General features: G+C 35.9%; 3 protein-coding genes across 3 annotated transcripts in view; 2 read left to right on the forward strand and 1 right to left on the reverse strand.

Moving 5' to 3' along the window:
* Positions 1-8,473: 8,473 nt before the first annotated feature.
* Positions 8,474-42,964, forward strand: LOC121428343 (large proline-rich protein BAG6-like). The gene is made up of 24 exons (XM_041624917.1): positions 8,474-8,553; positions 11,408-11,529; positions 13,106-13,147; positions 14,448-14,678; positions 15,031-15,102; positions 15,811-15,951; positions 16,589-16,950; positions 17,305-17,425; positions 18,021-18,194; positions 18,947-19,094; positions 20,382-20,684; positions 21,106-21,348; positions 21,829-22,172; positions 22,839-22,908; positions 23,552-23,824; positions 25,049-25,218; positions 25,622-25,675; positions 25,810-25,909; positions 26,640-26,764; positions 27,984-28,131; positions 28,401-28,549; positions 29,126-29,329; positions 30,017-30,124; positions 42,571-42,964. Exons 2-24 carry the CDS (start codon positions 11,467-11,469, stop codon positions 42,829-42,831), a joined length of 3,906 nt encoding a protein of 1,301 aa, XP_041480851.1. The 5' UTR covers positions 8,474-8,553; positions 11,408-11,466; the 3' UTR covers positions 42,832-42,964.
* Positions 42,965-47,826: 4,862 nt separating this feature from the next.
* LOC121429325 lies at positions 47,827-55,692 on the forward strand. Its single transcript, XM_041626333.1, has 3 exons — positions 47,827-48,300; positions 52,598-53,590; positions 54,059-55,692. Exons 1-3 carry the CDS (start codon positions 48,292-48,294, stop codon positions 54,950-54,952), a joined length of 1,896 nt encoding a protein of 631 aa, XP_041482267.1. The 5' UTR covers positions 47,827-48,291; the 3' UTR covers positions 54,953-55,692.
* A 10,581-nt stretch (positions 55,693-66,273) lies between these two features.
* The window catches only part of LOC121428538 (Golgi-associated plant pathogenesis-related protein 1-like), an 11,232-nt gene continuing 5,416 nt past the window's right edge, over positions 66,274-72,089 (reverse strand). Inside the window, exons 2-4 of the mRNA XM_041625231.1 lie at positions 68,932-69,087; positions 67,762-67,875; positions 66,274-67,126 (exon numbers count right to left, since the gene is read on the reverse strand). Of these exons, the coding sequence (XP_041481165.1) occupies positions 66,951-67,126; positions 67,762-67,875; positions 68,932-69,087 (446 nt within the window). The 3' untranslated portion in view covers positions 66,274-66,950. The remainder of the gene's footprint in view (positions 67,127-67,761; positions 67,876-68,931; positions 69,088-72,089) is intronic.

Raw genomic sequence — 72,089 nt, forward strand, 5'->3', positions numbered from 1 at the left:
TATACCTCAAAAGAACTCCCGCTTAGATTTTCAATAATCTTTTGTTGGATACATATCTTGTTCTTTATTAAAAGCGTCCATTAAACTGTCTTTTTTTTCCAGATCGAAATATCAAAATTTTCAGCTCGCGCTTTGCGCTCGCATCTATTGTCTTCTAGATACCCATCTTGGTACCAAAAATGCTTAGAATATCAAGCTTTTACGTCAGAATATAAACAAATTTCAGCTCGCTCTCTAGTGAGATACATGTACATGTATCTATCCTCCTCATGAGTTACTACAAACAAAACTGAACACGTACATTTTTCCTGTTTTCATGTCATACAAAAAATTTCAGCTCGCGCTTCGCGCTCGCATTGTTGGTGAGAGTGAGATATGTGTCTCTTTTTCATGAGTCATATATATATATATATATATATATATATATATATATATATATATATATATATAATATAGTCCTATGTGTGTGGGGGTGTAGGGGTGTGTGGATGAGTTTGTTCGTTTTGTGTGATCGAGCGCCTTTGGAACGTTGATTCATGATTTTGCCCCCAATCTGAAAAATGGATCGACGCCCCTGTGTATACATCATATGCTCAATAAACAGATCACTTGTACATGGTCCAGACAATTTTTGTCATTTTTTTCTTTCGTATGAGTTTAGAATAGGCTTACTTGTAACACAAATTGAATTAAAAAAAAAACTATATAAGTACAGTACAACACCATGCATATCAATCACTCGCAAATGTCCTAACCTGTGATTTTAATGGGGGTAATGTTGAAAGATCCCCATCCACAAGAACTTTTGTGTCGATCATCCCCCCCAACCAAGAATACCGATCGACACCCATGCCTTCAGGATAAAATATCTCGTTAAATAGACAATGCGAGCACCAGGAACAATGAAGACGTAGGCCCTGGGCAAATTATCTCTCGTTAAATAGACAATGCGAGCACCAGGAACAATGAAGACTTTCTCCCTCTTTTCTCCTTTTCGCCTTTTTTTGGGTCAGCCGATTGAGAGGGGGGTATGTGCCCCCCGTAGTTACGACACTGTATGTCCATATGGCAAATGCCCCTCCAATATTATTATTTTTCTTACCCCATTATGGTTCAATGGTTTTATAGGTTTTCCCGTCCAATTTCATCAGAGTTGCAATTAAATTAATTAGAGGACGTTCAAATTCGAAATATTTCGTCCACCCTTTACACACATAGTTCATTTTCATTCATTTAGCATTTAATTCCGTTCTACATAATTCCTTTGAATTTTGTAGAAATTCAATTCAGAGAGAAACTCGTTCAAATTAATGGCCCTATAAGGTGTCATTTAATTTCGCGACGACGAGCTGATCGTTTAATTTCGCCTGAAACACCATTTTCAATTTCATTTATGAGAACACATATTTGGAGTTTAAACTTCCAAATTCTGATAATGTTTCTGTATTTTTTTTAAAACTTTACCCTATATTTCTATTTTTGCGGATCTTTTCAGTTAGAATCATTTTATTCCATTATGTTTGATAAAGACGTAATTCATGTAACACTTATAGGATATGGTTGTAAACGCTTATTCTTTAAGTGATTGATGAGTGGATGCAGGGGCGGATCCAGGATTTCCCAAAAGGGGGGCACATTTTCCGGAGGAATTTGACGAGTAAAAAAAAGAAGGTTATTAACCATAGAATAAGGGTATTTCGTCCACGAAAAAAATCAATTGTGCCTCTAAAGGGGGGGGGGGCACGAGTCGGCTGTGCCCTCCCCCTGAATCCGCCATTGAGTGGGTCGATGACCTAGTATGTCAATGGTAGGTATTTTCTCTTCATCATCTTGTTCTTTTTTATTTTACATAATTGTATATAGGCCTAATTTAAATCGTTTTGGGGAAGGGATGGGTATTATGGAATTGACCACAGTCTACATATAGTTATGAAAGTGGAACAAAAACGAGTTGTTGTTCCGATGATGGTCTGTCAGATGTAAAATTCAGTAAAATTTTTAACATCCAATTTAGGGGTAAAACCCATTTCCATAATTATTCAAAAGAAGTAAAAAAAAAAACAACGAAAAACACTGTCCATATCTTGTAAGTGATTGCATATTAATGATTTTGAATTCCTAAACGTTTGCAAGGAAGGTACCGGTGAGAATTTGAAAGCACTACTCAGCTATTTTAATTTGATCGTTCTTTATAAATGTTTAAATGAAATAACTATGAAATCGAGTGCCAGTAGAATTAAATTAAATTAAGTATTTGGCTATTTAAATGCTGATCTCATAGGTCATTCAAATTAGTTGCAAATTGAATTATTACATCATTAAATCGGTTGAAATTTTGACGAAATTGGACGGGAAAACCTATATTAGAGATTACATTAAAAAAAATTGACTTTCCATCTTAATCCCTTCCCAAAGACCCCAACATTGATGAATTGGAAGAAACGAGGGTTTCTCTTCAATGTTATAATAAGGACATAAGTATTTCGTTTGGAAATGGTGAATTGGCTCTTTATTTGCATTTTATGATTCAATAATATTGTTTTATTTGTTAAGCGGTATTTTAGGAAGAATTTTTACCAATAAAGCAACTATCTCTTGTTTTTTTTTTCATTTCTTTCGTAAAAAGTGGGGGGATGTTTGTACAGGCCATCCCCCCTCCTCGAAAAGTGGGGGGGATATATCCCCCCATCCCCCCGGGATTTACGCCAGTGTATATGGTAAAAATAGGCCAAAAACACACGATTTCTATGTGCGCATCATATTGAAAAGGGGGCTGAAATCACAGTCTATAATGTCATTACCAATTACTGGCATATATTTTCTAAAAGTAGAGATATAGATGAAGGGAATGATATTATGCTTGAGAGGAAATGTATCAAATAAAATACACTAAAAAAAGAAAATAAATTTCTGAATCGATTTTCGACAATTTTTTATGCAAGAAATCTCCCAAACTAATGATATGCAAATTTCATTACGTAATTTGCATATGTAAACAATAATTTCTATTCTCAAATTTTTGCATATTTCTTGGGCACTATTCAAACAATATATTTTGAAAGTTTCATACAAAACGGGCATGGTTTGGCTGAGATATTCTCCCTTGACTTCATGCTATGTGTAGAATGTCTAAAAAATGGTGAAATAGGGCCATTTTGTAGTGACGTCATATATTACGTCATTTCGGAGGGAAGACCACGGATAGAACCCGGCAGCAATGTATTTTTGTACACTTCAGGGTCCATGCCATCCAGCTATGTCATTTGCTTGTCCGGCTTTCGGTTGAATAAATCTCCTGGGCTGCCGGACTAGTAGTGTGGGGGCAAAAAGGACATCCTTTATACATTTCAATCTTGTTTCATCATCCCCGCAAATTTGACCCTAAACATGTATCTTTCCTAGCGAAATATGTACCCTTTTTCATTATTTTTGTGTTTTTGACACCCTTTTCACGTTGCTTACGTGACGTGCCCTATCTTGAAAAAGACATCCTATTTACGTATTTTTTGGTCGCGCATGGTATCCACTCGTCAATGTAAGTCATTGGCGTAAATCCCGGGAGGATGGGGGGATATATCCCCCCAAGTTTTCGAGGAGGGGGGGATGGCCTGTACAAACATCCCCCCACACACTTTTTACGAAAGAAATGAAAAAAAATCACAAGAATATTGTTTTATTGGTGAAAATTCTTCCTAAATTCCCGCTTAACAAATAAAACAATATTATTGAATCATAAAATGCAAATAGAGAGCCAGTTCATTTCCAAACGAAATATTTATGTCTTTATTATAACATTGAAGAGAAACCCCCGTTTCTTCCAATTCATCATTTCTCTTTTGTCCACATTTTCTAAGATCCTTGAAAGAATAGTATACGTCAGAACAGAAAAATTTTTGTCAATGCATAATATTTTATCTGATGTTCAATTTGGGTTTCGCGACAAGCACAACACCACTCATGCCCTGATGAATTTTGTCAACAAAGTAGTCAATGCTCTAGACAAATCTAGTCACCTTGTGGGTATTTTCCTGGACTACTCCAAGGCCTTCGATACCATTAATCATGAAATCCTACTTAAAAAAATATCTCACTATGGTGTGCGAGGGAAGGCCTTGGAGTGGTTCAGGAGCTACCTACTTAACAGACAACAATACGTGTTTGTTAAAGATCATAACTCCAATTTGAAATATGTTAACTGTGGAGTCCCCCAGGGTAGCTTATTGGGCCCACTTCTTTTCACAATTTATATAAATGATTTCTGTAGATCATCCAAAATATTATCCCTTATCTTGTTTGCAGATGATTCGACCTTATTTTTTTCTCATCAGAATCCACAAACTTTAGTTGATGTTATTAATTCTGAACTTAATAATGTTACTGAGTGGATAAGAGCCAATCGATTATCTTTGAACCTTAACAAAACAAAATACATGTTATTTAGTAATTCCATAGACAAGTTACCGATGAACATTATATTTGATAATACCCCATTAGAAATGGTACCTTACACCAAATTTCTTGGAATAACAGTTGACAATAAACTTTCTTGGAAAAATCATATTGAAAATATATCCAAAATAATTTCACGAAATATTGGTATTATTAATAGGCTAAAATTTTGCATTCCCTCCACATCATTAATCATGCTCTACTCATCCTTAATCTTGCCTTATTTGAACTATGGGATTCTTATTTGGGGTGATACCCATCAATATTTATTAGATAAATTGTTGCTTTTGCAAAAGAAAGCACTTCGTATTATTCATAGTACATGTTTCCGTTCTCATACGGACCCACTTTTTCTAGAAAGTAAACTGTTGAAAGTCAAAGACCTGTATTTACTACAGTTAGGGCACTTCATGTATAGTTATAATAATAATGCACTTCCCCATATTTTTGATGCCATGTTCCCAAAAAAATCAATTTTATCATAACTACCCCACGAGACACTCTGACGAACTTCACATCCCACTTTACAGAACTTTACTGGCCAAAAATACATTCTTATTCAACGGTCCTAAATTCTGGAACTCACTCGCTAATAATGTTAAAGACAGTGTCTCCTTGAATTCATTCAAACGTAAACTCAAACGTATCCTGCTTAATTCCTATAATTCTTCTCAACGGAACTAACACTTCATTATCTTGATTATAATCCTTACATTTTTCACTTTTATTTTATCTTTTTTTCATCTATATTGTCCAGTCCTTTGTTATTTCACCAGATCAAGCTGGTTCATGGTCAGCCCTTTCCCATTCTTAGTTTTACTCCTTTTTAAAAACTAGTTGTCTTGTACTGTCCTGTCTCTTGTTTTGTCTTGTCTTCTACGTCTTGTCATCCCCTCTCTCTGTTTTTTCCTGTCTTGCGCAACATATCCTTTACAACGAAGACCTCTTTGTGTGAAAAGCTTTGCATTTGTTCAGTTTTTATGTTTCCGTCAATATGATTTCTTTTTCTCTTTTTCTTTCCTGTAATACATGCATGTACGCATATAGTAAGTCGACTATAATTTCTTCTTTTCCAAGGGGGATCCACAATTTTACAAGCTTTGCTTTTTAGTGGATCCCCCTCATTTCCATATCCATTTATGCTCTATATTATACTGTGTTTTTTTTTTTACGAAGTAAGAATGCCCTTCTGTAAAATTGTATTTGATTTATATTGTTTTATATTACTTTGTATTATGTTTTGAATGGAAATGAAATAATAAAAGAATTACTAAAAGAATTACTAAAGAATTACTAATCAATGTTGGGGTCTTTGGGAAGGGATTAAGATGGAAAGTGAAACAATTTTTAATGTAATCTCTAATAAAACAATTTAACCATCATGGGGAAAAAGGGATAATATATTGGAGGGGTATTTGCCATATGGACATACAGTGGGGTAACTACGGGGAGGGGGGCATGGGGGCACATCCCCCCCCCCGAAACAAAAAACGGGGAAAAGGGGAAGAGGAAAAAAGAGGGAGAAAGGAAGAGAAACGTAGTGGGAAATAAGAAAATATTATTCATTATAATGTTATATATGTTTTTATTCTGTTATGTTACATTACATAAGAAACATTTTATCATAACTTTATGAAACATAATTTGCCCAGGGCCTACGTCTTCATTGTTCTGGTGCTCGCATTGTCTGTTTAAAGAGATATATAAACCTGTTGTACTAAAACATCCCGTTTTCAAGTCAATATAAACCAAATATATTTCCTAGCACTTGAATTATCATTGTTTCATGCAGTGGCGTATGTTTCTTTTACATGAATCAAAAAGTGATTGCCCCATGTTAAGGTCTTCGTATGTATGAAACATTTCCTGTCCATGATAACGTTCGCATTAGGGGATTGGTGAGATATGTCTGCTCTTCATGAATTCCTAAAATCAGTCCTTAAAATGTCCCTTCTGATCTGAATATCAAAAATTTTCAGCTCGCGCTTCGCGCTCGCATCATTTGGTTAATGAAATACGTATGGACCATACGGTATGGTCCTAGTTAATTCCTACCAAGAAACCTTAGAATGCCCCACTTCAGGTCTGAATTATCTAAATTTTCAGCTCGCGCTCGCAATATTTGATTAGTGAGATGCATATGATAATCATGATTGTAATGACTACAAAAATGTTTCATGTGTTCAGATGTAATTCTAATAAAACCAGCAAGCGCATGGAACTCGCATGACATGCTTATGGGGAGATATGCATACTCTTAATGGATTCCTAAAATATATTCCTTAAAATCTCGCTGTTTGCGGCTCATAAATTCCTAAAATCAGTCATTAAAATGTCCCTTCTTCTGGTCTGAATATACAAAAATTACAGCTCGCGCTTCGCGCTCACATTGTTTAGCGAGACAGGTACCTATCAGAAAATTCAGACTTGAAGTGGGGCATTCTAAGGTTTCTTTGTAGCTTTGTAGGAAGTAACTGGGACCATACGTATTTCATTAGTCCAATAATGCGAGCGCGAAGCGCGAGCTGAAAATTTTTGATATTCAGATCAGAAGAAGGGACATTTTAAGGACTGATTTTAGGAATTCATGAAGAGCAGACATATCTCACCAATCCACTAATGCGAACGTAATCACGGCCCGGAATCACGGACAGGAAATGTTTCATATATACGAAGACCTAAACATGGGGCAATCACTTGAGTCATATAAAAGAAGCATATGTCACTACATAAAACAATGATAACTCAAGTGCTAGGAAATATATTTGGTTTATATTGACTTGAAAACGGGATGTTTTAGTACTTCAGGATTATATCTCTCGTTAAATAGACAATGCGAGCACCAGGAACAATGAAGACTTTCTCCCTCTTTTCTCCTTTTCGCCTTTTTTGGGGTCAGCCGATTGAGAGGGGGTATGTGCCCCCCGTAGTTACGACACTGTATGTCCATATGGCAAATGCCCCTCCAATATTATTATTTTTCTTACCCCATGATGGTTCAATGGTTTTATTAGAGATTACATTAAAAAAAATGACTTTCCATCTTAATCCCTTCCCAAAGACCCCAACATTGATGAATTGGAAGAAACGAGGGTTTCTCTTCAATGTTATAATAAGGACATAAGTATTTCGTTTGGAAATGGTGAACTGGCTCTTTATTTGAATTTTATGATTCAATAATATTGTTTTATTTGTTAAGCGGGATTTTAGGAAGAATTTTCACCAATAAAACAATTATCTTGTGATTTTTTTTCATTTCTTTCGTAAAAAGTGGGGGGGGGGGAATGTTTGTACAGGCCATCCCCCCCTCCTCGAAAAGTGGGGGGATATATCCCCCATCCCCCCGGGCCCCCGGGATTTACGCCAGTGGACTATATGTGTGTTTGTAATAGTTTTTTCCATTCTATTTTAGCATCTTAACCTTATTATACATTTTTTCTCTCTCTCTTGTATCTCGTAAATGTTTTATGTTAATAATTATAAGTATTCCAGGGCCCTACTCACAAGCTTTGCTTTTAAAGGAGTCCTAAAACCATTTGTATATGCTATAGTCTGATTGATGTATGTTCATGTGCTCATTTACGTTGTATGTACATCTGTTTTGATTATGATGTGATGTTTTTTTGGCTTTGAATAAATAAACTTGAACTTGAACTTGAAACTTGAAAATTTGTAATGTAAAAATGCAGTTAAACAGAAGTGTGCCCCCCTTTTTTTTGCTTGCCAAATATTTTCGTTGACGAAATCCCCTGAATTCTTGGTTGAATTTTGTTGTTGTTGTTGGGGTGGCTTGTCAAATTTTTCCTCGGGAAAATGTGCCGCCCCCACCCCTCGAAAAATCCTGGATCTGTCCCTGCCTTTATGTACAAAGTGGGCTACATAGCATGGCCCTTGTTGTGGAAAATTTAACTGAAAAAATGAATTCAAGGAATTTTGTCCGAATAACCTTAATTTTGAGAGGCACAATTAAAATTTGTAATGTAAAAATGCAGTTAAAACAGAAGTGTGCCCCCTTTTTTATTCTCGGAAATGATGCAACAACTACTAGTAGTTGGATCCGTGACATTTCGACAGAGCTCATACCGGGGCGGTACAATCGTATTCGTAAGCGAAATATTTCCATATCATTTGATAATTTATTATATTCTACCCTCAATGCTGATACGATATCTTTGATTTTTGCACATTTCATCGATTTTCTATTTGTTAAATGTCTGGAAAATTACATTTGTTATGCCTTAATTTAGAAATTTATTGAGAATTCAAATTTTCATTTGCTATTTTTTTTATCACGGTCCCACCTGTTATTATTTGTGTAAGAAATGGCTTATCCCGATCCGTGTTTTGAGGGTGCTGCACTTATCTAATAAAATCAAATGCGCGTGCGTTTAGATGTCATCGGTAATTGTTGTGTGAAAGTATGATGAATGAATTTACAAATATGATGTTTCTGATTTTACACGATTTTGGTAGACAGGAATAGGCCTAACTGTTGAGTGTTGTTTCTGGGGATTTATTAAACAACTTCTGACATTTTACCACAATCCCCATTCACTGTGTGAACCTGCAAAGGCTGCATGTGTAATCACATCGCCCAAATCGGGCTGGTAGCGAATCTTTGTGTGGCAGTATCAGTAGGGTCATGAGTAAAAAAAGAAGGGGACACATGGTTAATGTCACTCACACATTGTACGAGGTTAGTATGTACTAACCTCGTACAATAGACCGTGTTTGACCCTGGATTTCGAAGTAGTCGGCAAACATCGCTTCATTGCTGAAGTAATATTTGCCGAAGCTCCTTCTCGCTACGCACCGGGGCTCTTGCCGGTGAGTAGCAAGAGTTTGTTGAATATAAAAATAATAATAAAATAATAATCCGATAAAAAAGGCACATTTTGCTTACCTCGGCCTCGAAACACAACGAACAATTGTGTACAACGGATAGCGGAGCGTGAACGTAGCGGTCGTGTACAGTTTTGCTTATTACATGACGTCATCCAGCCCCTGCCGAGAACCAATTTATGAATGAAAATATAGTAAGCATGCGCAGTGCAAGCCTTTTATTTCCTCACACAGAATTCCACCAAAACAAGTGTGCAATTCTCTATCACCTCGTACCAAAATCGACCTAGAATTTCACTTTCCCGTATTTTATATGAATTATGAAAGGTATTCTCGGAGGATCTATTTTCTCACCGATACTGCACAGGTAAGCAAATTTCGATTACTTCTTGCTTTTCCGTCAAAATCTTACGAATTAGCGTCTATATGCCATCGTGTTCGTTGGAATTTGTAGAGTCTATCGCAACGTGCACAAAGTCAATTGGCTTCCGGGTTTCGGAGCGTCGCCTGAATATGCATGAAATTGCAGAGTTTCGATAATTTTCGATCGATACCGGAGCGATCCGATCACGAACCAAAACTATTTACGGCGTACACAAAGTGACCGGATATTGTTATTGCTACAGTGGCAGTCAGCAATCTTTGAGCATAGTTTACACTCGAATTTACACTCGGGTCCAGAACAATAGAGTGACCAAGCCAGAACAATAGGAGAACAATAGAGTCACTGGACCATTTCCTTTGTTCTTGCTCGAGTGTAAAATCGAGTGTAAACCATGCTCAAAGATTGCTGACTGGGTCTGTATCGATACTTCCGCACGCAGTCCGAAGGAATTATTTTTGGGACCACGTGGTCATGACGTGATCTGCGCGATTGACCAATCAGCGGTCTTCGAATCGCTGTGCGGAGACGATCTATCCATTGTACACAGTCTATGGACAATTGTTCGTTGTGCGAAAGTGACTTCGCTTGTCTCTATCCACGGAAATACAAGGAAGCCCGTTGGTGGCGCTAATAATTTCACAACCTTGATTCAGCTCCTCGGTAATTTTATAACTGTATCTAAATTCTTTGAATGCGCAATCCTCATGATTAATTTACTAATTATGGGCACCAATTAATGAAATGCCTTCAAAAAACATAATTAATGATTATTATTGGTGATGATAACACTCATTTGCATTAATTTAAAAAGATGACTGATAAAAAAAAAATGAAAATAATATACGTGCCTGGAAAGAAACCAGCAGTACAAGCTTTGACGAACGTCAATAATACGTATACGGTATACCAAAGTCTATACAATGAAAAGATTGGACACTTTACGGACTTTGCGTAATGCCTTGCGTCGATATGCGTGTAAAATAGTGTAGGTGCCTATTCTTTCCCTTGTCGTGTCTTTGATATGAATATAAATCGCTCGCCCTCTTCAGGAGAAAATTGATATCAACGCTGTCTGATTTCTATCTCTGTAAAATCTTCACTAAAGATCAAGAAAATATACATATTTTTAGAAAGAAACTTCAAGGAGAAGTCACGGAAGGATCTAAATGATTCGGTAAGTGTCATAGCAGGATGTGGAATATTTATTTATACATAATATTTTATGTGGGCAAATGCCCACTGAATTTTCGAAGTGTAGTGGTGTGTCGCGTGCGTATGACTGATAATCCTTCGCTCGCGAGACGATATGAACCCATGGGTGGGTTAATGTATGTCTGCTTTAGACCTTATAACCTTGTTCATTGAATGAGTACTCATTACTAAATATTAGACATCTAATTTTGTTTCAACTGCTATGCATTAAAAAGATATGAGTTGAATTATTAAAAAGGTGGCCTTAGTTACCCCACTCTCTCCAACTCAGTATGAAAGCTTGCCTTGAGCGTCCAATCAGGATAACCATGCCGAAGCCCGGTTAATAATGCACCTTATCATGCTTATATCATAACCTTGTTCATTGAATGAGTGATATGCGCTATGTAGTCAGCACTCGGCTATATTGAATTAGACAAGTGCTGCAGGCGAGACTGCCAGAAGCATTCAACTTGTTAAAATTCGTGATGTGAAGTATCCTGTCATTTAATTTTTTACTTTGTCTTTACTTTACTTTAGATTTAGGATCAAAGCTTGATACAACAGATTAGGTGGAGAGAGAGAGAGACAGGATCAGAATGATTGATATTACTGTTAAGACCCTGGATTCACAAACCAGGCAATTCTCTGTATCAGAGGATGTAAGTTTGCTTGATTTATTTTCTTCTCAGTAATATAATGAATGAAAGTCAGTGGTGTATCCAGGTAGGGGCACACCCAGCACCCATGACCCCCCCCCCCCTTTGAAAGCCATAAGAAGATATCTTAGGGGATTTGTCATGCAAATGCATTTGAGGACTTGGTTTTTTTGCTTGTCAATTTTTTCCTGTACAAAATACCCTCCCCCCCTTGGAAAATCCTGGATCTGCCCCTGACGATAGTGATAATAAAGATTATGTTAGTGGTTCAGTAATAATGATTGAATTAGGAGATGCAAATAATAAGAATTAGGAGGTAGACAAGCTCCATTTGATCCTGTTATCTAATGAACATAGATTTGATTCAGAGTTGATTTGCTAGTGTCATTTAGTGCCCATTGGTAAGGTATTGACCCTCATTTAATACTACAGGCCCATATCTTGAAGGACTTTCAACTTGCAACTTACCATTATGGCAACTACCATGGTAACCGGGCTCAGCAGCCAATCACAATCAAGGTTTCCATGGTAATTGTCATAATTGTAAAGCAACCATAGTTGTAACTCTGTATGAAAGAGGCAGGGAAATCCAACCCAAATAAAAACTTGTTTTTATAAGAAAAAGAAAAATCAGACAAGTTGATAGGTGAAAGTTTGAACAATATTGGACAAACAACAAGAAAGTTATAAATTTTTAAAAGTTGTAATATTGGTAATCACTATACCCATGGAGACTTCAAATTGGCCGCATATGGGATGCCATAGTGATGTAAGGCAAGGACTACTCTTCCATGTACTCCAATACATATTATGGCTAAAATGTCATTTTTCCCCAAAGTTTTATTTCAAATTATATTTTTCTTTCAAGAGGACATAAAACAATATACTTCCTGGATTATATTAAGATTACTGCCTCAGGGGAATGGATACTTAGGAGAAAACCACAAATCCCTGATAATAAAGTACATGGCCTATGGGAAAGTTGTCCTTGCCCCTTGTCATAATTTACTTACCCAGTTGCCAATTTGAAATCTACATACTATTAGTGATCTCAATTTTAAAGCAGCTATAACTTTCTTATTGCTTGTCCGATTTCTTTCAAACTTTCGCCATTCTGTTTAATTTATTTTTCTCCTTCCCAACACAACCTTTTATGGCCAAGGCTGGATTCCCCTTTAAGCAGACTTAAAAACTTCAAATGGATCCTCTGGAACGTTACTTACCAAAATTAAAAAAAATCATACTTTATATTAGTTACTATAATTCATAATTTACAATATTGCACTTTGTTTTCAGTTTACAATAACAGTACCACTTTATAATTAGCAATGATAATTTCAATTGACAACAACATGTTAATTAACAATGCCAATTTGATTTTAAATGAATGGGAAATTATAAAAATTACACTTCAGCAAGAGACAATATTAAGTGTATAGAAAATCAGGAAAAGTTTATTGTTAATACAACATTAATATTGAGCAAATTTGTATGATTTCTTACTTCATTCTCATTTTTTAGATATGAATTGGAAGTTGATACCTATATATACCTTATTTGATTTCTTTAATTGTAATAGTTGACGGTGAAGGATTTCAAGGAAAAGATTGCCGGTTCTGTGGTAAGTTATTTTCTCTTATCACTTATTTCCAAAGAAGAGTAGCACTGTAGGACTACATGTATCATTAAATGAATTTCACATGAACTCTTAAAATAAAATTCTTCAATGACTGTATATACATACGTAACTCACAAAGTCTTGTTCATTGCATCACAGTAGTGAAGGATTAATCTGTGAATGTGTAGTGTGTTTTTTTAGTTTCAAAAGGAAATGAATGCTCTTTAAAAAAAATCATTTGAGATGATGGGCATTGCAGTCACAGGATTAATTTATTCATCTATTTAACTTTTAAGATAAAATTTCAGCAATAGTAAATGGCTTGTTTTGTGAGTAAATAAAATTATGTTAACTTTTCAACTATACAACCACTGCATAGGTTTTTAGAATGTATTGGGTAGAAATTAGTGTGTTTTCATTCAAGTGGGTCTATTTTACAAGACTATACTGCTTAGAATATTGCATAATGGGTTAGGAACTTGGCCAGATTTGAGTAGTTGAGGACTTGTGGTGATGCTATACAAGGGTGCTGGCTCATTATGGGTTAGGAACTTGGCCAGATTTGAGTAGTTGAGGACTTGTGGTGATGCTATACAAGGGTGCTGGCTCATTATGGGTTAGGAACTTGGCCAGATTTGAGTAGTTGAGGACTTGTGGTGATGCTATACAGGGTGCTGGCTCATTTGGTTTAAATAGGATTCTTCTAATTGTTTGTTAATGTAACCTCTTTAAAGGGATCGTTTAACTTTGTGAGCAGCTGATTTAAAAAATTCTCAAAGCGAAGCGGAACATGTGTATGAGTGCCTGTATTTGTCCTCAAAAACCCTGAAACAGACCACGATATAGGATGAAAAACTCTAATTCAGATACAAGTAGCAATTTATTAGCTTGATTTTGAGAACAGTCTAGTAGACGGGTTCCAGCTTATGACCAGTTTTCTCCAATTCAAAAAGTCTGTTGGCTATATATGTTGACTGCCTTCTGCTGTGTGTATCTCCTATACACACGCTATTATTAGCTGCACTGGACATTCAGTGTATACCTTGTACACACTGTATGTAGTTGTGTTGCACAGATTCGCTCTATACACATAGTCATTGAAACCAACTCCCAATTATTTTCAAACTTTGGTTTACATCTCCAAGGTTTTAAAATTGATCCTGTAGATATAATACTTTGAAACTTTTGGGATGGTATTTTTACACTATAAGCCCAATGGTAAGCCCATTTTCAAGAACCAAAATGAGAGTTTTTTTTAAATCAGAACAAAGTGAAATGATCACTTTAACCTGATCACTTTCAGGGCATTGCAGCTGGCACTCAACGTCTCATTTACGGCGGTCAAGTCCTCAAGGATGAAAAGAAGCTGTCCGAGTATAACCTACATGGAAAGGTCATGCATCTGGTGGAAAGGGCGCCCCCACGACCTGCAACCACCAGTGGGAGTGGTTCCCAGCAACAGAGAGGCGGTTCCTCCACTACTTCTGCCCCATCTCAGCAGCCTGGTCTTTCTGCAAACTCTAATGAGGTTCAGGTATGTATACATTCGGTAAATTGCCAAAGCGTCCACTGCCAACTCGTCCACTCACCACATGGTCTACCTTCATTTAGTCTAATGCCATTTCGTCCATTATTTTTCTCAGCATAAAATGAACAGAAAAATAATAAATAACATGTACATGTGGAAAAGACAGAATACATAACTCGAAAGACATAGAAGTTTATCAAATTTATTGATATTTTTGAGAATTCTTATTTTTTATATTTCATTGCTGACATTATACAGCTGTTAAGTAAAGACCTATTTAAAAAAAATTATAAATGTTTTAAGATTGAAAGAAGCAATATAACTTTAATTGCATATTTATATTAATTTTTAATTTTAGAACATCGTACAGCACATTCTAGGAGCTATGGGAGACTTAGGACGCAATGCTAGAGTAACATCACAAGCATCAGTAAGTTTTTGAAAGACAGTACTTGGGACAGTTACATGAAGTGTCTTGTCAATGATTTTCATTGGCAACTGTTATAAGCTACTGAAATCCTTATATCTGATTGGCCGAGAATTAATTTATAATTGACTTTGACCTTGAGCGGTCAGCAGTCTGATGAGTAATTAATCGTAGCTCATTGATATATGTGTGTAAAACACATCTTATGTGCTGTAGCGTTTGAATAATGCAAACTTGTAATTCTGAAAATGTATCATTTTGTAATAAATGTACTAGAACTTTCAAGCAATGGAATAATTATAGATGCTAGAAGTAACTTGCAAAATCTCTTGGCTTACTTTATGACTTCTATTGGTTTGACTGTTTATTGATGAAATGTGAAATAAGAGATTCAATGAATCATACAACTTCGTCTTCGTCTTCTTGGGTCACTACACAAGACCTGTCCAGTGGAGGGTACAAGATCTGGCTTTAGGGTTAAAGGACTCCAGATCTTTGGCAGTACACGGCTACGGTAGGAGGGGGCAGACCATAGGTATTGCATCGTTTAATCATCTCCGCAGTCGCAGGAAGTGTCAGCCTTTGGCAAGCTATGTACAAAAATGTACAATCGCTTGTAAATATTAATCTTCATGTTACACTCTATCTGTCTTATAACATCTCAAGTGACTTTTATTAACATTTTATTATGCCTTCTGTTTTCTCTTCCAGCGTGACGGTTCCTCTGTGGATGTACATATCAACCTTGGCTCAGTTCTGCCTGCGGTGGCGCTACATAGTGAATCTCATATGCTGATGTTCAACATTCTATCCATGATTCACCATGCTGATAATCTTATCAATAGACTGGAGGTCAGTATTTGTCAAGAGTACAATATAACCTGTAGATACTACTCTCGATACAATATTCAAATAATCCCAATAATGTGGCCTTTATAGATTGGTTAATCTTTATATGTAGAAAGGTGTGTTTTTGATGACATACATATATCAGTGACACTGGCCAATACTGATTCTAGTAAGAGTTTACTGTAAATTATTTGTTAGATAAAAATGGAATAATGTATATATTATGAATATTAATTGAGTAACTTTAGAAAAAGATCCCTTGAATTACCACACCACTCTTGATTTGTTCACTCATGTACATTGCTTCCTTTCCCCCGATTTGGTATGAAACAGTTAAGCAATGTTCTTAATTGTATTCTGAGCTCCCTAAAGTTTGCAGTCACTTGTGTAATGACAGTGACCAATCAAGATTACCTTTGCATGCACATTTTGTTCAAACACTGACTAGTTGCCAATCAGAGTGGTTCTTTCATATATGCAATTAATCACTAATCTTCATTACGGTTCCCTGGTCATTGATCATTTTGATTACAGCCTACCTCTCACTAATATGCTCAGACCTGTGCATAGTACCATCATTGTAAAGTGTGAACAAATCAGGCTTTTGTAATTTTTCACTTCTATGATATTCTTTGTTTAGACTCTTCACCCCACACCAGAGGGTGAGGCCAACAGACCAGCCTGTGATTCCACTAGTCAGCAAGCATCGGAACAATCAACAAGTCAAGCCTCAACAACACCTGCTACAACAACGGCAACAAGTACATCAACATCTCCAGCAACACCAACAACGAGCACTTGGTCGCCAATGGAGGTGGACTCTACCACACCGAGTACTTCTACCACATCTGCAGCAGCAACGAATTCAACTGCAACGTCTACCACAGGTTCTGGGAGTCGAGCAACATCAACTGGTAGTGGCAGTAACAGTACAACAAGTGGAAATGGTAACGCCCAGTCTACCGGTACACAGACTCCTCCTTCCTCTGGCCCCAGCTCCAGGTTAGATGATGTAGTGTGCTTAATAGAAGGAATCAATGCTGTTCTGTTGACCCTTTATTTTGTCTTATTGTTTTAACACTTGGTACAAAGCTTTCAATTTTCACTTGTGAATACTGTACCGTATATATTGGTCAGTGTTGTAATCAATATTTTGCCTTTTAATGTCATTATTATCATATTTATATTCATCATCATCATCATCATCATCATCATCACCACCACCATCATCATCATCATAGTCATCCCATTATCTTCATCATCATTATCATTATGAATAATTGCTATGTGACACCTTGGTATGATTATTTATTGCACAAAAGATCAATTTATCTTTTTATTTAACTTCTCCTGCAGGTATCCTCGATGTAGCACTCTGGTTGGAGGATTAGATGAACTGCAGCGGTTGTGGCGTCGTTTTACTCCTCATCTTCACCGATACCAAGAGATGATGAGAACAGACCCAACATTCTCTACAGTAAGTATGTGTTTGACTGCTGAATCCAAACAGCATGATAATGAACATAAAACTACTTCTTTTTTTCTTCAGCAATATGAACTGTTCTCCCAGCAGGCTCTGTATAACAACATTGAAGTTTACGCTTTACCATGTGTAATATGAAGAAGGGAAGGAAATACAGGCAGAAAGATTGAAATGGAAAGACGAGATAGAATGAACAGAGAAAACTAGAAGTATTCTTTTCTTGAAAGTGAGTGAAGTCCTGTAAAAGACTGCAAACCAGATGAGATGAGCTGAATATGGCTTGAGTAGTAGCAAGTTGAAGTGTTCATTCTATCTTGTCTTTCCATTTCAATCTTTCTGCCTGTATTTCCTTCCCTTCTTCACATTGCAAACTCCACTATGCAAACCTACAAAGATCATCTAACACAATATGTTATTACTTCTTTTGTACATTTGAAAATGCTGAGTGCTTTGAGACTACCTCTTGTTCATGAGCGGGGGGTCTACCAATTAAGCCAATCAGACTTTTTATACTGAGGATGAAATAATGAAAGGGATGCATGTATGAGGGTATTTTGGATAATTTCTTTTTCTTCTCGTACCTTTCTAGAATGAGGAACGTCAGCAAGCACAGACCACTATCAACCTGTGTCAGCAGATATTCCACACCCTTGGTCACATGAACCATGCATTCTCTGAATTTATCATTGATATGAATCAACCTACACCTAGACATGTTCGTGCTCCACCACCACCGGCTGCAGTCCCACCAATGCCCATGCGTGTAAGTTCACCTAACACTTAACTTCCTTTATGTCGTCTAAAGTGGGGAGATGTGAAAGTATTCAGTGTATTGGCCTGTCAGGATGTTAGAATTGTCACTTTATGCACTACGTGTTTTTAATGACTGTAGAATACCATATTTGTCCTTGAATTTGAGGGTTTTTTTAATGTACTTTGCAGTGGATCTCTACTTGATATATTCTTGTGTATTGGATCAATGCTTTATTTGAATCATAATGATTAAGGCTACCATAATAAAAAAGTTTATGGGAATACATAGAGAAAAATAAACAAAAAAAGTAATACTGAAAAATTTATCAAATGTAGATATAAAAATGAAAAAAATTATATTTGAAAGTTTTACTAATTTTCACGCAAAGTCTTTAAATTCTATTCAATTCAAATGTACTGTCTCCAACGCTTTGTCCTACCATTTGATGTGAGACAAGTTTTTGAGGAATCACATATATTCAGTAGGGATTATCACAACCATCCTGCTATATTGAATTGTGTAATGCAGGCTAGACTTCCAGAGGCGTTCCACTTGTTTTTCAAGATGTACAGAATTGTGCATACTGGAAAGTGGGTGTAAGGTCGATCGTTTCGAGTTGAATCCAATCACCCCTGTTCAATGGGGATAAAACCAGATTTGAAACTTTGGATTAATCTCCTTTTCTAAGATTTACTATGTGTAAGGAGAGATATTTGCTTTCTTGTCTAAGATTTTGTGTAATTTTTTTTTTAAAATGCTAGATGGGTGCAGCTGCGGCACAACCTGTTCAAGTCACAGTTAGAAATCTGAATAGAGGTGCCCCGCCCCAGTCAGCTCCAAGCTCTCTCTCGACATCAGGAGGAGCTCAACCACAAGCTGGGTCTCAGGCCTTTGTGACGGTAACATCAGGTAAGATTTGACAGAAATCACTTTAGAAATATTATAAAGGAACCTGATTTAATGACTGCATGTATTTAAGACCACCCTCTCCATTTGATTAAAAAGATCATTTGTGAAATCTGAGAAAAAGAATGTGAAAAGTCATGGCAGATGAGGGTATGCTGTTAGACTTTTGACCTTATCAGAATGTTAAATTTAATGAATTTTTCTCTTTTTTTTTGTATATTTGTATTCAAAGCAACAAATCTTTGAAGAAATTTGTTTAATGTGATGTTTATTGTTATGAATATTTATGTATGATTAGCTAGACATCTATGACTAATATCAGGCCTGTGAAATCTCCGCTATTTAGCGGAAATCTGCTATTTTCATTTTTAAGACCGATTTCAATTTCCGCTTTTTTCCTGTGTTCCATATCTGTTTTTTCTAAGTAAAAATTCCGCTATTTTATCCAAAACGGCTGGAAAACAAGTCTAGGTAAATGGATACGACTTGTGCTTTTATCAAGGCTTTCCGATTAAATTTTCGATATCTTTCTTGGCCAATCAATGCGAGCGACAAGTTCCGAACGCACGCACATCAACATGTACAAGCGCAAAGCAGCGGCACAAATCGCGATAGGTAGCGACTGGTAAATATGTCTGTAAGGATGATGACAACTTACGTTGACCAACGAAAGGATCGAAGATGACGATGTTTCGATCATCATTTCAAAGGAATTAGCTGTAACTGCGGTCTAAGGTACGATATTCTGAATTTTAAACATTTTTTCGTAAATATGGATGTGATTTCTTTTTCATAATGTGACATTTTATGTACAAAAAAACGACCGGAAAATCGGGTTTCCACTGTTAGATCTAACGTTACTGCTAAAATACGTTGTCTGTACGTACGGGCCTCCAAGCTCTTCAGTCTATGTATTGGTGAGTGAGCTAACGCAGTTCAGCGGAACAACCAAAATACAGAGACTGAAGCTTTTGGTCTAGTGTTTTGAACTTTCTGACTTTGGACTTTGTTTATATTCTTGAATCATTGGAAATATTTCTATGACTTTCAAAATGTCTGTTGAACATACTATTTCTTCCAAAATCAAACTGAAGCTGGCGACTTTCAAAAGAGCGCATACAGACATTCAATAGCGCCATGATAAGCAAGATATCTCTAAAAAGCAAAAGACGAGAAGTGAATAGTAAGGTAAATTTTCAGCCTTTTTCAGCTATATTTTTGAAACCCCACTCACAGGCCTGTAATATGTCTTATTAATATTTTTGTTATATTCCTGTTTGATTCCATCAGGTTCGGTTGTTGGTAGCAATAACAACAACCAAGATGAAACCACAACGTCCCCTTCCTCCACGGCTCCAGGAAGCTCAACATCCACTTCCTCTACATCAACAGCATCAGGGGCAACGCCCACCTCCACCACCACCCCCAGGCCCCAAGGACCTGGCCAACCCACAGGACAGGGTCAACCCCAGCAGGGTGGCCAACCACGCCCTACTTTTACCCAGTTACCTGCTGGTATGTTCCCCCCTGGTCTGATACCAGGCCTTGCTCCAGGAATGCCTCTACCAGGTATTACCATTCAAAGAACAACAGGTGAGACATCATAATTGTAATTTTACTTGTTTCTATAGTACTTCATGTTTTCTTTATCAAAAGGCTAAGTGCTCTATAACAATGCAACAAAATTAAACACTGGCTTTTTATCAGAGTAATTGTTATGTACTCTTCGTTTCAAGTTACATATTTCTGTCAGGTTTTCATATTTCACTCTCATTTCTCATTGTCACTTATGATAAATAGCATGTAGAATATCAATATAATGAGCCTGATTAATTTATGAAATCGTTGTGACTGCAGCATAGGAATTGGTCAGCCGGTGATAAGCTTGGAAGTCAGTTGCAATAGAAGCAAGTACTTCTTTGATCTTTTTTGAATGGTCCAGATTTTGATTTTATGTTTAATTTGACTCATCTATTCCCCTTTCTCTTTACTATTTATTTCATTGCGTTGACAGGTGGTGCTGGATTTCCTCAAAACATGATGCAAGGAGTCGCCCAGATGATCAGTCAACAGATCCATGCCGCTATATCCAATCAACAACAGGGTGGTCAGAGGCAACCCGGTCAATCTGGTGGTCAACAGCAAGCTGGTCAGCAAACTGGCGGTCAGCCACAGGCTGGTCAACAAACCACTGGTCAACAACAAGCTAGTCAACAGCAGACTAGCCAGCAGGCACCAAGGACCCAAGGTCAATCAGGTGCGTTACAATACAACATTGGCGAGAGTCTTTGAACTTTGTAGAGATATGCTTGCAGCATGTGATTTCTGCAAAGCAGTGTGGTCTTAACAACTTGGTCTTGTGGTCTTGACAATCTGACAACTTTCGTGAAGCATTTCCTAGTACCTTTTAAAGGGATTAAAGGCATTATTCGTTTGGTTGTGAGAGCATTGATGCTTTCTTAGTAGTCAGATATATACCAGACATTCCCCATATGAGTGTTAATATGTTAACCGCTGGATTCTGTAGTTTATTTCAGTTTTGTACAGGAAATACCCAATTCCAGTAGGTAATGGGTTAAGTAGTAATTTTCATATCTGTGATGACTTTGTATAGCACTTGCTTTACTTGAATGAATTTCTACAAGCATGCATTTTTTTTAGAATATCATTGGAAGTTGTTTTTTTTTATTGATAAACTCTCCTTCAATGAGTGTCCTTTGAATTCTTGGTACTATAGCCATGTCAGGGAGTTCAACCACGCGCACCACACCCACACAATCAGACGCCTCTGCCCCGACCAGTGAACGTTCCACCGGTGGTGTGCACACCTCCCAAACCAACCCCAATCCAAACCAACCCTTCACCACGTTCAACCCATGGGCACTCCTCCAGTGGGACCCACACCTCCCCTGTAACTCCAGACACCGTGGTACACCCTTGATGCAGCAGAGACACCCAGGTCAGCAGCAGGGTAGGACTGGTTCACCCTCTGGTGGGGTTCAAGGGGGTAACAATGCACCCCCTACACCGGGTCAAGCTACTGCTCCACCGGCTGGAAACCAAGGAGTTGGTCCAAATCAGGTAGGTGGAATTTAAAAAGATGTAGCACATTGAAAGTTTGCGATGTATAGTTATTTTCATATTCAGCAGTGTTGCTACGTTGGTTGGCTTTGGTTGGAACTGTCCACCACTCAGAATTCCCGACCCCGATGACCAGTACTTATTTGCCCACTGACAAAAAAACTGATGTAGTATAGGCATTGGCAGATAAGCGAAGGTCATTTGCTTTATAAAATGTACAATGTGTGCTCATAAAACAAATGATGTGATAAGGCATTTGTAACAAGAGTGGAATGTTCTCTGCTACATAGTTGGAATTACTATGCTTGAGATGGCAAACATACCGGTATTTATGAAGGAACTCTGTGTTTTGAAATACCACTGGAATTCCATTGATAAATGATTTATACAATTACTGATATTCCATATTTTAAGAAAAGAATCATTAAAATACTTGAGGTTTGTCTCTTGTGATCTGTATGCATGTGTGAGTTGACAGATGGGGGTCAGGGTTTGGGTAGACCAAATGAAAAGATTGTTTTGGAATTCAAATATGAATTTTTCATTTGCCGATGCAAATCGGTTCAGTTGATTCAGTTCAATTTCATTCTATTCTGTTCTATTCTATGCGATTCTATCCTGCAAAACTTGATTGTGTATATTTTATTGAATTGTTTTTATTGCTAGGTACAAGCATTCCAAGAGATGATGGGTGGACTGGTTGGTGCTTTATCAAACCCTGCATCAAGCCACAGAGGTAAGAATCAACCTTATCAGTCCTATAACAGCCCTAATATCATGAAACATCATGAAATAAAATGCTTGAAGTGCTATTTGACAAGATTCTAGGTGAATTTGTTGCATATGTACAATAAGTAATGGAATTTACTTAACATTTTCCTTGCTCTGTTCGACAATTGTCACCAAACTATGTGCCTATTATATTGTATTATCTCATTTTATTTATTTATTTCAAATATTTAAAAGAAGGGAAGCTCAATCAGCAACAGGCTGGTTTTCGTTGGGGCCCTTCGTAAACAAACACAAATATAAAACATGATGACACATTCGGATATAAACAAAGAATAGAGCATAATCTCATTCAAAGTCTTTTGTGATTTTATGCATTCTTTGTAACACACACTGATAATTACTGTTTTAATCATTGTTTTCATTTGATTTTCAAAATGAATCATATATGGTCTCCCCCCCACCTTCAAAGATTCAAATTTGGGTTTCATACACAGGACAGAGAGTTAAAGTAATAAAGCATCTGCTTCCTTGGTCATCATTTTATGTAAGTGTCATTTGGTGTGATTTCTACAGAAAATTATTGATTATCCCAGAATTTCATTATAAACCTTACAAGTATTCTCACTCTTCTTGCCTTTTTTCATCAGTGGTTGTCCAGGCCCAGACGGACAGACCGAGTGGAACCACTTCGTCCACTAGCAATAGTCAAGGTAGATCAGGGGGGCAGCAGCAGACCTCTACCACCGGTCCTCTACCAGCCGGAGGGGGTAGACCAGCAGGTGCAGCACCTCAGATATCACTCCAACAGCTCTATACTAATATGATGATGGCTACCCAAGCCAGTGCACTTCAAGGGGCCAATAGTCCCACTGTGGAGGAGTTTCTCAATGGTCTTGATATGGACCATTCATTTGGTGAAGGTAAAGCTACAGGCCACTATTCTTTACTACTACTTCTTCACCTGCTTTTGCTACTACTTCACTTGTTTCTACCCCTACTGGGCATTTCCATAAAATAATAAAGCAATATTGACTGGCCTCGGGGTGATTCGACATATATCACCCAAACTAGATTTATATCGCCCAAGTCGTAGACGAGGGTGATATCAATTTAATGAGGGCGGTATATGTCATTTCGCCCCCAGGCCAGTCAATATTGCCATTATTAACCAAATCAGACATCTAGAGCAAAAATCATTAAAATTTAGATATTTTAGAGTTTAAGAATGAGAATCAAATTTGTCATGTTGAGCAGACTGAGCCTCTGAAATTTACCATTGAGACGTAATTGAAATGACGCATCCTTGGCCTCCGGGAACGCAGTATCCAGCTTTGTCTCAACTTGATTAACATTGTGATGTATAGCACTGCGCGGTTCAAGGACGCATACAAAAACGCGTAGAATACTCGGATGTTAATTCTGCCTTATTGCCTGCTACATTTCCAATTATTTTCTCATTGACTTTCCTGAGCGGGCAATAAATTAGGTCTGTGGATAAACAATTGGAAACTTATTGACAGACCATTTGATCACAGTCATAAGCAAGCAATGATGTATTAAAGTTTCCCTGCTCAGATGTCTGATACGGTTAATAATAAACCTTTTTGTATGTCAGACCCAATTTTTCAATGTTTACCTTTTTAAAATTTCTACTCAAGCTATGATTTTAATACATTGCACTTTTTCTAATGTATGGATGCTCTTCTACTGTACCATGTTCAAATTGTTCAACTTGTTCAAAACAGAAATATTAATAGTAAATAAAGAGGCTTTAATAGGAGGAAATTATAATTTGAAAAAAATGTTTCGGCATTACTCCTATGTGTTTTTTTAATAATTTTCATAATTAAAAATTGCATGCTCGATCTGTAATGAAAATCATAAGTCAGAAAAAATTGGAACCAATGGGATTCGAACCGGCCATCTACTGCTTTCCGGGCAGCGACTTAAACATTAATGTAGAAAATATAGAGAAATGCTTATGATAATTATGTTGGTCAGTACAATTTTATTTTTGCCTAATTTGAATACAAATCAAATTTGGCAGATTTTATGAAGGTTGGTCAGATTAGAGCAAAGAAAGTTTCTTTTTTTTCTCCTTTTTGGTTGCTGACCAACCATCATATCTTCTCTCTCTTATCCAGGTACTGTCTTAGAGCTTCTTGAAGTCCTGCAGAGGAACCTAACCATGGCGGACATGGTTGCTCTGGTTGTGGGTACCATGGCTCCTTTAGGTCGTATCCGGGCTCAACTACAAGAATTTGTCAGAAGAAGAGTTCTAGATGGGCAGGAGGCTACTGAAGACAATATTCAGGTGAGCTAGGAAACTGTTGTTGAAATGTTCCATTGGGAGTGGAGAAAGTGCATGCATTGTGCGTTGGCAAGCCAGGATCTCATGACACGGGTAATAATGTATCTATAAAGAGCTTAGAGAAGTGGGTGTTTCAGAAAGCCTTTCATTTGTTACGAGCAACTTAACGACTGGTAAATTATGCGCACCAAATTTTCATTTGGTGTGAATTTAGGACCTAAGAAAGGATCACCAGTCGTTTGTAAAATCGCTCCTAAATGACAAACGGCTTCATTAACAACCTGCCAGATGTTAAATGGGTACCCAAAAGGAATAGGTGAGATAGATACACAGATTATGAGATGAATTAAATGGTATTTCTTTTTTAAAATCATTATTACCATTGTAAATTTTTCTTTTCCAACAGATTGGAGTAACCAGGATGAATTCAGAAATGGAGCCATTCATAGAAGAATTTACGGTGAGTTTATGTATTTTTCAAAACCATCTCTGTATTGCCATGCCTGAAGCTGGAAAGGAGTCCTGGTATTCATATATATTTAATAATCATTTTTTCCATGTCCTTAAATATTTTTTTTTTTTTTGCTTTCTTAGAGAGATACACCAAATCAACGCAGTGTGGATATCATGGCAACATTACAGAGGATAAACAATGAAGCAGCTACCCGCTTCATCACATCGACACTTGATGAAAGTAAGCCAATAGAAATATTTCTCTGTAGAGTTTGATTTATTTAGAGGTGTTGTGGCTCAGTGGATAAGTTTTCAGACTTTGAACCATGAGGTCCAGGGTTCGAATCCCACGATGGCACTTGCGTCCTTTGGCAAGGAGTTTGTCTACATTTGACTCTTTCCACTCAGGTGTAGTAAATGGGTACCTGGTAGGAAGGATTTTCTAAAAATATTTTTGCACCCAATCAGGGTAGCCTTGCTAAAGCTGGGGTAGTAGTATGCAGTGCTTAAAAACATTGTAAGAAGCGCTGTATATATGTTGCATAATATTATTATTTCTTATACAGTGAGTTAAGTGTGATTTATATTCATGCACATATTGTTTTATACATAACCTTATTGATGATATCCAGCATTATCTGACAAAGATAGCTAATAATGGAAGCGATTTATATTTCTTCTGAAATTTGCTGGTATTGTTGATTACACACTATACCTGTCATTCCAGTGCAAGCAAATTTCAACAAGGATCATCCATTCAATTAAAGGGAAAGAGGAAAAACTTTGGTCCTAATATTGCTATCCTTTTGTTGAAACATTGTAATTTCTATGCATCATTGTTGATTGACATTAAGATATAATAATTTCCAGAAGGAAATGAACTTCTCCAACTCCTTGAGGTATCATCAAAGAAATAACAAATAAAACCATTAAAAATGCTCATTCTTCTTTATTTTTTCTTTTATGTTCAGGTCTTGCAGACTACCCTAATGAAATCAGAACCATAATGAATACTTTCTTACAACAAATAGCTGCTACCTTCATCTATATACTAGGCAGTGAACATGATGCTGTCAGCTATTTCCAGTTGAGAATGGTAAGATGAGTTGATTAAGTTCTGCTTTTCATTTTCATTAATTATTTCTGGATTTATTTTATACTCATTTTATTTTACTTGATGCATACCTTCCAATTGAGGGAGCATGTCATAAATCTATCTTTTAAGTTTAAACTGTCCTATGAGAAAATAGTTACTTGGAACTTCAAAAGATCCCCCAGGGTTCCCAGCCCATCAGTGAAATCACAAATAAGGTGAGGAAAGGATGGCTGTATGAGGAGAAGGAAGGCCATGACATGCCTGTGTAATAGTGCCAACTTAGTTTTACAATATTATTTTTATACTGAAAATACATGTAATGCACGGCAACTACTCATAAAATAAAAACATGTGAACCTGGGAATGGGTTTAGATAATTATCAGGGAATTTTTAAACTTCAGGGAAAAATCAGAGAATGTTGTTTTCTTGAAAAGCTGGGAACCCTGTCCCCCCCCCCTGTATGAAAAATTTGTCCTTATTTCTCATGACTGTGTCAGAAGGATATTTTCTTCTTCCACCCAGAGTAGGTGGTTGCCAGAGTAAATATGATTATCAAAGATTGTTCAAAGAGATGATTGTAAATGTCAGTTGTACCCTGTGATGATAATAAGATGCCTTATTCTGATGTGGTGGACAAGGAAATGACCATGTTTCTCTTCTTTCTTCTCTTCACATTTTCTCTTTCCATTCATCCTCTTTCTTTCTCACTCTGTCTTTCTCTGACCTTTGCCCTTTGTCTTTTGAAATATGGCTTTTCTTGTTATTGGCCACAGTGTTGAGGTTGGTATCTGAGGGTACCATTCAAATATAATTTTGCAGATTTCATGTCTCTGCCCGTCTTGGTTGGTTGCTGGAGGAATTATATTTGGGCCATCCACCCGTCTCTCCCATTTTCATCCTTTTGATTAAACTAAAGAACCATTTAAGGATTCACCATCCAACTGATCTCAGGGAATGACTATATCTTGGCTCATACATATGCTCAGGGAGTGACTATGATGTGATTAGATTTTGAGGTCAAATATCTGTCTCGCAATAGCACATTGTAAATGAAATGTAGTAACCATATATGTTGGTCTATTCATAAGCATTTCCAACCATACTGCCCTCGTGCAAAGACTCGGACCAATATTGCTGTGGGCAATATATTTGATGTTCCCCTCAAGGCCAGTCAATATTATAATCATTGTTGTTTTCTATCTACTCCATCTTTGATAGACTGCCTACCTATCCCAGGGTAGCCCTGAGCTGAGTGCCTTTGGGATGCCAGTGATTCTAGCCAATGTACAGGCCTTCATGAATGCAAGGACGATCACAGAACAGGACATCATGCCATACATAGTCTATCAACAGGACACTCCTACAGGTATGCTAATCGGCCCTTATCCCTCCATCTTTCCTTTTGTATGGTGTATACCGTTTTCCTCTTTCTCTGACTTAGAGTCATTTGTTTGATCAAATTTTATATTTTCACATTTTGAAAACAAGCTGAGAAAATCACATGGGGTTTTACTGGGTTATGGTCTTTTTGGGAAAAGTATATTGGCGTATAAAAACAGGTCATTTTCTATTGAATGCTCATCTTGTAAATTGTATCTTATGAAATGACACTAAATGTAAGCTGTTTATTTACAGTACCCTCATCAGCTGTGGAGAGCAGAGACAGAGTAGAAGCTACAGCCCAATCTACCACATCATCTGTTGCTATGTCAGTAGAAAGCTGCAGCACGGCACAGGTCAGAGGTCAGGAGGAGGAAGATAAGAAGTCAGAAAGCAGTGACGAGGTTTGTAGATGTTCAAGTCTTCTTAGAATGTAAAAAGTGTTGAGGATCAAGCATTCAATTATGACATTACCCCCAAAATGCTTCTTTACCCATTGATGAAAAAAAAATCTGTGAGAAAGGGATCTTTTTTATAAAGACTTTGCCTTTACAGTAACTACCATGGAAACTTTAAATTTGATTGGCTCTTCAGCCATGTTGCCATGGTATGAAACTGACCCCAGGTTGCATAAAGACACATTTATACAGTTTTTGTGTTGATGTTTTTATAATTTCCAAGAATGACATACAAAAAGAAAACATCCAATACTATTAGTGAATACTTCCTTAGATCCTTTATTCTGATTGGCCATTGATCAGCCCTGATATATTGGTACTTATAATTGATGGCAAAGTTGTCATTAATAAAAAAAAGTTCCAGAAATTCAAGTGCTATTATAAGTCACACTTAAATCTTTGTGAAACACCCCCTGGTCATGTATGATTATTTGAAGCACTAGGTATCAATGCATTACAGAATGAAAAGTTACTGCTAGTACCAAAACAATCTAAAATGATTTCAATTTTTCTTTTTGCTAGACGATGGAATTTGAGGATGCTATCGAGGTTCAGGAACCAGTCCGAACTCCTCAAGATCCGGCAAGAAACCCAGAACCCACACAGCAGCCTAATAGACCAGCAGGAATCCCTATAGGTGGGGCTATAGCTAGACCGATGAGAAGAAGCAGTCCTGTAGAATCCCATGCCCTTGATGAAGATGATTGGCAAGCTCATGTTGATCCAGTAAGTATATTCAAGTTCAAATAATCATTATTTTCTTCCAACGTAGAATATTCAACATCAAATGATTATATAATTTTGAACAAACTTAATGAAAACAACTAAGTAAATTATTTAGGATAATGGTTTTTACTGAGAAGAATGAATACTCAATGGATGAATGAGCTTGTAGCAGAATTGGAGTGAACATGGATAAAGCATAAATCCAGCATTAGTAAATAAGTAACTGGGCGTTGTGGCGTGCGCCCGTAATTCAAGCTATATGGGGAATTTACAAATTAATTCAGAGGTCCTACCCTGGTCACTTCTTTCAGATGGTGACGTTAAAGGTCGGTCCCAGACTTAGTAATCATACCTGATTGATACACGTCTGACAAAACTCAATACACACACACACACAAGCAGAACATGTGACATTGACATAACTAAACTATGTCATGTACATTTAATTTTTACTGACTTCTTACAAAATTTGCTTGATCCCTTGATTCATTAAAGTCAATGCTAAGTTGATCATCAAAGTTGTACAACCCTCCTTCATGAAACACACATTTCAACTGCCAAGTTTGAGATTGAAGATATAATGTAGTGTATAATACGTTAAATAATAGGTTGAACCCACTTTTGTGAATTAAGGCATAAGTTTATGTACAATTACATTTTCTCTCCGTCTGTCTGTTTGTTTCATAGGAATGGGTACCAGTAATCACACAAGACATCAATCGTCAGAGACGTCAGATATCACAGGCGCCTCTCAGCGATGCTTATATAGCAGGCATGCCATCTAAGAGAATAAAGGTAGGCAATATCATTCCTCTATACATGTCAGTAAAATGTTCAAGGCTCTGTCACATTCTTCCAGGCAAGCCTTGCGTGTGACTTGCTGATGACCATTATCGCAACCCAATAGACGTCTATATTGACAGTATCCCGCACGGTGTTGCCTGCAGGAGTGCTCACAAATCTCATTTACCCCAGAGAAAATTTTTGAACATGCTTAAAGCTCTGTTGCAGCTGCTTGCCCCAAACTATACCACAAGGCTTGCATGGAACAGTGTGACAAAGCCTTTATACTTGAAATATAGGTGAATTTGATGAGGTCAAATCATTTGGGACCACAGAAATCCATTCAACTTTTGAGATACTGGCTTGAAATTTTAAGCTGATCGTAAAATTAACTTTGACTTGGGCAAATATTTGACTCATGGACTTTACGGAAGTTTCCCTGTATTAATAATCACTTCAAGAATATTGGAAAAAGAATACAGCAGTTTACCCTACGTTATTTCAATAAGTGTGGTGTGATATGAGTTCACACTCACTACTATGAACAGGAAACATTGTTTGCAAGAGTTAATATTGGTTGAAATACTTTCATGATGTCTACCTGCTTTGTCAGGCAAGCTTTACAGATGCACTCTTACAAAACAGGGCACATTGAAAGCCTCAATTGCAATGTACCTTGGGGCATTATTTGGTGATTTTTTTTTCTTTCTTTTTTACTCTCACAAAATAGTGTGTCCAGTTTAGTCAGTCTTGTTGGAATATTGCATGTATAAATGGCCTGTGCAAGATGTATACAATTTTCCACTCCATGGGTAGCATTCCAACAAGACCTTTCTAACTGAATCACAGTGCATTCTAGATTGGTGTATGCACCCTTGTGGGAATGTATAGATTCAAGGGACAATTTAAACATTTGGTCAATAGACAAATTTCAATTGGTAGTCTCTGCATAGATTATAAACTTGCATAATGGTTTTATGCTGCAATAAGGTGAAGTAAAAGTAAAAGAGAGTAGTGGAAACAAACAATTATTTCATGAAAAAGTCTTTTAAATCAAGGTTAATTGTCACCATATCCAACGCTCCACATTAACTTTTTTTGGTGGTGGCCCATTCGGGCCACCAAAACCTTCAAATAATTTTTTTTGGTGGCCCATTAGTAAAGTTTGGTGGCCAGAAAAATATAAAGAAAAACATTAGTAATTAAAAATGAATAAAACAGACTGAAATATTCTGCAGTCACTACTCACTACTATGTACCACTATTCTTTGTACATCTTGTATGTAAATCGTGCTTGCTTTTATTTTACTTTGCTTATTTTGTGGTAATACATGTATATAAATTGTTCTATCATTGTGAATATGAAATGATTGAAAGAGAATAAAAGAATTATATTGTTCCCAGGTTGTGTGGACTTTTAATCTCCGTATAGACACACACTCATAATGGTAAAGTAAATAAATAGTGCATTTACAAAACAATGATTTTTCCTTTCTTCCTTTTTGATCGTAAAACCTAGATTATGCAGGCCCCAAATCCAGTTTATTTTCCAGCATATTATAGCAGGAGAAAATCACAGAAAATATGCTGCTGAATTAGAACAATGTATACAAGAGAGAAATAAACAAAAATGATTTTTAGAATAGTATATTGAAAAAAGAAACAAAAATTGACAAAAATGAATAAGTGAAATAAGACAAATAAAAAAATGAAGTAAGAAAAAACAAAGAACAGGAAAAAAAATTGAGAAAAAAACAAAAGAAAATGTAAGAAAAATGAATAAGACAAAATTATCAGAAAAAATGGGGAAAATTATTATTATTCAGTAGAAACATGTTCTTTAATCAGGCATATTCAATGGGAAGGGGTATAAATGGTTTAATCACTGTAAAAAAAATGACAGAAAAAATAAGAAAACGGCAAAAGTTATCTGGAAAAAACAGTGAGAAAATTCCTTCCCTATATTTGACAAAATGATGGAAAAAATTCACATTTCATATCAGTAAAATGCCTTCCCAAAGTATTTACTTCCTTAGGAGTGGTTTAAGAAATCATTTATAAACAAGAAAGAAAGAAGCTGTCCATTCAAGACAGCTTCGAAAATAAACCAAATATCAACATATATACAAATGCATGTATGTGGGACTGTGATGTACTCACCTATGTGTTTTATGTGTATTAATGCATTTGGAAATCGGTCTTTTTGAGTCAAAAGAGAGGTCATAATTCCTCCTTTTAATGCTTGCAAATTATCAGGTTTCAGTAATATGGACTGTAGAAGGGCATTTCATTGGTGTAAAATGTGACTTTGATGTAGATTTTCAAAGTTCTGGGGAAGATTTCTTAGCAGTAACATTTCGCATCGCAGCTCCCTGAGTCTGAATAGTCTGCTAGCGCACAGCCAGCTGCAGTGGTTTCACGCATGCAAAGCTCAGCCAGACAGCCGGCACGGCCGGCTGAATAATAGTTACTGTATGCTAGCGGTAGGCCTACATACTGTCATGACTATGCAATCTTTGTGTGTAGATTAACAAAAAAGGCGCATGACGAATTGACTTGCAATTTGAACTGTAGAAAGTTGATAAATGCATGCAAAATCGGGAGAAAAATTGCGCTACTTTGAAAATTATTGGTTGCCCGATTTGGGCCACCAAAACTTAACATTTTTTCAATAATGGTTGCCCGAGATGAATTTTTGGTGGCCCTGGGCCACCGCTAATGTCGAGCCTTGCATATATCTAGATCTAGAACATTAATGTAAACTTATCTTTGTGAAATCATGAAATCTTAGCTCAAAATTGATAGTTCTGATGATCACTAACAAAGAAAATCATATGTGGGACAGTGTGTTAATATTGCTTGGAAAAATACATGCAATTCGATGGAATTCTGTGCTTATTTTGCTAATTTCTCAGCAGTTACAAATTTTCTTCCAGTGTCATTTAGCATATATAGTGTACATACAAACATTTGGATGGTAATTTTGTTGGATTCTATTCGAACTCATTTTTCAATCATTACCACAACTGGTATTTATCTTTAAGGTCAACTTTTTATTCTGTAGATGTTAAGTTGCAATGTTTACTTTCAATGAATATATCTTTGAATTTATGTGCATGATAGATAACTTGTTTGTTGTAAGTATTGGTGTTGTGGATGTTATTGTTGTTGGTGATGATGGTGTTATTAATTCATTGTTTTTTCAAGAGTATTGCTTTTGGTTTTATTCCCATAATCATCATTAATATCAATGTTTGTCATCATTATTATAAAATTAAAATTATTATTCATAAATTTTATTTTGTTGCAATTATCAAGTCCAATAGAAATGGAGGTGTCAGTGGTTGTGATGGCTGTAGAAATATGCATAGAAGTATTAGAAGTAATAAGAAGTAGTTTTTAGGGAGCAGTACTTCCACCCATTGACCCCAACCCCATATAATAATCCCAGAGTACTAGTACCACAGAATGGGAAAGTTTACCTTGGTTTCTGTGCCCATAAAGGTTATTGTGTGAATACAGTACTGGGGGTTATAAACATGACAGATGAGGTTTGGAAAGGTTGTATCTGCACCTGGTTCGGGTTGATGTTTGATTCCTCATGTGTGTAATTAAACAGAATCAACATATTTCATTAAATTCTATAATCTCTTTCTTTTTCTCATTATCTCTCTCTTTGTTTCTTTCTCTCTGTCTGGCTTTTCCCCTCTCTTTAGCTCACTCTCTCCTTTTGTGCCCTTGCTCTTTTCCTTTATATTTTCCTCCCTCTTTTTTTCTCACTCTACATTTATTGCTCAGTCCCCCATAATATGATGACGTTCTCTATTATACCCTATTTTGCACTTTTGAGGTGGTGCAATATGCCATATTTGGGGAAATTTCTTTTAAAGGACAAGTCCACCCCAATAAAAACTTGATTTGAATAAAAAGAGAGAAATTCAACAAGCACAACTCTGAAAATTTCATCAAAATCGGATATAAAATAAGAAAGTTATGGCATTTTAAAGTTTCGCTTATTTTCAACAAAATAGTTATATGAACGAGCCAGTTACATCCAAATGAGAGACTTGATGACATCACTCACTCATTATTTCTTTTGTAGATTATTATATGAAATATAAAATATATTGATTTTCTCGTCATTGTCATGTAAAATTAAGTTTCATTCCTCCCTAAACACGTAAAATTCCATTTTAACATTTTGTGCTTCAGGCAAGGAGGTCCTAATTGTCAAATTCGTAAAAATGAAAATATTGTATAATTCAAACAATAAAAAACAAAAGAAATAGTGAGTGAGTGACATCATTGACTCTCTCATTTGGATGTAACTGGCTCGTTCATATAACTATTTTGTTGAAAATATGCGAAACTTTGAAATGTCATAAATTTCTTATTTTACATCCGATTTTGATGAAATTTTCAGCATTTTGCTTGTCTGATTTTGCTCTATTGATTCAAATCAACATTTTTCTGAAGTGGACTTGACCTTTAAAGAGTTTCAAGCAGAAATTCTGTCCTTTTTAAAATGGAAATTTTATTTTGAATAGATTTTGACATGTTCAACCAAAAGTTCACAATTCACCCTTTTTCATTTTGTTTTCTCCTGTTTACACTTTTCCCTTGGTTGTGGAACAGGGAGGGAGGCAGATCCCCCCCCCCATTTGTATGCTAGTGGTGGGTATTATCTCCCTATGAATGCCTCTTTAATGGCCTTCCATACATTCATATGTATGCAGCCATCACTAGAGGGCACATGAGAGTAATTCAACCGCGCGCAAAGCATGCCGGACAGGCGTAAGTAAAGATCACATGACTTTATTGATTAAAATAATTCATTAAAAATAGATTAAATGTTTGTATATCAAAAGAAAAACGATATAGAAAATGCTACGTTCATACTCTTTCATAATTAAGGCGTTTGGGGAGGCTAGACTGCATTTTTGTATTTCATTTTAATTATTATTACCCACAATGCAGTTCTGGTTATTGTGGCAATGAACTGGCCGAAATTATGGTTAGTCTTATTTTAGGCCATTTAACTTTTGATTGAGCTGGTCAAGTACCTGTTTAACATATCAAGTCTTATTGTAATGTTAATTGTGACTAATGTCAGTGAATTAAAGCAAAATCTATCGAGGGATTGATTTTTTTGATGAGCTATGATATAACACTTGAGTGAATGGGGGTCTGTAATACTCATGTGTGCCCTAGATATCTGGTAGAAGCAGTATCTCATCACATTAGTTGAACAATGACACCTGTTATTTGTACAGTTGGAATCAACCCGAAGCTAAGTGGTACAGGTATTATTGTTAAAACAAGGATTTAAGACAGTTGCACTGCCTATAGATGTTTGGTAGACATTGACTGTTTTAGTAAATTCTTGCTGTTTTGGTAACTACTTGGAGAATGTATCTCTTATCAATATTTTCTGTTTTCTTATTGATTAATCTCCTGGGAAACGATGTAGAACTTCCACTATTCAGTTCTTTAAATCTGAAATAAAAAGTCCATTTCAATTCATGAATTAGCTGGTTATGACAAAATAACGCTCAGAGATAAGTAACAACGATTAGGATAAAGGTCATGAAGTTCACATTTCTACATGTAGGTATCCATTAACACTAATCTTTGTAGCATAAAGAAATATATATGCTAAAATGACCTCACACATGTATCTTAATATTTAAAGGTCAAATCCACCGCAGAAAAATATTGATTTGAATCATACAGAAAAATGAAAATAGCAGTACGCTGAAAATTTCATCAAGATTGGATGTAAAATGAGAAAGTTATGACATTTTAAAGTTTGGCTTATTTTTCACAAAACAGTTAGGCCTATATGCACAACCCAGTGACATGCGAGAGAGAGTCAATGATGTCTGCCTCTCACTTCTTTTGTTTTTTATTGTTTGAAATATACAATATTTCATTCTGAAAGATTTGACAGAGGCCCAACTTGTTTGAACTATAAAATGTTAAAGCAATGGTAATTCCAGATAAGAGGAATAAAACTTTATTTCACCTGATCATTAGGAAAAAATCAGAATATTTCATTTACTAAATTATAAAACAAAAATAGTGGGTGGATGGCATCATCATTCCCCTCATTCCAGGTATGCCAAGCAGAATATGCATATAAATATTTTTTTAAATTAAGCAAAACTTTTGTTGTAAAATGTAACTTTCTTAGTTTACATCCCAATTTGGTGAAATTTTCAATGTTCTGCTTGTTGGATTATTTCTTTTTATTCAAAACAACTTTTTGTTGGGATGGACTTGTCCTTTAAGATTTGCAATGTAGTCTCATAAGACGGAATGCAAAATGGCATGTAGGAGAGAGAGAGAAAGAAAAATAATTTATAAGCTTCTTATGTAAATTCTGCCTGCTGAATTGAGCGTACCTGAAATCTGACACTTTAGAATACATCAAAACTGATTTAACCTGATTTTTTAAGTTCTTCCCAGGTTCACGTAATTATTTGTGAATGCCTCCCTTTTGTAAAGAGAGTATTCAGAACTCTCAATCATTCTAAATTGCAAGGATAGTATCAAAATGTAACATAAAGTGGTATAATTTCAATAAGATTTTCTTATTTCTTTGATACTTTCACTGAACAGACCTGTGCACTATCATGGGAAAAGCAAGTTCTCTCCTATTTTTGAGCAAAATCATACCTATATTACAATCAGAATTGTTGGGATGTTAACTATTGTATTCTATATGAGCTCATGATTCTCTTTAAAGGTCAAGTCCACCTCAGAAAAATGTTGATTTGAATCAATAGAGAAAAATCAGACAAGCACAATGCTGAAAATTTCATCAAAACCGTATGTAAAATAAAAAGTTATGACATTTCAAAGTTTCGCTAATTTTTAACAAAGTAGTTATATGAATGAGCCAGTTACATCCAAATAAGAGAGTCGATGATGTCAGTCACTATTTCTTTTGTTTTCTATTGTTTGAATTATACAATATTTCAAGTTTAACGAATTTGACGATTAGGACCTCCCTGCCTGAAACACAAAACGTTAAAATAATGGAATTCCACGTGTTCAGGGAGGAACGAAACTTCATTTCACATGACAATGACAAAAAATAGAAATATTTCATATTTCATATAATGAAATACAAGAGAAATAGTGAGTGACTGTTTTGTGAAATGAAGCGAAACTTTAAAATGCCATAACTTTCTTATTTTACATCTGATTTTGATGAAATTTTCAGTGTTGTGCTTGTTGAATTTTTCTCTTTTTATTCAAATCAAGTTTTTGTTGGGGTGGACTTGTCCTTTAAGAAGAGCTTTATTGAAGGAATTTATTTAAGGAAACCCAGTGCCCTCCAAATCTCTCATTTTCCCCCCCATACCACCACCTGTTTTCATTCATCTAATATTTATGACAGGGTCCTCTACAATCATTGATTGAATGAGAATATATTCCTTACAAATGTTTCCCTAAAGATTTATCATGAGTTATGTCTCCCTAAAGGTTTACTAACCTACAAGGTTATATGGTGAAGAATGCTAGGGTTTTGTTTTCAACCATGCTTTTGTACAATTTCTGAAAATACAGTGTACTGTAAATTCATATGAAATGGCATATTGGCATTGAGTTCTGAAATTCATCCAAGGAAATTGTACCTGTCATATTGTTCAATCATGACCCTATTGTCAAATTGGTCTGAAGCACACTAAAAAAAAACATGTACCCTTTGACACGAACAGAAAAAAAAACAGAAAGTGGTACTGATGAAAACAACTTTGCTATTGAAAGCCAAAAGCTAATGCATGGAATACTTTCCTATATGGAAGTGTCTATGGTGTAGCGGTTCTGACTCTCGCCTTGCAATCAGAGGGTCGTGTGTTTGTTTGAATCCCACCACGGCCTAGCGTCCTTTGGCAAGGCTTTATCCACACTTTGCCACTCTCCACCCAGGTGTTAAATGGGTACCTGGTAGGATGCGAAAGCCTATGTAGTATGCCTAGCAATTAAGTCTTGAAATGCTTGTTCGAATGCTCCACAGGGAGTGGAAAAAAAGTATACATTGTGTGCCGGCATACCAGGATCAGATGATTGGGGTAATAATTGCAATGAAAAGCGATTAAAAGCAAAGTGTAATAAGCGCAATATAAATGTAATTATTATCATTATATCAGAAAACATAGGTCTACATAATGACTCTGACAGCGTAGGAAATACAGGAAGGTGACGGGCGATTTTGCCCTCATGACAGCCCAGATCGCCCCTAAAATTCTCCAAAATACCTACTTGGGGGCGACCATTCTTTCCAGAATCGCCCCAAGATCTGTCATAAACAATATTCAAGAGTATTTACAAAACCATTATTCTAACTATGTGGTTGGGATAATATTTTCATTCCATACTGAAACACCTGACATGCCTGGATCTTTGTTTTTATACTAGTTGGCATTTTAAGACTCGTTTTCTCTCTCGTGGCAACCCTTTCCCCAAAAAATGTTTGTGTCATCCCTAACTAAACTCCTACGTAGTACCTACATGTAGCTCAGGCAAAACATGGTATCACCATGGAAATTGTCAGATTTGTTGATTCTGCTTTTTGCCTTCCCTTTAAAGTCATTTCTGACATCATGTTGATTTTAATAGAAGCAAGGAAAATTTTGAGAAATATTTCTAAAGGCTCAACAAAAATCAAGCAAAGAATAACTGAAGTTTTCAAGTTTCGAGTATGTCACATTACTTGTGAGTACTGAGTCTTAGCATATATAATATCAAAAGCATTATCAATAAATTCTACTTTTCATGGATCTACATGGAGATGACTATATTTTGGCATATAAGCATGTCTGGAATAGTTACTCTAACTAGTAAAATTGTCTGAAACCTTATCCTAGAATATGACATTATATTGAAGTTAGTTTACATGACATATGAGCAGCTGATTGCATGTGATGTCTTAAAATAAAAACTAAAAAAATCAACAACTTTCTTATTCTTTGATCGATTACCTCAACCTTTGTATGTTTCTCTAACATTTCTTCTTTTATTAAAACCAACATGATGACAAGGTGAACTTTCCCTTTAATTTCTAATTTGGGCAAAAATTTTACGAACTTTTTTTGTCTTATGGCAAGAGTGAAGTTATGCTATAAAGTAGGCCGAACAAATTAAAGAATAACAAAGAGTTGCCCTATAAAAAAAGAATATCTCACAACTTTGACTGCTGGTGTTTCAAGTGTTTTGAGATGATTGATACACATGATGCTAGTTACTTCTGTGTGATGTTTCCTTTTAATAGTGTTTGTAATATACTTTAAACTATATACCCTAAACTATATCAAAGTCACACCATAATTTCTTGTTATTATTTTCATAATTCATCTTTGTGAACTGATGCCCATCTTTAATCTGATATTTTCTCACTTTTCTCCAGAAGTACTTCCAGATTTTCTTCTTTAGCTCTACATTTAGATTTTAGTTGAATATTGCAAGGTATATATTTCTTTTAGTGTGATAATGATCATCTACTTTATATACGCCTATGATTTACTAATATTTCTGAATATGTAGGCCTATATTTCAGGATTTTGGAGCAATTTTTTTTAAGGATTTGGCTAGTGGGAAAGCACCTTTGTTTCATCATCATCATCACCACCACTATCACCATCATCATCATTATCATCATCATTATTATCATCATCATCATTATCATCATCACCATCATCGTCATCACCATCATCATCAATCATCATCATCGGAGTCGTCGTCATCATCATCACCATCACATTCACTATCACCAATATTGTCATCATTATCATCATCATTATCATCAAACTTATTAATGAATAGTCACATCGGCCAGACTGACAAAACTATTACTTTATTCTCAATGACAGACCATTGGTTGGTTTGGTTTGAGTGTCCTTGATATGACTGGAGTATTGCTCCTTGATTCATCTAATTGAAAGCATGGCCAGCTGTTTTCTGGGTCCAAGTTTGTCATTTTATTAGGTATCATGCTGGTGGAAGTCAAAAGGGCATTGGAGAAGAGTTGAGGGATTTCCAGAAAACAACAATCTTGTTGGATCCACCTGTGAACAATAATCGCATGCCCAGTTTACTGCATGCTCATTGTCAGTGTTCTTGTTAACTAGTGGTTTCAACTTTAAATACATAATAGCTAATCTAGTCCATAATCAAACTTGTATCGGACTCGACTCGGGAGTGTTACTGGAGACCAATCCCTTTTGAGTGAACTTTAAATCCTTATACAGGGCATTATAACTTTCGGGATGAAACTATGCATCTTTTTAGACACTTAAATCCGAAAGGAGATGAATCCTCCCTCAAAAGATGCAAATCTGTCTCCAAATTTAGTGAATTCGTCAAGGCCTAAATACTAGTATGAGAAGAGTGTTGTTCAGGTCTTTTGGACCAGATTCTTATTTGTTTTTTTGCATTTAGAGAGTAGGTTGCACAATCTTTTTATTGGTTAAAAAAAGAAAATCAAACACTTATTTGTAATTGGTGTTTAGTTTTTTCTTTGACGAAACAAAAAAAAATAGATAACTCTTCTCATTTCCTATTACTATTTTTGCATTCAACCAACATATTATTTGAGACTTCCCTCTCCGTTTGTTTTCACGCAAGGGGCTAAGCTAATTGTGAGCAGCTATGGCCAGCCAGTCATGTTACCAATATTATATATGCATATTATCCACCTTGATTCTAAATTACAGCTCTACACTACTGTAAAATAGAGAATTTAATGGGGTTTTTTTCATTGTCTCACCTGCGAAGCAAAGTGAGACTATAGGCGCCGCTTTTCCGACGGCGGCAACGGCGTCAACATCAAATCTTAACCTGAGGTTAAGTTTTTGAAATGACGTCATAACTTAGAAAGTATATAGACCTAGTTAATAAAACTTCGCCATAAGGTTAATCAAGTATTACTGAACATCCTATTAGAGTTTCATGTCACATGACCAAGGTCAAAGGTCATTTAGGGTCAATGAACTTAGACCATGTTGGAGGAATCAACATCGAAATCTTAACCTGAGGTTAAGTTTTTGAAATGTCATCATAACTTAGAAAATATATGGACCTAGTTCATGAAACTTGGACATAAGGTTAATCAAGTATCACTGAACATCCTGCATGAGTTTCACGTCACATGACCAAGGTCAAAGGTCATTTAGGGTCAATGAACTTTGGCCGAATTGGGGATATCTGTTGAATTCCCATCATAACTTTGAAAGTTTATGGATCTGATTCATGAAACTTGGACATAATAGTAATCAAGCATCACTGAAAATTTTGTGCAAGTTTCAGGTCTCATGATTAAGGTTATTTAGGGTCAATGAACTTTGGCCGAATCGGGGGTATCTGTTGAATTACCATCATAACTTTGAAAGTTTATTGGTCTAGTTAATTAAACTTGGACATTAGAGTAATCAAGTATCACTGAACATCCTGTGCGCGTTTCAGGTCACATGACCAAGGTCAAAGGTCAATGAACCTTGGCAAGGTATCAATGCTCCGGAGGGGCCACTTCCATTGACGAGTGGATACCGTGCGCGACCACGGGCTCTTGAAAAGCACCCTAAACATGTATTTTCCATATTCTGAAAATGCACCCCTTAACAAATATTGGCGTGTGAAACCCTACCCTTAACAAGTATTGGAAACAAATACAATTGGCAAGTGTTCCCGGAATTGAGCCCCTAAACAAGTTAAGCGATGTATTTTCCATATTCTGAAAATGCACCCCTTAACAAGTATTGGAAGCAAAACGATACTCTTGGCAAGTATTCCCTGAAATTAACCCCTAAACAAGTTCAGCAATATTTTATTGATACTTCAGGGATCCGTCGGTCGCTGGTTTTGCCTTTACACATCATTATTTTGGTTCAGTATGGCCCCACCTTCCACACCTCGCGCAAATCAGACTCTAAACACATAGTGTTGGGGCAAAAAGGACATCCTTTATAAAACATTTTGAATTTGTTTTATCTTCCCCGCATATTTGACCCTAAACATGTATTTTTTTCTGAGCGAAAGAGATACCCTTTTAAAAATATTTTTGTGTTTTTGACACCCTTATCACGTTACGTACGTAACGTGCCCTATCTTGAAAAAGACATCCTTTTTACGTGTTTTGGGGTCGCGCATGGTATCCACTTGGCAATGTAAGTGCCCCCCCCCCCCCCCCGGATCAATGCACACTTTGCGATTCTTTAACCCAGGTGCTAAATGAATAGTAGGATGCAAAAGCATATGCAGTATGCCTAACAAGAAAGTCTTGGAACTCTTGTTGGAATGCTCCCCAGGGAGTGGAGAAAGTCATTGTATCGTGTGTGTGCATGCCAGGATCCAATAACCAGAGTAAAACTATATAGATGTAAAGCACTTCGAGACCCAATGTAATTAACGTTATAGAAATGTTACACTTAATATTATTATTATTTATTCTGTAGCTCTCTCAGGACAGGAAACCAGCAGTAGGTCACGACACTCGTCCCCTTGTCTCTAACATCCTCCAGAGGGCGATACGTTCGGTAGGCGCAACCTCGGTCACCAGCGATGAGCGTTTGATGAACGACATCCAAACAAGTCCGGGGCTCTCGGAGGCGTGCGATGAACAGATAAAGAGTGCCATCAGGCAGCGTCTGCGACAGGATCCGGATTATGACGCTCAGAAGTTTCCTCATACGGAGGAATATTTCCACAAGAAGTGAACTTTATTATAAGACTGTGAGGATATAGACATTTGATCACTCGCACATGATTCTGTAACTAGCCTGTTCTGTATAATCTGTGAAAATAAAAAACAAGGAGATGTATTGCATTCTTGGTCGGGAAATGTTTCATTTTGTGCATTTCATAAAAAATTAGTAAAAAGTGGTAAATTCCATAAAACATGTATGTCTGACCCCTATATGTGGGACCTTCATGAAATTTTCTGTCTCTGATTTCTTGTTCTTTTGACAGTCTGTAATATTCTCAAAGGACCATGACTTGGTCAGGTTATGAAGTAAAGTAAGACTTGAGAAAAGTGGGGGTCGGACGTACATGGTATTGAGTACTGTGGTTGACCCCCGGTGGGGTCACTCAATATGACTTGGGGACCGCATGACCGTTACCAAAATCGCGGGAAAAGGGGTCAATTTCATGGAACGTCCGCGGACAGAACACTCCTCGAAGTAGTGAAAATAGGGGTGCTCACCGTCCTCGATCTGATGGAAATAGGGGTCAGGAAAAAGGGGAGAACGATTACGGGAAGTAAAATCCGTCGCCGAGTCACCAGCCGCAGAGGGCGCGCGCATCATGCTCTGTATCTTTATATGGACAACTCTACATTTATTTTTACAAAGAATTCTACTTTTCTTATTTTTCAAGAAAAATAAAGTTCTTTTGGATTATTGTATCAGTATGACTTGGCTCTTGGTCATCTTTAAGGACTGAGCACTCTGACGCCTGTGTTGCAATTTCCTCTAATGAGGAAAGGGTGTTAAATGCCCTGTCCTTGAAATATGGTAAATAGGGGTAAATTTGCGAAATGGGCAAAAGTGTCCTTACAATCTTATAATTAGGGGTGTTTCAAGGTACCATTTTACCGCAATTTTGTCCTTGTTTTGCGTGAAAATAGGGGGGTAAATTTCACAAAATGTCCTTGAAATTGACTGCAATAGGGGGTCACTTGCATTTGTGGTAACGGTCATACGTGTCCCCCTCTGCGGCTGAGTGACCCCACCGGGGTTGACCAATCTCTAAAAATTAACATGAAGGAGTTACATCCACTCCTTGGAAGTCCTTGAAAAGTTCAACTTGAAAGTCACAGATTAATGACCAGATAGTCAGCAATATGTAAAAGTGTTAATTTTTATTCTTAATGTCCAACTATAATTTGCTGGAAATCAAAAGCTGGTAATGCATCACTATTGTCTCAAGCCAAGGACTTCTATTCTCAGGTCAAGTTTGAGACTTTTGAAACTTTTTAATGGTTATCCGTTTATTTCTCTAAGATTTTTTTTTTTTTTAAGTCATATTATATGTTCTCGCAAACTGTTGAAAAGATCAGTCTATGCTTGATGAATATAAGCCTAGATTTTTCTTAGGAAATGTCCAAGATTTTATATCCAATTGTTAATGTTATTGTGAAGCTTTTCAATAGTTTTAAATCAAAGAAGCTTGCATGGACTAAAGGATCAGCCAATGTACCTTATAATGTTTCATGAAAGTTGTCAGCATTGACTATTAGCTCCAACAACTTTCATTTAATTTTATTGTTTTTCGACTAATTGAGAAGCACTGATTAATCATATTTACAGGGATATTAGTAATATGCTGCTCTAAATATAATACAAGTATTGCTTAGAGTTTAGACAAAACGTCATATCTGTCTCCAAAATTATTTCAACTTATATGTATCTACACTCTAACACTACAAGTTGTTTAATGTCAACGTTGTCAAAAGCTGTGACATTCTTTTCCCAATTTCTCCAAATGCAAATTTGAAATTATTTTGTTGTATGATTTTCATTTGTCATGATTTGTAAATGTGCACAGCTTGGATTTTTATTGAATTCAATATTTTATATATCTTCATGAATCTTAATTCTATGTAGTAGGTTTATGGTCTGGTATTTAGGGAGTTGGCTTCTGTTCATTGTATGTAGTTTTGTTTTAATTGATTAAAGTCAACACAAACTTGATTCAATACCAAGAAAACAAAATAGTGTCAAGCAAAAATATAAACAGATGAAAGTAGCATTTTATTTCTTTATAATAGGGTTATGATATTTGTCTATGAAACCTGCAATCTGATGACCTTGTAATTCAATGTCACTTGAATTATTTGCATCAAAGTTATTGAGTTGTTATCCTATCACATGTGCCTATCAGTTTTATGATATAACATATAGATATCCTATGCTAATCGTGGTTTCTTAACTCCGGTGTCGCATTTACGCCACATTTTTCCTGTTCGCACTGGCCTAATCCCGGCCATGGAAAACTTGCTGTTCTCACACAAAATTCACTAAGTCTGGACTAGTGGTAGCTATTCATGAGTGCTTATCTTTGATTGGACAACAGTGCAGGCTCCATTGTGCCTCAGGGATACATGATACACAGTTCATTGCTGGCAGTTTTTCTGTTCTCACGAGAGTTCTGAACTTCCATTTCCTGACCTGGCTCCACAATTGCCTGGCTAACCCTGCTATTTTGCATGACCAGAGTCCTGTACTGTTGGGGTTAACTCACTTTGCAATAAAGTTGTGAGAACAGAAAGTGGACGAATCTTAACCCCGGACTGAAGGAGGGGCTACAAGTTGCCATTTAGTCCCAACTAGAGTAGAATATTAGGAAAATTTGGCTGGTGAGAAAAATGGAATACGATTCTATTCTAATAAATGTGGTATTTGGTTTATTTAGTTTCTCTGAGGGGCTAAGGCAATCACTTTAATGAGCTTTAGTATGGTACTGATGTCCTTAAATATGCTTCTTTTACTTTATTATTTCGTTATATGTTTTAATGTACATGAATATTGTAAGGATTGCAAACTCAAACTAAATTATATGCTGTAACAACTTGAATTTACTTGTAACAGTTGTGTTTTGTGTGTGTTGGGCTGAAAGTGAATGAAAATGATGATGATGATGATGATGATGAAGATGGTAATTGTTCGTTTGTATTTATTTCCATATAAAAAGATAAAATATATACATGATGTATTTAACATAACATACAGATGGAGGATGGCCCATTTCAGCGGTATCAATAAGATACCACTGTTCTTCCATGGGGTCCTTAAAACATAAATACATGCATATAAAACAAATATACAAAATATACACAAAACTTAATCAAATGCATGAAAAGAATGAAAAATGATGATGATGATGGTGATAATAGTGGTGATGATGGTGGTGATGATGGTGGTAATGGTGGTGGTGATGATGATGATGATGGTGATGATGATGATGGTGGTGATGATGGTGATGATGGTGGTGATGGTGATTGTGATGATGGTGGTGATGATGATGACGGTGGTGGTGATGATGATTGTGATGATGATGATGATGATGAAGATGATGATGATGATGACGATAGTCGTCTTCATAACTGAATACATCCGTAAAATATTATTCAGCAATAAAAACAACTGAAAAGTTATGGGCTTTATTCATAGCAGGCATTACCTCAATCTAAGTTGTTAGGTCAAGGGACTGGGGTCCCCAAGGATCTATTCCAAAACCTCTCTCGGGGACCTGTCCTGGAATAAATTCGGGGTTCATCGACGAAACCAAAATGTCAGGTAGCATCATGATCGTATCAGTGTCCCCTTCATACATTGAATGTCTATACAAAGAACCCACGTCATGAACGATTCTATTCCATCTCTTCAGATGGATGGTCCGGGCTGAAAATAGTTATAACTATATAAACAGAGTAAAATTTTCAGAGCAAAATACTGAAAATTTCATCAAAACCGGATAACAACGAAGTTAAAGAATTTTAAAGTTTATCAATATTTTGTGAAAACAGTCATATGCACATCGTCATGAATATTCATAAGATGGGCTGATTATGTCATATCCGTCATATCCCCACTTTCCATTTTCTTATGTTATTACATGAAATCATAATTGTTTCATTTTTTCATACATGTGTAAATGATGTGTCTCCATTATGATGAAATAAGTTGTGGCAATAAATAACTAATGCACTTAATCAGTTGTCAATCCAATTGTTTTAGTTCTTGGTATAAAATTTTTGACTAAAGCTAATTTCATGTAATATAATACAGAAGAGCAAGTGGGGGTATGACATCATAAGCCCACCTAATGACATGCCTCGAACTGTTTCACCCGAATAATGCACAAAAAATTTTAAAATTCAATAACTTCGTTATTTGTTATCCGATTTTGATCAAATTTTCAGCGTTTTGCTCTGCCATATTTATTGAGATATAAATATTTCCAGCCTGGACCATCCCCATAATCATGACAGTTTAGAATCAATTCTGTACAATTTGACACAGTTTTGTCGTTCCGCTGAATTTGTTTACCACCGTTTGCATATTTCACTAATCGGTTTATTTATTGTCTTCACTGCAGTATATTCAGAATCCACGATCGGTCTATTATGAAACTATTTCATCGCTATTTATACCACAGCTAAAATATGTTTAGATTAAGAAGCTAATAAAATCAATAATATTTTACACTTTGTCAAATGACAATTAGGTTTAAAACAGTTAATCTAATCAAAAAGGCAGTTTTCAAATGGTTTAGAACAAGTGGATAGTAGCCTATATGAAATGGGTATAACATGTCTAGAAATTCGTCAAAGTGGTTGGCCTAAATGGATTAAAGGACAATTATACCAAATAAAGACGATATGCTTTTAGATTTACCGACTAATCATGCAATACAAAATAATTGCCTAATTTTGTTTCTCATAAAAAGTCAATATCAAAAACCTCGTCCCTGAAATGATTCTGTAAAGTGAATGTATATAGCTAGGGTCTTCACCATTGTTTCTATTGGTCAAATGGTTGCTTACGTCATTCACCATGGCTCACTCTGATTGGCTAAATGTAGAAGAGAGTGAGTGGAAAAGAGAGGGGGTGAGAAAGAGAGAAAAGGGGGTATTAATGAGAGAGGTAGGGACTCTTGAATGTATAAAAGGAAAAAAGAAAGTAAAAAAAAAAAAAAAAAAAGTTTCCACTGTGCGATGGAGATATCCGGTCGCGCGACATTATTCGATATCATTTAAAAGCACTTCGGAAATACCACATCCCCGGACCACATCAGAACCAAATTAAATTTTATAACTTCTCTCGATCTCGGCTGTCTCGATACACATGCTATATCTCGGAACATAAACCATTTATCATCGAATTATCGAAAACATGAATCAATATTTGGAGCTAAGATACTTTGCAGAATAATTTTCTCCTTTTTGCGGATTTCCTGTACACTTGCTTAGAAATTTAGGAAGTTGCATGCTTGTCTGAAACTACTTTCCCCCGGTATCCAGCGGAAGAAGAGCTGTTACTGTTACTTCGATCAAGAAATCCTAACTTTTCTTTATCAACTTTACTCAAGACACTTTCCTTTTCACCAACTGAGGTGAAAACGTATTTTATCTACTTGTTTTCTCGACAACTTTTTAGACCTTCCTGACGATTATGAAAATGGTAAGTCTCATTTGTTTATTTCTTAAGCAAAAGTAAAGGGAAAAACTGTGTGATGTTATTTTTTTTCTCTCTTTGCATTCCATTATTATGTTGTATAAGTAAGTTAAAATCTAATCATTACGTTTTTATTTTACATCTTATTTTCATTAGATTCTCACTGTTATAACAATATTGAATTCATCATGGCTACCTGTTGTCATGGTTTGATTGGTTTGCCTTTTAAGGAAGAGTCACATTGCAATTTGTTTAGTCATTTTTAATTATCATCATCGTCTGATACTCGAACCTATGTAACTTGCTGCTTTATATACCTTTTTTGTTTCTGAACTCCCCCCCCCATGCAGTATGCAGAGTGTATCCGGATATCTCTGTCAGTTATCCAGGACCATGTTTGTCAATTTATTTTAATTTATTTTAATGCTCACCCATTAATTGTCGTCATTATAAGAATGGTGTACGTATTTTATTATTTGAGGCGATCTGCTGGTAGTTTATATTGATTGGTATCGATCGCCATTACCAAGAGGAAATCAAGGGTTAAACTTAAGTTATGAACATTGTAAGTACATCATCATGATCGTATGAAACACGGGGTGAAAAGGATATGATATAGAATAAAATATATGATTTTATCCTTTAGTGTGTAACAGTCATTTGACTCACCTTGAGTAGGTCAAGTCACTATTATTGTTACCTAATTGATAAATTTGAACAACATTACAAAGAGGGGTTTTTTTATCATCAAATTGAAATTTTCGTATTTAACACACCAAAAAAAAAGTGTGTGCTACGTCATCGCCTCCCTGATGTGTATAGGCCTCTAAATCTGCGTTGGGTATTTAAATGTTTTAAGATATTTATATTAGAAAAACCCAGTTATGTATATGAGTTTGCTTGTTTGATTTTATATCTGTCCAAATCAAATTGCTGTCGGGGTTGACTCAATCTTCAAATTTTCTTGCAGAAACATTTCACGTTTTTAAAGTGCTTTACGTTTCTAAATCAAATATTGTAACAAAGTACATTTTAGATGGCTTTAATAAATATCTACGTCTTTAAAATAAAAACAAAAAATTGGAGGACGAAATAGGTTGCAGAAATACATTTTATTCCAACCATGAGCAAGGAATAAGCAGTGTTGTCAAAAAGTCATATTATTGTCATATTTCGTCAAATTCTTACCAGACGACCTGTCTTTTTATTACAAGGAGGGCTATTAGACCAGTAGTTTCCATGGTAACTATGCCAGAGCAGCCGGCTGTCTCCCGCCAAGCGATTGACATCGTTGGGAAAATTCTTCACGACATTCCCAAACGAGTTTTTCGGGATAAAAAAAAATGCGCAACAGGTGGCGCGAAGGAAAAAAATGAAAGGAAGAAAAATGGAAAGTGATCTAAAATATTAGCATGATGGAATACAAGAATCAGACCCTTCACTTTCATCAAAACATGTTTGAACTCGACGTGCAGGTCTGATGCACTATTTGCATAAAACTATTATTGTTATCTTTACACTATCATGACAAAAGACTTGCAAATGAGTGTGATTTATTTCACAAAATGACATTTTAAAATGAAATAGTATATGTATAGGGGCCTACATGCATATTATGTTTTCTAGATATTATAAATCGATATTCAAATTATAAAAAAAGATGTAGGCCTATGTCGTACCTCTAATCAAGTAATCCTCACTGGAATGTCCCGCTTTACATTGGCGTACCTAGGATTTTCCACAGGGGGGGGGGGCAAATTCATCCGCCCAAAAATTTGACAAAAAAGAGAAAAAGTCTTCAACCGCAAATACAGGATTTTGTACCCGAAAAAAAAAATTGACAAGTAAAAAAAGGGGACATCAAGCTCGTCAGAGGGGGGGGGGGTAGATAAAAAAGTAACAATAATATATATCACCTTTCTTAATTAAGTGCATGGTTTCGGCCTTCCTAACTATCTTTTTCCTCCAATAATCGTTTGATGAATTCATTTTCTTTCCCTCCCTTCGATCTCTTTCGACTTTGCTTTCGGAAGTCTTTTTTATAAATTCACATTTTCATATTAAACCATATAAAGCCTCTACCAGACTCTTTTTTTAAAGAATAGCCGAGGCCCTATCAATTAGCAATTCTAAGAAGACATAAAATGAAGATAAAACGATGAAAAGTAAGAGAGAAAAAAAGAAGCAAACAAGTCTTTATTTTTTTTTACCATTTCTTTCGCCTTTCATAAATTAATTGTAATTATTATTTCCTTTTCCTTTTTTTTCTTTCCTTCTCTCCCATTCGCCTCTCTTCCCTATTTACCCCTGTTTTAATTGGCCGGAGGCATTTCCGAATATGCCGACAAAAATTTGTCTGTAACGGGTCATCCAATGAACCTGACAATGTGAGTGAATATCAAATACTGAAGAAAACCAGCACGTTCTGACCTGACTTTGAACCATGAACCAGGTTTAATGGATTACGAGACCACTTCCCCATATCCCATCGTGCTACCAAACATATCGTGTACTAAACAATGTGGTTTTCAGAAGAGTCTTCTTTTTATAAAAACCTCAAACTCTTGAATTTCAAGGTTTTCATATACATACATTTTGTGATTTCAAGTTCAGTGTTGACCTTTTGGTGTTGGTGTATAATTTTTTTACACTATTATAACAGCAAACATGAAATGAAGATGGTCCCGAAAAGTCACTCACTGGTTTTTTAGATGTATGTGATCTGAAAAAGGTCTTTACACATTCTGAGTAAGGTTTGGAGCAACGGGAAGCAATCAAAATTTCAACACCAACACCAACAGGCAACACCGGACTTAAAATCACCCGTTGAGACAGGTGACACGACTAATCACGTTTTGCGTCAGAGGCGAAATGAACCCAAAAATTAGGAAACCAGAAATGGCTTATCGGGTAAAATTTATTCTTTTTAGTTTAAAGATAAGTTAGAAGCAGTACAAAAATGACATTTTTAATTACAAAACTCTTATTTAGTGATAGATTTTGAAAGAAAATAAATATCGCATTTCACCATTTTCTCCGTCCTTTTGTTTCATTTTCGCATATTTGGGGGTCTATGACTCCCAAGCCCCCCCCCCATTTGTATACGCCAGTGCTTTATGTCATATTCAAGGCTGTCCTGGAAATATAATTTCATCGATTATTTTTATTTAAAAATTATTTTTTTTTGGCCGTCTTTGTTTCTATCACCAACACACATCTGCCTGCTGTGTTCATGCCATTGAGCTGGGGTTATGATTTTCGTCCTATCTTTTCTTGAAATGAGGCGAATGCAAGGGCGGTGATGCGGGGTGGGGGAGCAAAAAGGATGAGGAAAATGGAAGAAAAGAAGGAAGAGAGAATATAGAAGTTTATAAAGAGAAGCATAAAACGTGCATAAGATCAATTACCCCTGAAATTGAGGAGGGGAGGGGGGGTCTCCCCCTATCAAAATAATATAACCCCTGGCTGATTATATATCATAAAAGGTACCGTAGCCCCAATTTTCCATGTCCTTGCCCCCCCCCACCCATCGTAAAAGATGGTAAGATGTTTTTTGATAGTGACAGAAGTAATCAATGGGGAATCACAGCAAGGCCAATAATCTCGTAATGACCACTCCATTTCACATCCAATAACCTTGACTTGTTAGAACAGTGAATTTCCAGATAAGAAACGTCAACGCATATTATGGGGGATTTAAAGATCAAACAATAGTGACAAATGGTGCTGGAGTTTGGTCTAACATGTCTGAGATGCCGATAACTTGTAATCATTATAGCATACGATAGTTGGCATTAAAAAACAAATGTTTTCACCACGCAAAATAAAACTGAAAGCTCAACGGTAGATGGCGCTAGAGTCTTCAGGGTAAAAACAGCATAGTGGTGGGTATGTTTCCCAGATTGCAAATCTTGAAATGCCATTTGCGGAAATATGATAGTGTTTCTTTATTTGTTTGTTTATATTTTCTCAAACAAAGCGGCATAGAATGAGACACTGGTAGATAATAGATTGTCAAACTTTTTATCAACATATTATCAAATGGTATATATCAAGAGCAGTATAGAGAAGCATAATAGCGGGGAGCGTGTTTCATATTTGATTCAGTCAAATACTTTTCTCCATTAAGTATGTAGGCCTGTTTATATTAATTGAGAAATATGACGTCATGGATGATAGAATTCAATGTAAATACATTCAGAGATATGCTATCCATTTCCATTATGTTATCCATGTGGATGAGATAACTGAGTGAATGATAAGAAACTAATTTAAAATATTTCTCTCTCATTCTTTTTTCCAGGGGCCAAATGCGGTGATTTCCGTCGCATCTCTCTTAATGACCCTAGTCATATCTAGCAACGCACATCCCCATCCTCCTTGCGAATCGATCACCGGAGGAGCAGAGATCGTCGTCGAGTTCAACCCAGAGTCATTCCTCATCGTACCCGAGGATGATGAATGCATCGTCAATGCCACCATCTACGGCATCATCGGTAACATCACGGTGTCGACGTCAAGCGGCGACTCGAGTTCGTTCGAGTCATTCTTCAACGAAACGCATATCGCTAATGCTGTCGATGGCAATACGACGGTGACGATCCCTATTCAAGGTCGGAAGCTCAGCGTCAGTACTCTCATTGTGAACATCACCCACGTTTACCAAGTCCTTGACGATCACCTCTCTCCGATCGAGACTACCGACGACGATTCCAGCGGTGATGGCAGGTATGGTAGGGAAACACCCGTTCAGGAGTTTGTAGAAACAATCTCGTTTACCTACCCGATCAAGGTGTCCAGACGACGAACCCGTCTGGAGCTAGTCTTTACCTACAGTCTTTTATTTTGGCTTGTAATCTCTTACATCACGATGGGTTCAAAGATGGATATTGTCGTGATTTGGAAAAAACTTCGAAGACCATACGGTGTCCTGACAGGTATTGCCTGCCAGTTTATCATAATGCCCTTGATCGCCTTCGCTCTTGCAAACTCTCCAGGGATCACTCCTGAAGCGGCGGTCGGTCTCCTAGTCATCGGCTCCTGTCCCGGTGGTTGGATCAGCAATATCTTCTCGCTCCTTATGGACGTCGATTTCGTCTTGAGTTTGACGATGACGTTCTGTTCGAGCTTCATGGCCTTGGGGATGATGCCGCTGAACATGTTTATCTATGGCTCATCGATTACAGGGGAGAACTCTTCAGGTTTACAGACACCATACAAGGATATAGCCATGCAATTGGGACTCATGCTCATACCCGTGGGACTAGGCATGTTCATTTCACACAAGAGCGAAAAGGTGATGATATTCTCATATTTCATCCCCCCATGCCACGATGACATTTCTCTTATCCTCTAATTTCGTCAATAAACCAGATTTGTATCACTTGGCAGGACTCAAACTAGTCTTCGCTGGTCGCCCCTACCTCCGCCCCCCCCAAAAAAAAATTGCTCCTCCCTCCTTCAGCAAACTCTTTCACCTTCGTTTTAATGCCATTTTACTCAGATCGACCTACTACTGCCTGAATTGAAAATTATTCACATCATGGACTTGATCATGTTTACGAACAAAATCACTAGCGGATATCACAACAAAAATGTGATAAATGATAAATATTTGAATTAATATCAATCAGGTAGTAACTAAGTCTTTATTAACCTTATGATAGATAGCTTACATTTCCCCCATTTCTCCATCCCAATTTTGGTTGATGAATTACTCATCCAGTATTTTTTAACGCCACCAAACTTTATTTTATCCATACAGATTGCTAAGATCTTCCTGAAGTGTTTGAAGCCAATGTCATGTGGATTGATAGTCATTGCCCTCGCCATTGGCATCCCCTCTCAAGTCTATGTCTTTGACGCTCCCTGGAGGATCTACCTCATCTGCTTTGCCCTTCCTTTCTGTGGGGGTTTTCTCGGTTTCATCATCTCTAAGATCCTCCGACGAACCACCAAAGAAGCCTTCACAATTTCGTTCGAGACAGGCGTCCAGAACAGTCTTCTGGCTACCACCGTGGCAAAGCTCTCCTACCCGATCCCCGAGGCTGACCTGATCGCCCGTATCCCATTCCTAGTGGCCATGCTGCAGTTGTTCCAAGGAACTGTTATGATCCTGGCCTACATTATAATCCGACGAGTGCTCATTCGTGTTGGGAAGATAGCCAGACCAGATACTGGTGACTACCGGCAATGCGATATTGAAGCAAAAGATAGCGATGTTCAGAATGAAGATGGTGACGAAAAGGGTGACGAGCTCCATAACGAAGAGAGGGAAGTACTCAAAAGACAGGACGTTGAAGACGACGTCGAATTAAGAATGGAATCTGGTGAGAGGAACGGGTATGTTAAGATGAGAAATGAGGAGCTAGACGAGGAGAATGACGTCGACCATCAATGCGACATCGCAACAAAGGCTCTTCCTGACAGCGGTGATGATGCCGAGGTGGGTGACGAGAAATCCATACAAGATGCTGAAGCTAAAGAAGAGGAAAGACCAAAGGAAATTGAGAATCATTCGAACAAAAATGTGAATAATAACAGCGAGGTGCCGAAAATTGACTCAAATGATGATGCGTCAAACTGTCTTGAGGAGAAAAATGACGTCATAACTGACAAATCATCAGATGCGCTGCCCGAACATGAAAGTCGCATTTGAAGAATAGTTCGTTTTCTTGCCATGTCTAACTAAGTATTTAAATAATAGACTGCGGATTATCTGTTAATGTATCAATAATGTATACGTCTTTTTAAGCGATTCCATTCTCCTTTTGGTTGATGTTCGTTATTCCGAAGGTTCCTTATTCCGAAACAGGCAAATTATACACCAAGATGTTCGTTATTTCGAATTTTAACATGTTAAAGGGATTCGTCAATCAGAATATTTCTTGCAATATTCCGATGGTTACTTATTCCGAAGGTTTTTTTAATCCGAAAAGAAAACAGGGTTTGTTAATCTGGGAATTTGAAAGTCCGAGAATAAAATAAAGTTCGTTAGTGCGAAATGATTAATAGATATATCTGTGGGCATTACTTAGTAATAAACCTCATTTCGTTTCCGAATGAAGAATACTTAGGAACAACAAACCTTATTTTCAGAATAACAAACCTTCTGAATAACGAAACTTGTGATTAATGAACCTTTGAAGTATTCAAAACTTCGAAATAAGGAACATTCATTGGCATCATTATCGCAAGATTGCTATGATCCTTTACATTTTGCTACGATTCATGCTTCACTCGACATATGGAATCATTTTGTTATTCGCTGATAAATGATGTAAATTCTCGAGAAGATGGAAACCATAAAGCTCCATCTTCGTTGTGGTGTTGTTGTTGTTTTTTACCAATAATAATAATTATAATGTGGATGTGGAATGATGTGGAAGCGCCGTGGTGTAGCGGTTCTGACACTCGCTTTGTATATCAGAGGGTCGTGTGTTCGAATCCCACCATGGCCTAGCGCCCTTTGGTAAGGCGTCAATCCACAATTTGCCACTCTCCACCAAGGTGTTAAATGGTACCCGGAAGGATGCGAAAGCCTATGTAGTATGCCTAGCAATTAAGTCTTGGAACTCTTGTTGGAATGCTCCCCGGGTAGTGGAGAAGGTGCATACATTATATGCGGGCATGCAAGGATCTGATAACCGGGGTAATCGGTAATAATCTGTAAAGCGCTTAGAGACGTCGTTCCAATGTGTTAAGCGCTATATAAATGCGGAATATTATTATTATTGTTATTATTATTATCATAAAAACTTAAATAAAAATGAGTACTACGAAATACAGAAGATGGTTTACAATGATAAAGTCACACCAACAATACAGCCCGATCAAAGCTATTGCGTCAGTTCGAATGATATCGGTCGATTTGGAGTTTGTTTGCTTGATAAGACTGGTCTATTTTACTATGTTCAGGGGCCCGTTGCAGAAAGAGTTGCAATCGATCGCAACTCTAATAATCACGCTCAACTTGATTTTCAAACAATCAACAGCGCGCATTCGGGACTTGCGATTGATTTTTGACTTGCGTTTAAACGCAGCTTTTTCTGCAACGGACCCCTTGGACCCTTCGGCAGAACAGAGTGGTAATAATTACCACTCTAAATGAGCAACCCAGCCATTCATAATGTATTCATTTTATTTGGTAATTGTATCTGATGTATTTTGTTTGTATTTTACATGGGTTTTTTTAGGAATGGAAAATAAATACAATACAATAGTATAGCCTAATATGTCCCGAATTCTCGGAGATGAGCTATCTTGACCCATGGGCCAAAACGCGTCATTAACGTCATTGGCACACGGAGGCTAAATTTTGCATGAGCCCGTGGGCCAAATCGCGTCATTTGACGTACGTCACGAATTTAGTTATAGTTAGCCCATGGGCTAAATTTAGCTAAGTTAGCCAACCTTTGAGAATTTGGGCCATAGTGACAATGAAAGACGGTTCCATGACATTTGCTCCGGCGACGATTGCTCCGCTGTAAATTCCACACACTAACCAAATTCAACCCTGGATAATGCTATGCCCTACACCTAAAATAAAACCCTATTGCAAGTCTGCAACCCTAACCCTTATCTTAAAGCCCAGGTCAATCGTCGCCGGAGCAGATGTAATGTCACCAGGAAAAACACTTTATCGTATTCATGAATGTCGTCTTCGTCTTCATCGTCGTCATCCTCGTCATCATTATCGTCTTCCTCGTCGACTTATTTTTGCCATGACTTAATTCGTACAAAGCACTGTATAAAGGAATGTAAATTTAATGTAAATAACCATTCAGCGTATTCTAACCCCTTATACAATTATGATAGTCGTTGATTGTTACCATATTATTCCATCATGACTCACGTGATTGATTTGGTGTATTTCATGTAATTTCGTATTTTGTGACCATCATCTATCTTGAGTACATATTTATCTTCAATGTTGACTACTTTTTGATACACAAGTAATGATATTATAAGATTTTACTTGTAAATAGGCTTCGGCGATTAACTTCAGTTGGATATTTATTCTCCTATATAACACCCAACTTGATTTGATTTGATTTGATTTATTGTTTCACATTCCACAAAAACATACATCTTGAACACAATTATGAATACATGATGACAAAAAATACATAGTTGTAGTATTTAACAAGAAAATACAATTACGTGAAATATGAGGAACCTATTAAAAAGCAAAGCTTGTAAACATATAGGTTCCCAGAAGAAAATGATAAAGGATTAAAAACTCCTAACGCAATGAAGCGACATTAATAAAATGAAAATACTCAATACATTATAAAGAGATCTATATACAAGATAGTCACTCGAGCAAGGCGCTTAACCGCTAGCATACGACTGTAAAAGAAATGTTTTCAGCCTACATTTAAAAGAATATAGAGAGGGCGCCTGAATTATATGGGTGTCTAAATTATTCCAAAAGGAAGGCCCTGTAAAAGCAAATGATTTAAGGGCAAGAACAGTGCGCACTGGGGAAATGTGGAAATTGTGTACTTGTCGAGTTGGGTAAGAATGGATTTCTTGATTTTGAACAAGCAAATCAGAGAATACACTTGGTAATTCCTGTTTATTTAGTTGATACATAAATATACCAACAAAATAATAATATAAATCGGTTACTTTCAATAACTTGTTTGAATAAAATAGCGGATTAGTATGAGCCAGAAAGTCAGAAGAAGAAATTATCCTCACGGCTCTTTTTTGAATTTTAAGTATGGATTCAAGTTTTGTCTTAGAGGCATTTCCCCAGGCTAAAATTCCATTATTCAGATATGGTAACAATAAAGTGGAATACAATAGTTTCAAAATGTGATGCGGAAAATGAGGCTTAAGTTTATTTATGACTCCAACATTTCTTGAGAGCAATTTACGAAGGTGATCAATGTGAACTTTCCATGATAATTTACAATCAATAAAGATACCAAGAAATTTTGTTGATTCAATTTGTTCTAAAACATTACCATTCATATAAACAAGACCTGGCAATGTGTGTAATGAGTTGCTAAAAACCATATAATGTGTCTTTTTTAAAATTTAGGGATAACTTATTAGCTTGTATCCAATCACACACAGAGCATAATTCAACATTTAGTCTTTCAAGAAGGATTTGAGGATTGCTGTGTGTAAAAAATAAGCTCGTGTCATCTGCGAAAAGAAGAAATGATAATAAAGAGGATGAGTTTTGGAAATCATTGATGTATAAAATAAATAGCAATGGACCCAAAAGGGAACCCTGAGGCACGCCACATGAAATTTGCTGTATCTGAGAATCGGAGTTATTAATGACCACAAATTGAGTTCTGTTTATAAGGTAACTTCTGAACCACTCCAAGGCCTTTCCACGAATCCCATAATGAGAAAGCTTGTATAAAAGTATTTCATGGTTGATCGTGTCAAAGGCCTTGGAGAAGTCCAGAAAAATACCAGCAACATGAGATTTGTTATCAATTGCCTTGGTAACTTTATCGATTAATAACATTATTGCATGAACTGTTGAATGCTTTTTACGAAAGCCAAATTGTGAATTTATAAGAATATTACAATTCATAAGAAATTTTATTGTACGAGAATATACTGTTTTTTCTAAAATCTTGGAGAAAGTAGTCAGTAGTGAAATAGGGCGATAGTTACCCAATTCATCCTCTGAACCCTTTTTATGGATAGGTATAACTTTAACAACCTTCATCTTATTAGGGACAATGCCACACTGTAAAGAAAGATTGTATACGTGCGTCAAGGGCATCACAATTTTATCAATAATTTTAATGAGAAAATCATAAGAAATACCATCATAACCAGAACTTTTTTTCGCCGGTAGATTTTTAACTATTTCTATAATTTCGTGCTCGGAAACGGGTGAAAAGAATATGGTACGAGGATTACGGTTTGGCAAAAAAGAATGAAAGGGTTTGTTACTATTAGGTATAGCATTAGCCAAATTTGGGCCAATGTTTACAAAGAAAGAATTGAATGCTTCGGCAATGTCTGCATCATCTGTAATTTCCTTGTTTTGGTCGACGATCCTATTAATATTCTTTTTGATCCTTCCTTCTTAAAAACTTGATTTATCACTTTCCAGGTTGACCTTGTATCTTTTTTATGAGTTTCAAATAAAGAGAAAAAATAGTTTCTTTTGGCTTGTCTCAGCACTGATGTTAGGGTATTTCTATAAATAGAATATTTAGATTTAGCGTTATCTGTGCCTGTAGATTTATATTTATAGTATAGTTTATTTTTCTTGTTTATTGATTTAAGTAGAGACCGTGTGATCCAGGGAGAACGTGGTACTTTTTTATAATTTGATTTGGATAATGTTCTTACTGGAAAATAATGGTCAAATAATGGTAGAATAATATTTAGGAATTCATCATAAGCTTGGTTAGCATCAGTTGTATTTAGTACCGTGGACCAGTCAACCTGAGACAAGCATTCTATAAAACGTCTAGTATTTTGTTCTGACATTCTTCTTGAACCTCGAAATGTTGAATAGTTTTGTTTAGTATTAAAAATGTGGGGAGAAGAAACAAATACAGGGAAGTGATCTGTTAGATCAGATACTATTATACTCATGTCTAAATAACCGTGGATGTTTGTGAAAACATTGTCAATGAGCGTCGTAGTAACACCAAAAATGCGAGTTGGCTTAGTGATGCAAGGAGTAAAAGAATTGGAGATCATAGTGTCTAAAAAATCCTGGCAAGCTGGCTTTTCGTGGTAGTGAAGCAGATCGATATTAAAATCGCCCATTATAAAGCAATGTTTGTTCTGAAAATAGGGTGAATCAGAAAAGGAATGCAATACTTCTGTAAAATCAGTTATGTTAGCGTTAGGCGGTCTGTAAATTTCACCAACAAGTACATTTTTTCCTGATGCAATTTCAATTTCAATGAAAATGCTTTCAATTGTTTCCGTCATGCATGTAAAATCATTAATTACTTTGAATTGGAGATTATTTCTTACATATAAAGCTACGCCGCCACCGTGTTTATTTACTCTATTATTGACAACGATTGCATAATCATCCAAATGAACAAGAGAAGTAAGTGGATCGGATAACCAGGTTTCGCATAAACCTACGACATATATTTCTTCATTCAGTGAGTTGAGAAACAATTGAAAATGGTCAAAATTTTACACAAGCTTCTTATATTATAATGTAGAGCTGAAAAATTTGAAGATTCTAATTTTTTACATTTTAAATCCTGAGGCAATACATAATAAGAAGACGTGTCTTTTATTGATAAGTCATTTGAATCATAAGTAAGATTTATATCAGGCATCCTTTCATTATAAATATCCGCGACAGTTGGATTTGTACATTGTATGTGATCAGGACTTACATTAAGATGGGGAAGAACATTAGGCACGTCATGGATACTACTCATTAAAGAGAGCAGATGTCACAGGAAGAGAAAAAGCGCCTCTGAAAGGCAAACAGTAATTGGCATATCTTTGTGATAGTAAAAAATTCAAATCGAATTTAGATATCAAATAGAACAATAGCAGTTGGAAACGCATAGCCCGAGTGACCATTATGAACATCATGTCGATAGAATCAGACCAAACAACCAATGTGACAATGGCAACAGGAGTTACGTAATTTGTAAAAGAGTTTGTCTGCATAACGAATGAGAAGCATATTCTTTTTTCTGTAAATGTCATAACTTTTTTGTAGAATATAACAGGTTGGAATGTATGTATGTGGATCATTAAAAATGTGAAAACAAATAGCAAGATACGTGCCATTGATTTGGCCAATACCACTTAACAAAAAGAGACAGAATATCATCCGGTTACATACTTGCACCGCAAGATAAAAAACTATAATTTACATAAAGCTTCCACAAAAAAAACAGCCTATAGCAACTTGCTTAATTCGTCTTAATGACATGCAATGCACAGTTGTAAAGAAAAAGAAAAACGGGAATACAATGAGTCGCATACCAACCAAGTGTTTGGATAAACTATCGATACATTAAAAAAGAAGACATGTATACATTCTATCTCAGAAGAACTGGCAGTGTTTATTACAAGATATCACAATGTTCTAGCTTAATCTAGAAATACCACAAAGCATGCAGAAAAATAAATAAATAAAACTTTAGAAGCTTGTATATAACTGTACATACAAATAATATGCTGCTGAGTTTTTTCCCACGCAATGGTTGTAGACTTTGCTAGTCGCAAATTGCAATAAAAACATAACAAGTGAATCCTTTTTGTTATTGCTTAAAGGTTTCTCATGAACTGTCAAAAACCCTGAACAGAAACTGTAATTTTGGCTTCCAATATATAATTTACATGTTGACTCTGACAATTATATTCTTGTTTACTACAAAATGACTAGCCATGACAATATAATTTTGTAGTTTGCTAAGAATATTAATACAAGCAAATATCTTTATTAAAAAACCCTCATGGTTTACACTACAAAATTTTATTTGCCCTTGTTCTAAAAGAAATATGCAGTAAAGATACTTGAGAAAAATTGAGTGAAGAAATACTGAGGTACTCAGTGAAATAAAAAGAAAAAATAATCTTTTTCTGTGTTAGTATCATTGACCACACATGATACTACATTGGTTCTCAATTTTATATGCTTAAATTCAACTAGCTTCTGGGGAAAGAAAAAAAAAATGAATTTCCATTATGAATTGAATTTAAAAACATGATTTTAGAAAAAATAAATGATGTTGGCTTATTGTCAAAACCCTTAACAGAAACTGCAGTTTTGACTTCCAAAATACAATTTTCATGTTGACTCTGTAAATTAATTTATTCTTATATACAAAGTGACTAGCCATGGCAAAGAAATTCTGTACTCTGTCTGCTAAGAAGATTAAAACAAGCAAATATAAACACATGCACATGAATTGTTGCACTACTAGGCTATATTTTGCCCTTATTAAAAACAAATATGCTGTAAATACACATAAATGCAGAAAAACTGAGGTACTCAGTGAGATATGAATAAAAAAATAGTTCGTTTTTTGTGTCAGTATCATTGACCACACATGGTTATACTTTGGTTCTCAATTTTATATGTTTCAGTTCAACTAGCTTTTCAGGGTATGCAAAAATGAATTTCCATATGAACTGAATTTGAAAACATGATTTCAGAAAAAATTAAATAATTTTGGCTTATTTTCAAAATCCTGAACCGTCAAAACCCTGAACAAAAAATATAATTTGGCTACCAATATACAATTTTTACGATGCATGACTCTGTCAATTAATAATCTTATTTATTACAAAGTGACTAGCCGTGATATAACAATTGTGTAATCTGTCTGCTAAGGATATTAGTACAAACAAATATTCTTAATAAAAACACACATGATTTGTTTCACTACTTGTTTATATTTTTGATCTTATTCGATGTAAGAATGTACTGTAAATATACTTGAGAAAAAATCAATGAAGAAAAAACTGAGGTATTCAGTGAAATAAGAATAATTCTGTTTCTATGTCAGTACATGTATAATCATTGAACACACATAATATACTTTGTTTCTCAAGTTCATGTTATACATCTTAATTTAAATAGCTCTTTGGGGCAGGCTAAAATGAATTTTAATGTGTAAAGAATGAAATAAATTTATATTGTTGATTAAAGGTAAAATACAAGAGAGATTCCTGCTGGGTAATATAATCTAATAGAAGACCGTTTGACAATGACAAGAGCTGCTTTGGACAAGCAATAGTACATTTCACATAGTTGGCTACTAATTTGTGGTCTAAAAAATGTTTATGCAAAAATCATCGGGTAATCACTAGGTTAGAAAATCTGCCAGGTATTACAGACAGCACCATTGGCTGGTTGCAGTTTCGTTTCACATTTCAAGTTATCAAAGATTTTTTTCCTGAGTAAAATACATTGAATTTTCATATGTCATAAAAGAAAATAAGTTGCAGATGATAGACATGACGGATGTAACAAATTCAAGAGAATAAGGAATCATCGAAGACGTCGACCGACTTCGGGGGGGAGCTTATGAACAGATAAGCTATTATAAAAAAAATAATAATTGGAATAAATGGAAAGCTTTCTGGAAAGAAGAGGATCATCGTCACCCTGTTATTGATGCCAAAATGCAGCGATTAGCGGGAAACGTTTTTTTCCACATGTGGTTTTCGGTGTTACGTTCTGATATTTCATAATTACAAGTGCCAATATACTCGTTGTCATCTTGAACTTTTGTAAATTTGTAAACATTTTTTTTACATCAATGTAGAAAATAAAGTCTAAATCTGAAAATAAAGTACCTAACATGTTCTTTTACTGCCAATATATTTTCCTTCCATAATTTTTTCTTCCGATGCGTGCAACACTTTTCCATCCCTTTTTGTGACATTAATTCTCTCATTTGAATATCGACCGTGTTGTGCAAATTATGGATTGGTACAAATTCAGCGAGAGTTTTAAATGTCATAATTTTCTTGTTTCACATCAGATTTGAATGAGTGTTACAGTTTATTTTATACATTCCCTCTATAAATTAAAAATTAGGGTGGACTTGACATGTAAAAGATGAATATTTGTTTTCTCCTATATACTCAAAGTGCCTGAATGCATTTGGGCACTGGTGGATCGGGGGGGGGGGGAGCCGGCCCGTGCCCCTTTTTAATGTGAAAATTCCGTTAAAAAGGAAGTGCCCCCCTTTGAAAGTGAAAACCTTTTTCTTCTTTTTTGCTTGTCAAATTTTTTCCTCGGAAATGTGCTCCCTTCCTTTGGAATAATCCTGGATCCGCCCCTGCATTTGGGATTATCATTTTATTATTCTTGCGTTCGCTTCAGATAACTGGAATTTCATGAAATGAACACTACAGTCATATCAACGGTCTCGAATCAGGTTCGTTGGTTCAAGTCCTGCTGCACTATCCTTTATTTTCATCTCCTTTTCTCTCTCAGACCCCTTTCTCATTACCATCCTAAAACTAGTTGACTGGAAACGAGTTTATCTTTCTTCCACGATCTTCTAGAAAGTGTAGGGTGTGCAGCACCCTCTTTCTCTTTCTAAACACACTTTTCCCTAGACCCTTTCTCTTCCCTCCCCTTTTTAAACTTGATTTTAACATAATTTTGAAATTATGAAGGAATTGATTAAGTTGTGATGTGAAGTATATGCATTCTTTTTACAAGTAAAGTAAACTTCAGACCTCATCAAAATAATGTAATAGAGCAAGAACAATAAGAATTTGCATTAATTATTTTAAAAGTACAATGTAAAAATATATACATGCATATGGAGCTACAGTTAACATGGATACAACAAGTAATAGGTATGATGGGATAGTACTCCGATATGGCGTCTAGCTTGGAATCTTAGGATATTTTAAATTTTGTTTTGATTTTCACTCAAACAAAATATAGGAACAAAGTTTTATCGCACCACGCAATGCGGGAGACACAAGTTGCATTTTAAAATGAAATTAACAGAAAATAATACGCAAAGTATAGAGAAAGAGATACATGTATTTAATTTCATATTTCTATATATACAAACTGAGTAATACTTATAAAGCATCACAGTATGAAAAGATGAAGGAAGACATTTCAGAAGATTTTAGAAAGACTATTGTTCGCTTTCGATAATGTAATGTAGAAATACTTCTTATTACTGTAGCTAGGTAAGCGTTCGTACACTATAAATTACAAGGATTCAAATAAATCCAGATAATAGTGGCCAGTCGAACTGCAGATTTAGACTCAAATCCTAAAGATATTTTATTTTCATCTAGAATTATTTAAATTCAGATATCAACGATTCAAATGTAAACTCATAATGTGACTTGCCACTTTTATTTCAAATCCACGAAATTTAAAGTGTAAAAGTGTATATCCATAAAAAGAAGAACTATATCTCTGTTCGTGTAATTTATGAATTCAAAGCAGATGTGAATTTCCAGCCAAAATGTTGATTGATTTTAATAGTAAAGATTTAGCATTTATTCTATAATGATTTGAAATCAAATCGTTTAGCTTTGAACTAAAAAAAAGGTTTAAATCAAAATATAAGGTTCGGCTGTATGGTCACCATTCACAGCTACTCTGGATTCATTCTAATTATTGAAATTTAGAGTATAATTTTTAAAAACGCAGGTGAGAATGGGGGTACCTTCATTATCGACAGTAAAATTAAAATAAAAAAATTATTTATAAAGCTTAAACAAGACCTTCAAAGTATTTACATTTGAGTCTTAATAACATTCGTCACTTTATGCAATAATCATTAAAATATATGTAAAATAGCAGCAACATGGTATTCACAATAATAATAATTTAGAATAAAACTCAGCAACTCAGCTGGTGATTTGATAAATAGGGTGAGTAGAATAGAATATAAGACCACTGAAACCATAACTTTGATAAAATTACAAAAATGATGCAAAATATACACAATTTCGTGACAAGTTTGGAATGATTATAAACCTTTCCCAATCTAGACTGGGCGATGGGAAAATAGTACAAGACCTATTGAAATTTACAAAACTTGAAGTATCAATGCTATCGTATTTATATACATTGATGCAGCAAATATTATAGATCGCCATGGGTTAAGAAATTAAAAAATTTAAATTTAAATGATTTACATTCGAACCGCAGGGTGGAAATTCATTTTGTTGTTTTATAAATAACAAATTCTGTGCGAGTATTTAAATTGATATCGGATAGAATAAAATATGAAAATCATCTCTATTTAGAATGCTCCGAGTGCAGTATAAAATGTAGAACAACCAATCGTATTTATTCCTGCAAGTAAATTAAGATTCTGTACTGCTCAAGGCACAACGAGGTCAATTATACAAGGATAAAAAGAATTATAAATAAGCACCGTTGTAAAGTCCTCTTTGGAAGATCGAATTAAAATGAAGATAAGATACATCCATTAAAAATTATCGTGGAAGCACAAAAGTGACATTTCTATTTGCATGATGCGTGATGATTTTTTCACAACTTTTTTGATTAACAATGATACCTAGGTCAATAAATAAACAAATATCTGAAGCCTGTTGCATAAAACATTTTACCTGAGAAAACTCTGGTAAAAACTGAAAACTAAGGTTAGTCTGATTTCCGCCATTGACTTTAGCACAGGCCACAAACTCCGGTAAAAACAACCTGAGTTTTCTCAGGTAAAAAGTTTTATGCAACGGGCCCCTGGTGGTAATACCGTTAAAGTCGTCCCGTCTTTTCTAGCTGTTTACTTGTTTACTGTGTATTTTGTAAAGCTCAATACATGTACATCATCATGCAAAGTATTCATTACAGTATTATATAATTAGAACTGTTATAGTATATCTAATGAATATCTTATGGTTTTATTCTGAAAAAGATTTCTTGCACATTGCATCTAGAAACTAAACAGCACTTTGTAATGTATAATGATGTATATTGATCTTGAAAGTATTCTCTGATCAAATTCAGATGATTGCAAATAGTCTTACAAAATCATCATGATCATTATCTACATGTATATACTACTCGGCAAAACCCTTATTACTACGGCATTTGCGCGTTTCATTGCAGAGTTCATGGAATATTAGTGACATTTTGTGACAGGATTTGCGATCTAAATATAAAATAAGATATGAAAACAACATATAACCCACTAACTATTGCCATCAAACGTTAGACATCATCATTCATTATTATTTTTCGATGGGATGTTCTTCTGGTATTCTCCAGGTCTGTTTCCGTTACCTCTTGGTCTGTAGTTGGCTACGATCACGAACCCTTTTTTATTTCGTAGAGGAACCTTAGCGACACCGATCTCCGTGCTCGATCTCCATATCATCTGAGTGAATCGACTTGTACCTGAACATGATGATGTTAAAAGTTAGTGTCATTGAGGTATATAAATATCATGCGAAAACATTTATATCTTTAACAACTTTGTTCTTAATGTTAAATATCAATTATTTATGTATACATGCAAAAATGGTTTATGATTGTTCAATATTATTATTTGAAACAAACTAATGGGGGGTGGAGATATTTTCATCTTTTCTTAAATTTTAGGGGTATGTATTATTATTAAGGCCTTTGACACAATCTTCTCAATAGCCCCCCTATGGCTCCGCACATTTTGTGCAATCGTTAAGGGGTAAACCACATTTTCAAACTATCAGAGATAATACTCCACACAATTGGATCGGCATGTGCACTTTAATCCAGGGCAATATTGAACATATTTTTAATCAGATTATTTTTCGTAACGTTCAGTTCAATCGTGCATAGCAGGAACACCTTGGGGACCTAAATGCGTCATTTTTTCGTAAGTGAATAATAAAGTACATAGTTACACCACCCAAACTTTTTTTGCCTCATTTTCGTTTCCGGGCTCTTCCTTTTTTTTTACTATTTGAAAATAACACGTGGCGGTCGTGATCAAATGGACATACAAGTCTAAACAATGGAAATATGCCTAAAACGAATGGTGCTCTAATTACCTCTTTGCCATCTCATGTTATCGTAGTCAAATAATTTCTCTTCTTGTAACCATCTAGAGACTACTTCATCTCCATTTACATCTTCTGTTGTCATGAGAATGTTCTCTCCTAAAACTGTATTACAGACAGACAGAGCGAGAGAGAGAAAGAAGGGGGGGGGGTAGGTTAGAGAGATTTACATAAAAACATTAATGACCAGAACTGTCCCCAAAAATATTTTCTATAAACAGGTATATCCTACATTCCCCTTTCCCCCTCTTGTTGATGGTGGAATTAAATACATTGGACATGTTGGATAAAAATAGAACAAGAAGAAATGTAACGATTAGAGCATCCTTGAAATATTATTTTTAAGGAAGCTTTGTCACATTGGAAAATTTAACTATTTTAGTGCTGTCGTTAAACTAGTTGTCAACAATCATTCATATAAGGAGCTACAAAGACTAAACTCTATTACTACAGCTGATTGAAGGGCAGTCAAGAGAAATAGAGAGAGAGAGAGGAGGCACATTCATGTTCTCCTAACACATTTGCTGTTAAGATTACCATGGCTACACATCGATATTCCCTTTCACTCATGACTCTTTTTAATTAAATTCATGTTGGAGATGATAATTTTCTCTCTTTTCTAAAAAAACATTTTAGTCCTTGTTACTCCCCTCCTCCCAAATAAATACATGTTAAACAAAATCGATCACCTTTGTGTGGACCCCCCCCCCCCCATTTAGTACCATCCAGTGTTGAATGTCTGCATTCGTTAAGGCGACCGCACACCTTACGATTGGTCTGCGACTCGATTTCAGAATAAAAAGTAGTAGAAATTGATGCTAATATTGAGACTTGGAATATTTTAATGTGTAATGTTTTGAATCATCGTACGAATACTATGCTATCATCCTTCTTAGAATAAAAGTGAATTTAATATCTAGTTGTAATGACGTCATAGCAGTCGTAAGATTGGCTACGATTTGAAACTAATTTGGCCTTTACTCCAAAATAAAGGTTTGCAATCTATTAAAATGGTCATATTAGTATTCTTTCAATTAATTTTAACCTCCAATAAAATGATATATTCCATTCACATTTTCAGAAAATGAGCAAAATGCGATTTGTTCCAAAATTGGATCGCGAACAGTCGTAAGGTGTGAGGTGGCCTTTAAACTCTCTTACCTTGATTGTCACTATTTTGAAGGTATCCTTTCTCTGATATATTCTGTGCCCAGTTACTAGCCGATGTGGATATATCTTCTGCCCATGCTAGGTTAGGCAAACCTCTCTCTGACCGTAGCTTATTATGGGCGTCTACCACAGACTGCTGAAAATCATCTGTAAAAATATAGAATAAAATCACAATTTTACCACGTTGTAATAACGACGTATTAAGCTAAATAAAACGATTTTGATACTTCTTGCTCGATTATAAATCAATAACTGCCGTCACCGAAATTATGCAAGACTTCAAAAACCCATAACTTCTTTAGAGTCATCCGAATTTCAAAGAGCATTTTCTTTCTTCAATCTTCAAGTTAAATCCCTTTAATACTTTTTTTTTGTTACTATACCGTCATACCTTATGATATGTACATGTATAGGTGTATGCAGGCCTATTCAGTTGAGGATAAACTGCTTTCATGAATGACTTTACTATGGAATATGGAAGCTTAAAAGTGCCACCGAGATGTTGAGATAATTATCTTGGGAAGTCAACATCATGATAGCAAAAGATCAGATGACAAGATCCCGGATCTCATCATGTCCACATCTTTCAAGAGATGATCAGATGACAAGATCCCGGATCTCGTCATGTCGACATCTTTTAGAAGAGATGATCAGATGACAAGATCCCGGATCTAATCATGTCAACATCTTTTAGAAGAGATGATCAGATGACAAGATCCCGGATCTCATCGTGTCCACATCTTTTAGAAGAGATGATCAGATGACAAGATCCCGGATCTCGTCATGTCGACATCTTGTAGAAGAGATGTTCAGATGACAAGATCCCGGATCTAATCATGTCAACATCTTTTAGAAGAGATGATCAGATGACAAGATCCCGGATCTCGTCATGTCGACATCTTGTAGAAGAGATGATCAGATGACAAGATCTTCCATCTCGTCATGTCTACATCCAGTGGAAGAGATGATCAGATGGCATGATCATGGATCGAAGATCTTGTCATCTGATCATCTCTTCTAAAGGATGTCGACATGACGAGATCCGGGATCTCGTCATCTGATCTTTTGCTATCATGATGTCGACTTCCCAAGATAATCATCTCAACATCTCGGTGGCACTTTTAAGCTTCCATACTTTACCACTAGGCTGCCTAGTGAATTAAATTGAATACCATTTCAGTTCATATCATCTGAATAATGGAATAATTCATCACTACTGGTATTCACTCTGACACAAATTCACGTCAAAAACACAAAAGATAATAGGATATTCTTATCAAAATGAAAATTGAATTACTCACACCTGTATCGATAGCATCGTACGATACTAATATGGTGTTGAAGTGAAATAGGAAGTGTGTCAACATACTTCAGTTATAATTAAGCACGATGCAATTTTGTTTTTGGTTTGTTAGTCCGTCTGTTTTATTGTATACTTCATTTCTTTTCTTTCTAATAGTATCTGGCACCATAGTGATCTAGAGATACAATCATTCATAACGTTCTCAAGTCACTATTTTTTACTAGGAATAAAGAAATTAAATTAGAATTTGAACAACCAATAGGCTCTTCTAATATTTGAAGGTATATCAGGCTACGTTTGCGAATGCATCTATTTTCAAAATAATTTTTCCATCTAAAATCAATTTATGTTAAAAAGATATCTGAACATTTTATTGTCTGTTGTTCAGTCCGGACTTCTGAAAAAATATCTTTCTGTGTTGTGTTGTTGTGTTATAGACCATAACGGCAAATTCCATTAAAAAATCGAATTCTCAGTCGCTCTGTCATTACGTGGTATTTAACCGTGAAATATGTATCTTACTACAAAGAGATGAATACTTCTGCATACCTTTATTAAGCTAAACCGGTTTCGTTTCATTTGTAAACAAATCCGTATTTATATAGGGTTAGGCAAAACACTCAATGAAAGGGCGACCAAAATCCAATGTTCAATATCAAAGTAAAGGCATGTTATAGATCATAATTTCCATCATGAAGTAGGGGTATAATTTTATGATTCATTGACAAGCAAACGTTGAAAACAGATAAATGGTGTGTTAAAAAGCTTGTTACGCTGTTCTTGTATTTCCATCAAATAACATGTATGATTTTGTTTTCCCCCTCATTTTCGCACATAGATTATACACTTAACACCATAATAGGTCATGTGCTTGCCGGGGGCGGAACCGTGAATGTTAAGGGGGGGGGCAAGGTGACGTCATTCTCTATTCGAATTACCATGATTGCAGGGTTAATAATATAGAGTTGTACAACTCAGACTTCGCTTTGGACAGTAATCTTTCTTCTTTCTCGTATTTTCTTATCACCTCCCCTTTTCACAACTTGAAAATTACAAAAGCAGTCGCCCCCTCCCCCCCCCCCCGTATATCAGACCCCGTAGCCCTGACCCTCATAACATACCAACTACCATCGATATTCCGTTAATATCATATTTGCGCAGGTGTAACTTATCCCACATTTTGTTTGTACTTCCCTATTTTGTCAGATTCATATTTTCCAATATCATGCATGGTGCCGGATTTTCCACCAATGAAGCATTGTAGTGTTTTTATTGGTTGCCGACCCCCAGCCGGTGCTATCCAATTACACGGTAAAATATGGCTTGAGGCTAGTGCAGTGGGTAGCAATACACAGAACGATAATGGTTAAGGAAAGGGACTCTATATATAGAAAACCATTGTCTGCAAAAAAATATATATATTGCATCGTGGAAAATCATACCGAAGTTCATAGTTAAAGCATGTTGGTTTTTGACCTTTCAACGAATTCAATTTATTATTGATTGATTAAAAAAAAAATCAAGCAGCGTGGTGAGTTTGATTCTACAAGAGCCAAATTCTCTGTTAATTAATACTAATACATATTGATCTATGCATTTGGGGTCTTTAATCATCTAATCTTAAAAATCAGAACTGAATCAGGAAAAAATATGAGCAAATACGTGAATAATACGACATAAGGATCTTAATATCTAGAAATTTTATTTTTAACTATATCTGACGATTATACAAGCTATATACAAGCTCCAACCCATAGACAAGCTATGGCAACTCTCAAAACAACGAAGTGGCCGAGCTAAATTAAGATTTTAAAATCGAAATCATTTCAAAATTAAAAATAAAGAT

The sequence above is a fragment of the Lytechinus variegatus genome, chromosome 15, assembly GCF_018143015.1.
Source record: "Lytechinus variegatus isolate NC3 chromosome 15, Lvar_3.0, whole genome shotgun sequence".
Taxonomy (NCBI): Eukaryota; Metazoa; Echinodermata; class Echinoidea; order Temnopleuroida; family Toxopneustidae; genus Lytechinus; species Lytechinus variegatus.

Bases quoted from the DNA above. Each gene is read 5' to 3' on its own strand.
- LOC121429325 (XM_041626333.1), top strand. The intron at 53,591-54,058 runs GTGATGATATTC...TTATCCATACAG, and splicing joins TTTCACACAAGAGCGAAAAG to ATTGCTAAGATCTTCCTGAA.
- LOC121428343 (XM_041624917.1), top strand. From the start codon at position 11,467: ATGATTGATATTACTGTTAAGACCCTGGATTCACAAACCAGGCAATTC. The intron at 14,679-15,030 runs GTATGTATACAT...TTTTAATTTTAG, and splicing joins CAAACTCTAATGAGGTTCAG to AACATCGTACAGCACATTCT. The intron at 15,103-15,810 runs GTAAGTTTTTGA...TTTCTCTTCCAG, and splicing joins GAGTAACATCACAAGCATCA to CGTGACGGTTCCTCTGTGGA.